General features: G+C 39.3%; 3 protein-coding genes across 3 annotated transcripts; all 3 read right to left on the bottom strand.

Annotated features, from left to right (window-relative positions):
- Window positions 1-3,546: 3,546 nt before the first annotated feature.
- LOC148113698 (vomeronasal type-2 receptor 26-like) lies at window positions 3,547-9,344 on the bottom strand. Its single transcript, XM_087893293.1, has 4 exons — window positions 9,267-9,344; window positions 8,161-8,821; window positions 6,041-6,226; window positions 3,547-4,445 (listed from the first exon to the last, which is right to left on the bottom strand). The coding sequence occupies exons 1-4, from the start codon at window positions 9,342-9,344 to the stop codon at window positions 3,547-3,549; spliced, it is 1,824 nt and encodes a 607-aa protein (XP_087749419.1).
- Window positions 9,345-17,262: 7,918 nt separating this feature from the next.
- On the bottom strand, window positions 17,263-22,701 carry LOC148113697 (vomeronasal type-2 receptor 26-like). The gene is made up of 3 exons (XM_087893292.1): window positions 22,642-22,701; window positions 19,385-19,511; window positions 17,263-18,161 (listed from the first exon to the last, which is right to left on the bottom strand). The coding sequence occupies exons 1-3, from the start codon at window positions 22,699-22,701 to the stop codon at window positions 17,263-17,265; spliced, it is 1,086 nt and encodes a 361-aa protein (XP_087749418.1).
- A 7,533-nt stretch (window positions 22,702-30,234) lies between these two features.
- LOC148113696 (vomeronasal type-2 receptor 26-like) lies at window positions 30,235-32,126 on the bottom strand. Its single transcript, XM_087893291.1, has 3 exons — window positions 32,079-32,126; window positions 31,266-31,392; window positions 30,235-31,133 (listed from the first exon to the last, which is right to left on the bottom strand). The coding sequence occupies exons 1-3, from the start codon at window positions 32,124-32,126 to the stop codon at window positions 30,235-30,237; spliced, it is 1,074 nt and encodes a 357-aa protein (XP_087749417.1).
- Window positions 32,127-64,090: the final 31,964 nt, after the last annotated feature.

Genomic DNA, 64,090 nt, shown 5'->3' with positions numbered 1-64,090 from the left:
GTTCCATCCTCCAATTTTTAATGGGTTTTGAAGTTTCAAGCACTTTGATCCCAAGATGAACAGAAAGGGAATGTGGCTGGTGACATACAGGGTTAACAGTTCCATATGATTGCCTATTGCTATTTGCACCATGGACCATATAATTGGGCCAACTTTTAAATTTTGTGATGTATTGTTTCTACTTCTATTGGAGTGTCTAGAAAGACTGTAGGGATTTATAACATTTTAACCATCATGAAGTCTATAAAGTTGGTTCTTGCACCAGAATCCACTAATACTGCAGTCCATTATTTCTATTTGTCTCAGAGGGTCAAGTCAATATAAATTTTCAGCAAAATTTTCATTTAGATGGTGTTGCTCTCTCTTTAATGTTTGAAAAGTCCCTTTTGTGACCTCTTGTGAGAAGAGCGGTTCTGGGTTTAGCACAGTGCTCTCGCATGCTCTGGCTGAGAGATCTTTCTCCTCCACTGGAGGCTCTGGTTGGTCACACTCTCCATACATGCCCAGACTCTCCACAGTAAAAGCAGAATGCGAGGTCTCTGCACCTCTGTCTTTCTTCAGCAGCCACTCATCTCTTTATGGCTTCTATCCTCAGGGCTTGGTCTCCCCATGGGTGAGTCCTTTTCAGGAATAAGGGAAAGAAGGCTGATTAGTTAAGCTGTGATATCAGCTGTCTCTGACATCTGAATTGGCTTTGAATCACTTCCAAGCATGAGTCTATGACCGTGATGGTGAACCTATGGCACGCGTGCCACAGGTGGCACATGGAACAATGTCGCCTGGCACGGATGGTGGTGCCCATTCCTCTTCCGGATTTCTGGCACTTGCATGCGCACAGGCCAGCTATTCTGTTGGTTACTGGTACGCATGCACAGTAGGCAGAAATTACTGTGCATGTGGCGGGGAACCCTCTTTGCTGAGGCAGCAGCAGCTCCTCCTCCTCCTCCTGCCAGCCTCACTGTAAACCTCGGAGCTTGTCTTATGGGGGAAGGAGAAAGGTCCTTGTGGGGGGGGGGGCGAACATCCATGGTGCCAGCAACTGCAGCCATGCTTCGGAGAAGCCCCGTTGGAGCACTGATCAGCTGTGTGCATGGTAGCAGCCAGGACAAGAGAACCGGGATGCCAGATACTCAGCTCTGCAGCCCCACAGAGCTGGTTGGGTGATTTCCGGCATGCCACAAGGGCGCGGGGCTTGCCTATATAATTTTGCCACCACCACTGCCTCTTTGCCGGCATGAACGGCCTGCCACCACTGCCTCTTTGTAGAGGCAATGGTGGCAGCAAAGTTATGTAGGCAAACCCTGCGCCCCGCTGGCACAGCCATGCCGAAAATTGCCTGACTGGCTCCAACGGGGCTTCTCCAGAGCGTGGCTGCAGTCCCCCCCCCCCAGACCTTTCTCCCTCCCATTAGGCAAATCCCGAGGTTTACATCAAGGCTGGCAGGAGGAGGAGGAGCCACCACTGCCTCTGCAAAGAGGATCCTCCCCCCAACCAGGACCTTTCTCCCCACCCACCCCGTAAGGCAAATTCCAAGATTTACAGCATTTGCAGCTTGCAAATGTGTCGCGACCAAGTGCTGCCACCTTCCTGGCCTCTTTCTCAGGGATACCCAGTTGGGGATGAGAAGAAGAGGCAAGCAGGCTTTTTAGGGAATTATCCAAACTCATCAGCAGCTGAGAGAGCCCGCCCGTCTGGCCACCTCTCCTCCAATGGAATGGGAGGGAGAACTCCCAATCCTTTTCCCAAGTAGCCAAAGGGAGCGGGTGATTCATAGTGCTTGGAATATTTTAGTTTAATAGCTTGGGGATGTCTTTGGCTCCCTCTTTATTTGTGCCCCCCCCCATTGAGTGGGGCAAACTCATTTGGGGAATGAGGATCTGGAGCGGCTCCCCACTTCAAGTCAAAGTTCGGTGCTGATTTTTCCCATTAGGAGATCTAAAGCTATCCCCATTTTGCGTCCCAATAGGCTTCAGGAAGGTCTGTTACGCTGAAAACAGGTTGCGAGGGGAAGTGTCATGCGTGCATGCACAGGGGGGCGCAGGTACATGCACCGGGGGGGCAGCGTAGGGTGGGGGTCACATTCACATGTGTGGGGGGTGGGTTCATGGGGGGGCATTGCATTATGGGTGTGGGTACACACGCACAAGATCTCCCCGCACTCCCCCTGCTTTTGGCATACAAAGGCAAAAAGGTTTGCCATCACTGGTCTATGATAATAGAAATGTAATAGACTTGGTCCAGTATCTGTTGATGTCCTGCCTTATGATTTCAGTGCCAATTTGGTTATTCATTTGGTTATTTAGGTTACATAAAAAAAAGCAGTTACAGTTGCATTATTCTACTCTAGGTCTGCTGCGATGAACTTGTATTTGCTATGTACAGTCTGACCCTCCTATTACCTTGCTCAAGCTTATGGAATGTGTGGGTTATTATAATCTCCATATCGGATTTACGAAGTGGCCCCTGAAGGTGTCTATAAGCTTATGATAGTGATCCATAACTGAAGCATTACCTAAGTCATGTAAGTGCTGAATGAGCTGCTTTAGACTCAGAATGAAAGAGATTCATGACTGGTGGTTCGGGAATTTCACTGCTCAGGTTCCCACAAACAGCTCTCCTTGTGCCTTGAAGGATCTCATCCATTCTGATTCTCCTCTGAAAGTTTCTGGTAAGGTTCTGTGACTCCTTTGGAACATGGATTGTAGTACTGAGGCTGCTGCTGATGTCAGAGGAGCAATGGGTGCAAGTTGCACCAAATTCTGAATTTGTTGTATAGTTGGAGTGCTGCAAAGTTGCACAAATTACACACACAATGCAGGTCAGTGTCCACTATTCTGTGGTGAGTCACCGCTTCTGCTTGTAGGTCAGGTATGATGTTGGTTCTTTCTGTTGCTTCCCAGGAAAAACTTTTGGAGTGGAAATCAATGTCAGGCATAAAGAAACAGGACCAAACATAATCAGGTTCAACTAATCTGATTTATTGCTTAAAATCCATACAAGGGAATCTGCTAAAATAATGGTCAGCCTTTTTAAAAAATGGAAATAAACATACAAGATTCACAAACTCAACACATTTTACATTTGAAAGAAATCCAAAACTATGATACTGTGTTAACTATATGTTCATAAAATGGTAATCAGTTTTTTACTGTGTTTATGTAACGCTTTAGGAATGGATAGTATAAAATAATGATGAACATGTCTCTACAAACGTTGGACATCCTTTGAGCCAAAATCTGAAAGATCCCAACAGGGAACAAAAAGCTAGATGACCAAAATCAAATTCAGTGGATGTGTTGAAAAGAAGAAAGGACATGGTTAAAGAATCTAGGAAAATGGAGATAACACAGCAACATGAGCACTTATTTATGAATGGACAATCATAATAAACCTTAATAATCATAAATGTCATACAGAAATATTTGTTTGACAAAAATAAAAAATAACTGTTCCTATAACTTTATATACAGTATTTTTCGTATAGACAGCATTCTTTCTCTTCCTTTTTTAGGCAATTTCTCTGAGTCAGTAATATTACATGATGAACTAATTTCTCTTTGTGAGTTGCTCCCTGTGGTTGAGGTCAGGCCTGAAAACAATGATGTAGCACTTTGGCAGGAATATGCATCCCAGTAATGCAGCACTGGAGGCCAAGATGGAGAAGACCTCCACAGCTATCATGGCTTTGCCTTTTGTGCTCAGATAGGCTGGAAAGAAGGAGATCCACACACTGCAAAAGGCCAACATGCTGAAGGTGATGAACTTGGCTTCGTTAAAGCTGTCAGGTAACTTACGGGCAAGGAAAGCCACAATAAAGCTGGTGATGGCCAAGATACCCATGTAGCCCAAGACACAATAGAAGAAGGAAGAAGATCCTTCATTGCACTGTAAAATTATTTCTTGGAGCTCTGAGTGCATGTCCATCTCAGGGAATGGGGGAGATGTTGACAACCAAAGAATACAAATGCATACTTGGGTGATGGAGCATAAAAGGACAATAGAAAAAGCCAATCTTTTCCCTACCCATTTCCTCATCTGAGATCCAGGTTTAGTGGCCATGAAAGCCACAACCACAGTGATGGTTTTGGCCAGTACACTAGAAATGGCCACTGAGAAAGTGATGACAAACATTGGTTGTCGGAGAAGGCAGGTCACTTTGCCAGGTTGGCTGAGGAACAGCAAAGAGGAGAGAAAACAGAGCAGAAGAGAGACAAGGAGGGTGTAGGTGAGTGACCGGTTGTTGGCTTTGACAATGGGAGTATCCTTGTGCTTAATAAATGTTCCAAGTACCCAAAATGTCAAGAAGAAGAAACCAAGAGCTGCTGAGGCTAAACCAATTCCTAAATTTTCTTCAAAAGTTAGAAAAACCACCACTTTCTGGATACATCCTTTCTTTTCTTTGTTTGGATAATGATCTTCTGGACATTCAAAGCAATCTTCCATATCTGGAAGGAAAACCAAGGGCATTTTGATTTCAAGGAAATCAAATCAAGGAGCCTGGTGGTGAAGTGGACTAAACTACTGTTAAAGTAGTATTTAGCTGCCAGCTGCCTGCAATTACTGCAAGTTCAATTCTCACCAGGCTCAAGGTTGACTCAACCTTCCATCCTTTCGAGGTAGGTAAAATGATGACCCGGTTTGTGGGGGCAATAAGCTGACTTTGGATAAAATAGAACACTGCTTATGGGGGGCCAAGAAGCTCTACTAAGCAGGTATATACAAAAGTATGAAGGCTATTGCTTAAAAGCATTGTAAGCCACCCTGAGTCTCCGGAGAAGGGCGGCATATAAATCAAACTAATAAAATAAAATAAATATTTTTTTTTCATTTAGGCATTCCATATTATTGAGGGGTACTTGGTGCTCTCTGAGCTTGCTTGTTACTCTTGCAGATGTTTCATTACCCCAAACTAGATCCCACTACAGTGTTAGTAAGAAGTGATGCTTGCTGTCAGTTATATTCTGGTGTCTTGCCTGTCTATGTGGATGGGGATGTCTTAGAGAGTCTTTGGTTGGGCTGTTTACTGATGGCTCTTTGGCAGTTTCTTGACTGAGGTATTTTTTACTTGATTGTTAGTGTGAAGTTAACCTTGGGGTTAATTTATGCTGATTTGGGTGCTGATTACTGGTGAAGAGGTGCTGGAGTCTTTTTGTTCTCTTTTGGTCTGATTGATTGCCTCTTTTGCATAGTCTGTAGATGTTGTTAATGTCTGTTTGTTTATTGATGGCTGATTTGTCAGAGTGCGAGGAGTGTAGACATTCCCTGGCATTTTTGGACTTGGCCTGGTCTAGGATGATCACATTTTCCCAATTGAAACTATCGTTAAATCTTTCAATATGTTGTGAAATTACAGAATTTTCTTTATGTCTTCTGATCATAGGTTGGTGTTCATGGATGCATTCGACCATTTTTCTGCCTGTTTGTGGTTGTTGCAGTTGTTACATTCTGTTTTCATAACTCCTGTTTTTCTTCTGGGGTTGCTCCGTCTTTTCGTTTGCTTAGGATGTTTTGAAGGGCTTTAGTTGGCTTGTGTGCTACATTCATTCCATATAGTTGTATAGTCTGTTGGTGCCTTTTGTGATATTATTGATGTATGCCAGCATAATTCTTTTTAGGGTTTGTGCTGGTTGTGCTATATTGGATTGAGTGGTTTGGGATATTTTGATAAAGTTGTGTGGGTGTATATTTTGTTGGAATGTGTTGTATAGATGCTCCATTTCCTTTTTCTGTTTTTCTGGGTTGCGGAAGTGTGTTTGGGCTAGATTAAATAAAGTAGTTACACTGGATATCCACACAGATGACAACAAACAGCACTCTTTACTCGCACTGATGATGTTACCTAGTTAGGGTAATAAATAACTGCAAGAAAACAAGCAAGCTCAGAGAGCACCAAGAACTCCTCATTTCAACCCTGAGCTAGAAATATTCTTCTTTATTGGTATTCCATATTATTGAAAATCACCTTCTTAATGTTATGCATCCAAGTAGTTTATTAAAGTTTGCTTAAGTCTAATGAAGTTTGGTAGAATTCGTAGCCTACCATTTTGATTTGAAATCTTCCCTTCAGGGCATGGAGCACAGTCATAGCAGCAGAACTGTTCCCCCTCAATCCCTTTCTTCCAGGATCCAGGGAAACAAGGGTCATTGCATTGAGAAAGTGGAAGAACCTGGTGATAAACATAAAAGGTTTTGAAATTGGTGATGTTTAACAGAGTTTGTAATTTTTCTAAAAAAGTAGAAATTAAAAGGATGTTCAAAATTTTCTCTTTGAAGGACAGGGCGAGAAAATAATAACACTTGGTGACATTCTCATGGCAAATAATACAGAATTTATTAATTTTATCCACAACTTTAAAATATTTAGAAACCACAATGTAAAAAAGGTCCCATTTGAACAGCAGGGAGAGGACATAATTGCACAGGGTGACAATTTCATGGAAACATGGCCACTCTTGAGATTTCAAATGGAAATGCAAACCAAATATGCAGACATGGCTTTTGTATTGTGATAGCATTTGGTCAAATTGATGAGAGGTTGATCATCAACAACATTTGAAAAGAATGTGCTGCTCTTTATTTTAAAAAAACAGAAATCAGATTTCTAAAGGGATGTTCAATGGATTAAAGCATGTTTCATACAATAATTCAAAACCTGATTAAAAGTTGGGTTCCAGGAAATCACATCTCCATCAATGAATAATTCCTTCCCTTTCGGAGCTTCTAGATCCAGCTTTCCAACTCTAACCCTCTGAAAAGATCTGTTTGGAAAAGTGATCAAGTTGGTGATGTCGAATCCACCGGTTGCTTCCCCTTTCTCATTCAGGAACACTCTCTCCCCAGCTGAATTATTGAAAGAAATGCCTTGAAGAAATGCGTGGAGCTACTTGAAAAAGAATAGAAGAGATAGACAATTGAAAGTAATATAACAGAGAAGAGAACAACATATTTAAGTTTCATTCACTCAGTCTTCCTATTCCAATAACTATTATTAAATATGTTTGCTTAGAAATTTGATCATCAATATTGCATGGAAATGTACATGTCCACTCCATTATTTATTTGATATTATTTTAAGGAAAGGTAGGAATGAACTGAAGCACAATGAAAATAGGCTTTTGGGATTATGTCAGGTCCTTCAATTATATTTTATGTCCACTACTTAAACAACTAATTCAAGATAAATCATATCTAATCTTTCCTCACTGGTACAAGGCTATTTGAAAGTCTGATTAATTTCCTTTAGCCAGACATTAGAATCTGAGACTTAAGCATTCTTTGATAGAAAAATAAGAAGCAGAGACTCTTGCAAACATTGAGTTGTTTCAAACTATGCATGCCACATCTAAGAAGGAGCAGCACTTCATTGCTCTAAATCTCTGATAGAGACAGAAAGCTCAGCTTGTCACTCATGAAAATTTCATGAGCCACACAGAAGTTCTTGGAGAATTGATTATTTTTTGGAAGAGACAATGAAACGTAATGTAAAGTATCATTTTTACTAACTCTTATTGTGCAATCTATGGTGATTTGTTAAATAACTCCTACTGACACCTAAATCATGATTTTTATAGCAGCTTCTGAGTGATCAGAATAGCAGAATACCTGAATGACAAAATAAGAACAGAAACCAGTTTTTCTGTATCTGTTTTATACAACACAACATTTGAAGGGACCTTGGAGGTCTTCTAGTACACTACCCTGCTCAAGGAGAAGAACCTAATACTATTTAGACAAAATGATGCTCCAATCACTTCATAAACATCTCCCGTTATGGAGGAGCCAGTATTTCTGAAAGCAAGTTTTTGCATTAATTCATTGTTCTGTCAAGAAATTCTTCCTTATTTCTAATATTTTCATTCAGAAAATATTAAGACTTTCCAGAATGGGTTCAAATTAACATAATACTACATCAAACTGCTCAGTGAAATAAAAAAAGAGTCCACTTCAAAGGGAATACCTGCCAAGCCTGCAGATTTGGAAGACCATTTTTTTTACTCATCATACTTTTCTTCCAATTGAAACCCAACATGTGTAGAGCCTGCAAAGCATGAGCCACAGCATAAACAGCATTGTAGACACTGTAGCTTTGGCCAGTCATTTCCATTTCAAATATGGGTGCAGGTAGATCCTCCAGCTTCATCTCCCCAGTGCATTTCCTACTCTGCATTTCTTGTAACTCTGGTTTTGGAAATGAACAATCAAATGATTGTTCCCAAACGTTCTGTCTAAACTCATCTCTGTAGTCTGAAAGAGGATTTATGGTCTGCAGAAATTCCTTGAAACCCCAAATTGCTTTTGAATGAACAGTGAAGGAAATAGCCCCATGGAACATCTTGAGATCCGAACTGATTTGAATGCCTGATAGTACAAAATCAATCTGTGCAGTCATGATCCACACCTTTCTAAGAAATGCAGTTTCCTTGCTTTCAGGGTCAACCACAAATGTGACAAACGTTAGCCATATAATTATCCAGGCTTCTCCATAGACCAGAAATGCTTTGGCTTTGCTAGTCAACATATTAATGGAAATAATGGAGATTGTTTGATAAAATTCTGCTAATTTTTCCAAGTGGAGTTGTTCATCAAGCCTTTCTATAAAGGCCGAGCAGATTCCATTGTGTGAAAGTAAGGGCTGCATTTTCCGTAAGAAATTTTCTCCATTGTTATTATCAAAAGAAAATATCCCAATCCAGGTCCACCTGAAATGACGAAGCAGTTGGACAATCCCAATGTACTGATAGTCCTCTTTGGGGATCATGAAATAAAGTGAAGAGATCTTACTGGTCTGAAATTCCTCTTGGGCTAATGAGCCGTATGTCAGCTGAAAGAAAATCCAGTAGTATTCTTTAGAGTATTTAGATTAAATTTAATTTTCCTATCTTGTTTTCATATAAAATATATCCAAGGAACATTTTCCCCCTAGCATTCTTTTATGAATGTAATAACAAATTTCTTGGACTAGAAGACCTCCAATTTCCCTTCCCTCTCTGTTATTCTGAGGATGTTCTCACTGCATGAAAATATTTCAAGCACAGAACTAGATCAATTGTTTTAACAGAAGCCATTCAAATCTTCCCTCAGGTATGGATCCTTGATACTCACTTCCTGTAACTGGCATTGTAACTTCAGAAAAGAAGGCCAAGTAGTAGACCTTAAGCCATGGAGAACATCTTAAAAGGATCCGAAGCCTAATGGTTGATTCCCATTAATTTTTCCATAACAACCATAAGATTAAGAATTTTCTGTTCAACCCCTTTAGAACTTACTTGTGGAATCTTGAAGAATCCTATAATTTCAGCTATATAAGATGATGTGACAAAATCCAATCCCCCAATGATTGCCATGAGATTCTTCTGGGTGTCACATTTGTAGTTAGGGACAAATTCCTGGGATTTGAAAAGCAGGTCCAGAGTGGTGCGATAGGTCATCCTTGAATTGTAGTAACTGTCATAGATGTGGAACCCGAGAGTGAAATTGGGCAAGATCTGGGAGTCCTCATTGATCTCCTTCACAGAAAAAGCCAAGGCAAGGATGTGCTGGTAGAATTTGATTATTACACTGCAAATGATTAAAATACCCCAGTTGAAAAAGGAAGTTGGCAAATAAGTAATAGGTTTTCTAAAGTACTGAATAATTTGTGCACTGTTCAAAATCAATTTTTTTTTTACATTATTGGCACAATTTGCAACAAATATCTGCTACAACAAATAAAAATAATGCTTTTTTCCTGGTAACCCACTCATGGAACCGATTCCCTAACTTTCCCCCCCAAATGGAATATGAACAATTCCAGCATGTATCAGTCACCTATTGTATGTATGTTTTGTTCAGAGTGACAATACAGATTTTTTTTAAAAAAAATTACCTTAAGCTTACTAAATGTTCCTCAAAAGATGTTTTGCACCAAAGTTTCATATATTATATGACAAATACTTTACTGTAATGTAAAAAAAAGTTTATTTTTCCCGTAACTAAAAACATTCAAAAGATGTAATTGTCATATAAAGACTTAGATTAGATATACAGCCTACATTTATACTGAGAATCTTTTACTTTCATAAGCAGTTTGGGGAAACTAATTAAGATTAGAAAAAGAACCTTACTTTTGTATGTCATAAGATGCTATATAAGGGTGTTCCTTAAAATTAATTTCCAAAATGTTGTAATAGGTGAGCGACACTATCCCACCAATGACGAGGTCACCAGGTTGGTACCACTCATGTGGAACAAGGAAAGCATCACTTGCAGGGCAGCTCAGAGTCACTATTTTCTTCACCAGGAACACCAAAAGAGCAATATCTTCACTCTTGAAAATGTATCTGTCTTTCATCCTATCCTACAGGAAAGATTGCATTATTCCAATGGTTAATCCAGTGATTAATTCAAAGTTTATATCTGAGTGTGCACAATATCAGAAAATCCATTATTATCTATTAGAAGAGCTATGAGAGTAGAAATCAGTGAGTTGAATTACATCAGGGTTTGAACAGATACACTGGCAGAGGAGAACAGAGGGAGGAAACCTGTAGCAATGACTCTGATACACAGCCATTATTATCCTTGTGCCAATCTCCCTGGGGTTGAAGATACATTGATTGCTCTTGAATTGAAATGACCTTCTGTGCAGTCTTTCATGTTTTTGCCTAATGAAGAAAATATGGTGACTCCTGTACGAGATAATTACTTTGTTTTTGAGGAAAGAAGAAGTGTCTGATGTTTAAATTCTTTTTGAAATACACAATTGCTAATAAAATGTACAGGGGGAATTTTCAACACAAAAGACACTTCTTTTTTTTAAATGAAAATTATTTATTTAGTTACTTATGTAATATAATTTATATGCTGCCCTATCTCCACAGGACTCAGGGCGGCTCACAACAATTAAAACAAGCTAATAAAAACATAAAATACTTACATAAATAAATATTAAAACCCATTAAAATAATCTAAAAACCCCTCAGTCCAGGCTAGGTGCCGCGAACAGCCATGTTTTTAATTCATGGCAGAAGGTGCGGAGGTCAGGAGCCAGCAGGAGCCCCAGGGGGAATTGATTCCAAAGGATGGGCGTGCCCACAGAGAAAGCTCTACCCTTGGAGGCCGCCACCCGACATTGTCTAGCTGACGGTACCCGGAGCAGGCCCTCCCTGTGGGAACGCACCGGGCGATGTGAAGTTGCTGCTGGTTGCAGATGGTCTGCCAAGTATCCTGGGCCTAAGCCATGTAGAGCTTTATAGGTCATTACCAGCACCATGAATCTCACCTGGAGGGCAACCGACAACCAATGGAAGCCGCGCAGGAGAGGTGTTACATGGGAGTATCGGGATTCTCCCATCACAACCCACGTGGCTGCATTCTGTATCAGCTGAAGCCTCCGAGTGGTCCTCAAGGGTAGCCCCATGTAGAGAGCAGTACAGTAGTCAATACAGGAGGTGACTAGCACATGAGTAACTGTGCATAGGGCATCTTGGCCCAAATAGGGGAGCAACTGGCGCACCAGATTAATCTGGACATATGCCCCCCTGGTCACGGTTGTTATATGATCTTCTAGAGTCAACCGCAAATCCAGGAGGACACCCAAGTTGCATGCCCTGTCTACGGGGGGTAAAACTTCATCCCCTATAGCCAACGATGGAACCTCTCCTTCAGACCGAGATGCCGGTAACCACAGCCACTCAGTCTTGGCAGGGTTGAGCGAAGCCTGTTCCTCCCCATCCAGATCTTCATTGCTTCCAGGCACCAGGACATCATGTCGAGGGCATCACTGGGTTGATTTGGGGTGGATATAAAAGGCTGAGTATCATCAGCATACTGATGGTACCTCACCTTGAAACCACGGATGATCTCCCCCAGAGGTTTCATATAAATGTTGAACAGAAGGGATGAGAGAACCGACCCCTGGGGCACTCCACAAGTGAGGGGCCTCATGGTCAATCTCTGCCCCCCTGTGAACACCGCTTGCGTCCGCCCCAAGAGGTAGGAGGAGAACCACTGTAAAACAGTGCCTCCCATTCCCAACACCTCGAGGCGCCGCACCAAGATACCATGGTTGATGGTATCGAAAGCCGCCAAAAGATCCAACAGGACCAGAACAGAGGAATAACCTCTGTCCCGAGCCCTCCAGAGATCATCCACCAGCGCGACCAATGCCGTCTCCGTGCTGTATCCGGGCCTGAAACCCGATTGGTACGGATCAATTATGTTGTTTTTACTATGAATGATAAATAGAGTTCACCTTCCTTTGTATAGTATTAACATGCGTAGATGTTTTGGCATTTCCTCACTTTAAGGAGTTTTCCATTATTTCCAGATCTCCCTAGAAGGTGTTTAACAATGTACTGTAGAAACGTAGCACCCTCCCTTCTCCTAGAAGAATGAAATAGTTTAGGAAATATTAAAAAGGCAGGATATTTTCCCTAAAACAGAATAAAAATCTTAAAGGAAACAGAAACTCAGCCTCAGCTCCCTGCCCCCAGCAGATATTTTGGTGATAGCCTATCTACAAGACAAAAGACTGGGCCAGCTTATCTACAAGACAAAAGACCTTCAACACAAGGACATAATAGGATTAGCCCTCTACCCATCTTGCAGCATAGCTAACCTCATGGCACCTGGGGACATGACATCAGCCCAAGATTCAACCAAATGTGATTCTGATTGCTTCCAAAGTTAGCTATGACCCCTGGATTTCTTGCACAGGAACAGGAAGCTCAAGGGCAAGGCCCAAGAGAGGGTGTAAATACCTCTCTCTCTAACTCTATGTTTTCAGCTGTACGAGGACTTCAAACCCATGTGGTTTGGGATTTGGGAAGAGCCTTGGTGGCGCAGCAGACTAAAGTGCTGTTAAGTAGCACCAGCTGCGTGCAATTACTGCAAGTTCAAATCTCACCAGGCTCAAGGTTGCCTTCCATCCTTTCGAGGTTTGTGGGGGTAAAAAGCTGACTTTGTATAAAAAAGAACAGGGCTTATGGGGGGCCGAAAGCCCTACTAAGCAGGTATATACAAAAGTATGAAGTCTATTGCTTAATGCATTGTAAGCCACCCTGAGTCTCTGGAGAAGGGCGGCATATAAATCGAACCAATAAATAAATAAATAAATAAATAAATAAATGAATAAATAAATAAATAAATAAATAAATAAATAAATAAATAAATAAATACATACATACATACATACATACATACATACATACATACATACATACATACATAAATAAATAAATAAATAAATAAATGTGGTCCTGTCCACCAATAAACCATCTTTCCAATCATCCTCCATATTTCCAGTGTCTTTCTCCCCACTTGGAACTGAACCCAGATGGATATTTCTTCCAACAGTACTTCCTGAGAACTTTTAAGATCTTATATTTTAAAACTTTGCCCATTTAATTTTCTGTATTAGAGGAGAGACAATTTCTGGTCTGCTGTGGAATAAAATAAGGAGGTCAGTAATACATTCAGGGCATGGCTACGTAGACAGATAGCTAATTCTTGAACCCATGAAGAGGTCAATCATTTGTCATGTGCAAGGGAGCAAAAGGCCAGGAAGAGCAAGTTTTCATCTACTTCCCTATATTAGGCTAATTTTCTGAGTAGCTAAGTCCCAATGAAACAGCAAAGTCCAGAGAGGAATTCCAATAGGGGAGGGAAGCCATCTTCTGTGATATCTACTCTTTTCCCAGAGTTTAATTTCCAAGTTGATAAATTGGAGTTGTAAAAGACAGAGTTCCATCCTCCAATTTATAATGGGTTTTGAAGTTTCAAGCACTTTGATCCCAAGATGAACAGAAAGGGAATGTGGCTGGTGACATACAGGGTTAACAGTTCCATATGATTGCCTACTGCTATTTGCAGCATGGATCACATAATTGGGCCAACTTTTAAATTTTGTGATGTATTGTTTCTACTTGTATTGGAGTGTCTAGAAAGACTGTAGGGATTTATAAAATTTTAACCATCATGAAGTCTATAAAGTTGGTTCTTGCACCAGAATCCACTAACACTGCAGTCCATTATTTCTATTTGTCTCAGAGGGTCAAGTCAATATAAATTTTCAGCAATGTATATTCATTTAGATGGTGTTGCTCTCTCTTTAATGTTTGAAAAGTCCCTTTTGTGACCTCTTGTGAGAAGAGCGGTTCTGTGTTTAACAGAGTGCTCTAGCATGCTCTGGCTGAGAGATCTTTCTCCTCTACTGGAGGCTCTGGTTGGTCACACTCTCCATACATGCCCAGACTCTCCACAGTAAAAGCAGAATGCGAGGTCTCTGCACCTCTGTCTTTCTTCAGCAGCCACTCATCTCTTTATGGCTTCTATCCTCAGGGCTTGGTCTCCCCATGGGTGAGTCCTTTTCAGGAATAAGGGAAAGAAGGCTGATTAGTTAAGCTGTGATATCAGCTGTCTCTGACATCCAAATTGGCTTTGAATCACTTCCAAGCATGAGTCTATGACCGTGATGGTGAACCTATGGCACGCGTGCCACAGGTGGCACATGGAACAATGTCGCCTGGCACGGATGGTGGTGCCCATTCCTCTTCCGGGTTTCTGGCACTTGCATGCGCACAGGCCAGTTAGTCTGTTGGTTACTGGTACGCATGCACAGTAGGCAGAAATTACTGTGCATGTGGCGGGGAACCCTCTTTGCAGAGGCAGCAGCAGCTCCTCCTCCTCCTCCTGCCAGTCTCACTGTAAACCTCGGAGCTTGTCTTATGGGGGAAGGAGAAAGGTCCTTGTGGGGGGGGGCGAACATCCATGGTGCCAGCAACTGCAGCCATGCTTCGGAGAAGCCCCGTTGGAGCACTGATCAGCTGTGTGCATGGTAGCAGCCAGGACAAGAGAACCGGGATGCCAGATGCTCAGCTCTGCAGCCCCACAGAGCTGGTTGGGTGATTTCCGGCATGCCACAAGGGCGCGGGGCTTGCCTATATAATTTTGCCACCACCGCTGCCTCTTTGCCGGCATGAACGGCCTGCCACCACTGCCTCTTTGTAGAGGCAATGGTGGCAGCAAAGTTATGTAGGCAAACCCTGGGCCCCGCTAGCGCAGCCATGCCGAAAATTGCCTGACTGGCTGCAACGGGGCTTCTCCAGAGCGTGGCTGCAGTTCCCCCCCCCCCGGACCTTTCTCCCCCCCCATTAGGCAAATCCTGAGGTTTACACCGAGGCTGGCAGGAGGAGGAGGAGCCACTACTGCCTCTGCAAAGATGATCCTCCCCCCAACCAGGACCTTTCTCCCTACCCACCCCGTAAAGTAAACTCCAAGATTTACAGTGTTTGGAGCTTGCAAACATGTCGTGACCAAGCGCTGCCACCTTCCTGGCCTCTTTCTCAGCGATTCCCAGTTGGGGATGAGAAGAAGAGGCAAGCAGGCTTTTTAGGGAATTATCCAAACTCATCATCAGTGGCCCGCCCGTCTGGCCACCTCTCCTCCAATGGAATGGGAGGGAGAACTCCCAATCCCTTTCCCAAGTAGCCGAAGGGAGCGTGTGATTCATAGTGCTTAGAATATTTTATCTTAATAGCTTGGGGATGTCTTTGGCTCCCTCTTTATTTGTGCCCCCCCCCCCACTGAGTGGGGCAAACTCATTTAGGGAATGAGGATCTGGAGCGGCTCCCCACTTCAAGTCAAAGTTTGGTGCTGATTTTTCCTATTAGGAGATCTAAAGCTATCCCCATTTTTGGTCCCAATAGGCTTCAGGGAGGCCTGTTAAGCCCAAAACGGGATGCAAGGGGAAGTGTCATGCGTGCATGCACAAGGGGGCGCAGGTGCATGCACAGGGGGGCAGCGTAGGGTGGGGGTCATATTCACATGCGTGGGGGTGGGTTCACGGGGGCATTGCATTATGGGTATGGGTACACACGAACGAGATCTCCCCACACTCCCCCTGCTTTTGGCACACAAAGGCAAAAAGGTTTACCATCACTGGTCTATGATAATAGAAATGTAATAGTCTTGGTCCAGTATCTGTTGATGTCCCTGCCTTAGGATTTCAGTGCCAATTTGGTTATTCATTTGGTTATTTAAGTTATATAAAAAAAATCAGTTACAGTTGCATTATTCTACTCTAGGTCTGCTGCGATTAACTTGTATTTGCTATGTACAGTCTGACCCTCCTATTACCTTGCTCAAGATTATGGAATGTGTGGGTTATTATAATCTCCATATCGGATTTACAAAGTGGCCCCTGAAGGTGTCTATAAGCTTATGATAGTGATCCATAACTGAAGCATTACCTAAGTCATGTAAGTGCTGAATGAGCTGCATTAGACTCAGAATGAAAGAGATTCATAACTGGTGGTTCGGGAATTCCACTGCTCAGGTTCCTACAAATGGCTCTCCTTGTGCTTTAAAGGATCTCATCCATTCTGATTCTCCTCTGAAAGTTTCTGGTAAGCTTCTGTGGCTCCTTTGGAACATGGATTGTAGTACTGAGGCTGCTGCTGATGTCAGAGGAGCAAGTTGCACCAAATTCTGAATTTGTTGTATAGTTGGAGTGCTGCAAAGTTGCACAAATTACACACACAATGCAGGACAATGTCCACTATTCTGTGGTGAGGCACCGCTTCTGCTTGTAGGTCAGGTATGATGTTGGTTCTTTCTGTTGCTCCCCAGGAAAAACTTTTGGAGTGGAAATCAATGTCAGGCATAAAAAAAACAGGTCCAAAATTAATCAAGTTCAACTAATCTGATTTATTGCTTAAAATCCATACAAGGGAATCTGCTAAAATAATGGTCAGCCTTTTTTAAAATGGAGATAAACATACAAGATTCACAAACTCAACACATTTTACATTTGAAAGAAATCCAAAACTGATATCCTATGATACTGTGTTAACTATATGTTCATAAAATGGTAATCAGTTTTTTACTGTATTTATGTAACGCTTTAGGAATGGATAGTATAAAATAATGATGAACATGTCTCTACAAATGTTGGATATCATTTGAGCCAAAATCTGAAAGATCCCAAAAGGGAACAAAAAGCTAGTTGACCAAAATCAAATTCAATGGATGTGTTGAAAAGAAGAAAGGACATGGTTAAAGAATCTAGGAAAATGGTGATAACACAGCAACAGGAGCACTTATTTAGGAATGGACAATCATAATAAACCTTAATAATCATAAATGTCATACACAAATATTTCTTTGACAAAAATAAAAAATAACTGTTCCTATAACTTTATATACAGTATTTTTCGTATAGACAGCGTTCTTTCTATTCCTTTTTTAGGCAATTTCTCTGAGCCAGTAATATTACATGATGAACTAATTTCTCTTTGTGAGTTGCTCCCTGTGGTTGAGGTCAGGCCTGAAAACAATGATGTAGCACTTTGGCAGGAATATGCATCCCAGTAATGCAGCACTGGAGGACAAGATGGAGAAGACCTCCACAGCTACCATGGCTTTTCCTTTTGTGCTCAGATAGGCTGGAAAGAAGGAGATCCAAACACTGCAAAAGGCCAACATGCTGAAGGTGATGAACTTGGCTTCGTTAAAGCTGTCGGGTAATTTACGGGCAAGGAAAGCCACAATAAAGCTGGTGATGGCCAAGATACCCATGTAGCCCAAGACACAATAGAAGTAGAAAGATGATCCTTCATTGCATTGTAAAATTATTTCTTGGAGCTCTGAGTGCATGTCCATCTCAGGGAATGGGGGAGATGTTGACAACCAAAGAATACAAATGCATACTTGGATAATGGAGCATGAGAGGACAATAGAAAAAGCCAATCTTTTCCCTACCCATTTCCTCATCTGAGATCCTGGTTTAGTGGCCATGAAAGCCACAACCACAGTGATGGTTTTGGCCAGGACACTAGAAATGGCCACTGAGAAAGTGATGACAAACATTGATTGTCGGGGAAGGCAGGTCACTTTGCCAGGTTGGCTGAGGAAGAGCAAAGAGGAGAGAAAACAGAGCAGAAGAGAGACAAGGAGGGTGTAGGTGAGTGACCGGTTGTTGGCTTTGACAATGGGAGTATCCTTGTGCTTAATAAATGTTCCAAGTACCCAAAATGTCAAGAAAAAGAAACAAAGAGCTGCTGAGGCTAAACCAATTCCTAAATTTTCTTCAAAAGTTAGAAAAACCACCACTTTCTGGATACATCCTTTCTTTTCTTTATTTGGATAATGATCTTCTGGACATTCAAAGCAATCTTCCATATCTGGAAGGAAAATCAAGGGCATTTTTTTTCTTTCAGGCATTCCATATTATTGAGGGGTACTTGGTGCTCTCTGAGCTTGCTTGTTACTCTTGCAGATGTTTCATTACCCCAAACTAGATCCCATCACAGTCTTAGTAAGGAGTGCTGCTTGCTGTCAGTTATATTCTGCTGTCTTGCCTGTCTGTGTGGATGGGGACATCTTAGGGAGTCTTTGGTTGGGCTGTTTACAAATGGCTTGATTGGGGTATTTTTTTACTTGATTGTTGGTGTGAGGTTAACCTAGGAGTTAATTTATGCTGATCTGGGTGCTGATTACTAGTGAAGAGGTGCTGGAGTCTTTTTGTTTTCTTTTGGTCTGATTGATTGCCTCTTTTGCATAGTCTGTAGATGTTGTTAATGTCTGTTTGTTTATTGATGGCTGATTTGTCAGAGTGCCAGGAGTATAGACATTCCCTGGCATTTTTGGACTTGGCCTGGTCTAGGATGATCACATTTTTCCAATTGAAACTATCGTTAAATCTTTCAATATGTTGTGAAGTTACAGAATTTTCTTCATATCTTCTGATCATAAGTTGGTGTTCATGGATGCATTCGGCCAGTTTTCTGCATGTCTGTGGTTGTTGCAGTTCTTATATTATGTTTTCATAACTCCTGATTTTCTTCTGGGGTTGCTCCGTCTTTTGGTTTGCTTAGGATGTTTTGAAGGGCTTTAGTTGGCTTGTGTGCTACACTCATTCCATGTAGTTGTATAGTCTGTTGGCGCCTTTTGTGATATTATTGATGGATGCCAGCATAATTCTTTTTAGGGTTTGTGCTGGTTGTGCTATATTGGATTGAGTGGTTTCGGATATTTTAATAAGGTTGTGTGGGTGTATATTTTGTTGGAATGTGTTGTATAGATTCCTTTTTCTGTTTTTCTGGATTGCGGAAGTGTGTTTGGGCTAGATTAAATAAAGTCCTTACACTGGATATCCACACAGCTGACAACAAACAGCACTCTTTACTCACACTGATGATGTTACCTAGTTAGGGTAAGAAAAAACCGCAAGAAAACAAGCAAGCTCAGAGAGCACCAAGAACTCCTCATTTCAACCCTGAGCTAGAAATATTCTCCTTTATTGGTATTCCATATCATTGAAAATCACCTTATTAATGTTATGCATCCAAGTAGTTTATTAAAGTTTGCTTAAGTCTAATGAAGTTTGGTAGAAATCCTAGCCTACCATTTTGATTTGAAATCTTCCCTTCAGGACATGGAGCACAGTCATAGCAGCAGAACTGATCCCCCTCAATCCCTTTCTTCCAGGATCCAGGGAAACAAGGGTCATTGCATCGAGAAAGTGGAAGAACCTGGTGATAAACATAAAAGGTTTTGAAATTGGTGATGTTTAACAGAGTTTTTAATTTTTCTAAAAAAGTAGAAATTAAAAGTATGTTCAAAATTTTCTGTTTGAAGGACAGGGTGAACAAATAACAACACTTGGTGACTATCTCATGTCAAATAATAATGAATTTATTAATTTCATCCACAACTTTAATCTATGTAGAAACCACAATGTAGAAAGGGTCCTATTTGAACAGCAGGGAGAGGACATAATTGCACAGGGTGACAATTTCATGGAAACATGGCCACTCTTGAGATTTCAAATGGAAATGCAAACCAAATATGCAGACATGGCTTTTGTATTGTGATAGCATTTGGTCAAATTGATGAGAGCTTGATCATCAACAACATTTGAAAAGAATGTGCTGCTCTTTATTTTAAAAAAACAGAAATCAGATTTCTAAAGGGATGTTCAATGGATTAAAGCATGTTTCATGCAATAATTCGAAACCTGATTAAAAGTTGGGTTCCAGGAAATCACATCTCCATCAATGAATAATTCCTTCCCTTTCGGAGCTTCTAGATCCAGCTTTCCAACTCTAACCCTCTGAAAAGATCTGTTTGGAAAAGTGATCAAGTTGGTGATGTCGAATCCACCGGTTGCTTCCCCTTTCTCATTCAGGAACACTCTCTCCCCAGCTGAATTGTTGAAAGAAATGCCTTGAAGAAACGAATGGAGCTACTTGAAAAAGAATAGAAGAGATAGACAATTGAAAGCAATATAACAGAGAAGAGAACAACATATTTAAGTTTCATTTACTCATTCATCATATTCCAATAACTATTATTATATATGTTTGCTTAGAAATTTGATCATCAATATTGCATGGAAATGTACATGTCCACTCCATTATTTATTTGATATTATTTTAAGGAAAGGTAGGAATGAACTGAAGCACAATGAAGATAGACTTTTGGGATTATGTCAGGTCCTTCAATTATGTTTTATGTTCACTACTTAAACAACTAAGTCAAGATAAATCATATCTAATCTTTCCTCACTGGTACAAGGCTATTTGAGAGTCTGATTAATTTTCTTTAGCCAGATATTAGAATCTGAGACTTAAGCATTCTTTCGTAGATAAATGAGAAGATAGACTATTGCAAACATAGAGTTGTTTCAAACTATGCAAGCCTATCTAAGAAGGAGCAGCACTTCATTGCTCTAAATCTCTGATAGAGACAGAAAGCTCAGCTTGTCACTCATGAAAAGTTCATGAGCCACACAAAACTTCTTGGAGAATTGATTATTTTTAGGAGGAGACAATGAAACATAATGTAAAATATCATTTTAACTAACTCTTATTGTGCAATCTATGGTGATTTGTTAAATAACTCCTACTGATACCTAAATCATGATTTTTATAGCAGCTTCTGAGTGATCAGAATAGCAGAATACCTGAATGACAAAATAAGAACACAAACCAGTTTTTCTGTATCTGTTTTATACAACACAACATTTGAAGGGACCTTGGAGGTCTCCTAGTACACTAACCTGCTCAAGGAGAGCAACAGATCTCCCAAATCTATGAGGTTTTAGATACTTTGGGATGATCGATGCTGAACTTGGAAATTTGGAGGTGATAGGCCCTAAAATCTTTAAATTTATACAATTTAATATATTCAAATACATTTTACTCAATTACAATTTTTGCCAAAATTTCCTTTTTCCATTTTTTTAATCGTGTCTTAACATTTCTATGCTTATTTGTATAAACATCTTTATTTGCCTTCAAATTCTAATTTTTCTGTTTTATTTCATATTTATTTATTTTACATTAAATAATGTATTTCTTCTTTTTTACTCACTCACTCACATTTCATTTTATCTTTACTTATATCCCTTTTAGAATAACCTGTATCTTCCTTCTAAATTGCTTTTTACATATAATTTCTACAGTTAACTTCCTTCTCTTCAATTAGCATATTCATCTTTTAAATTCCTTTTTAATATTCCTTAACTATTTTCTTTTAATTTCTCCACAATTCCATTTCTTGACGCTTTCCTCCCTTTCTCCCATTCCCTTGCCTTCTTCTTCTCCTTTTTCTTCCCCATTTCTTTCTCTTCTCTTCCTTTTTTAGATGTATTCCCCCCTATTCATTTATATTCTAGCACTGTTAATCCCAGTGTAATCATTTTTTTATTCTGTCACTGTTAATCCCAGTGTAATCATTTTTATTCTAGCACTGTTAATCCCAGTGTAATCACCTTTTTTAACTCTGTCACTGTTAATCCCAGTGTAATCACCTTTTTAATTCTGTCACTGTTAATCCCAGTGTAATCATCTTTTTTATTCTGTCACTGTTAATTCCAGTGTATTCATCTGTATCTTTATTTTTATTCATTTCCTTCCCAATTCTCCATGTTATCAATTTAAAAGGCAAGGATTTTTAAATTTATTATTCCTTTGCATATAATTCAAATTCCAAGTCCATGTAGTGTCTCTTTTTTCTTTCTTCTTTCTTTTTTTCCCTTTCCAGATAGTGTCCAATTCAAATGTTCATTTGAGCCATTCCAATTTCAGTCTTTGTTCTCTCCACTCCTCTTGCAATCTCATTCTAGTTATTTAAACAAAGCACTCCTACATTACTTTCAGTACTTTCTCATTATGATATAAATAAGCTTAGTACGATACTTTCTTTCCACCAACAGATGTCTCTCTCCAACTCACAAATGCTCCAGCCACAAAGTATCCATTTGTAAATCCACAAAAATGATTATTTCCTCTTCCCCAAATTAAATTCTTTTGTTGTTTAAAGAATACTTCTCTATCTCCTTTTTTCTTGTCTTGTTTTAATTTGATCCAAATCCAGTTTTAAGTCCTGATGGAAGGTTCCTTTTAAGGTTTTAGTTTTAAAGTTCCTTTTCCCCCCCTTCGCTTAAATTCCCGAGTGCCAATTAGCAAATTAGTCATTGGGACTTCTTTCAAGCTTTTAAAAGTTTTTTCTTCGTACATTTGAGTTGGCCAATTACTCACTCGGTAACGATACTCTGTTCAATTTCCACTCCTGCTCACCTCTTAATCCGGTTGCCCCAGTTTATAGCGGACATAATGGCCGACTCCCCCACTGCCGGGTCAAAGAGCTGTCTCTGACCTTCCGATGAGCTTGCCTGCTCCTCTTTGGTCTTTCAAGATGCCTTTCTCTCTCCCTCATCCCTCCAAGATGGTTCCGGTCCGAAGACCTCCCGACAGCGGATTGTCTGGCTGGTTTTCGCGAAGCCCATCAGAGCTTCGCTATTTCCCAGCCAGTATCGCCGCAACGCTTCCAGTTCCATTGGAACGTTGGAAGGACCTTTGAGGTCTTTTAGTACACCACCCTGCTCAAGGAGAAGACCTTACAACAATTTAGACAAAATGATGCTCCAATCACTTCATAAACATCTCCAGTTATGGAGCAGCCAGTATTTCTGAAGGCAAGTTTTTACATTAATTCATTGTTCTATCAAGAAATTCTTCCTTATTTCTATGTTTTTCTCATACTTAATTTGATTCTACATTCAGAAAATATTAAGACTTTCCAGAATGAGTTCAAATTAACATAATACTACATCAAACTGCTCACTGAAATAAAAGAAGAGTCCAATGCAAAGAGAATACCTGCCAAGGCTGCAGATTTGGAAGATCATTGTTTTTACTCATCATACTTTTCTTCCAATTGAAACCCAACATGTGTAGAGCCTGCAAAGCATGAGCCACAGCATAAACAGCATTGTAGACACTGTAGCTTTGGCCAGTCATTTCCATTTCAAATATTGCTGCAGGTAGATCCTCCAGCTTCATCTCCACCGTGCAGCGAGTATTGTCCGTTTCTTGTAATTCTGGTTTTGGAAATGAACAATCAAATGATTGTTCCCAAACATTCTGTCTAAACCCATCTCTGTAGTCTGAAAGAGGATTTATGGTCTGCAGAAATTCCTTGAAACCCCAAATTGCTTTTGAATGAACAGTGAAGGAAATAGCCCCATGGAACATCTTGAGATCCGAACTGATTTGAACGCCTGATAGTACAAAATCAATCTGTGCAGTCATGATCCACACCTTTCTAAGTAATGCTGTTTCCTTGCTTTCTGGGTCGACCAGAAATGTGTAAAACCTTAGGAATAAAATTATCCAGGCTTCTCCATAGACCAGAAATGCATTGGCTTTGCTAGTCAACATATTAATGGATACAGTTGAGATTGTTTGATAAAGTTCTGGGAAACTTTCCAAGTGGAGTTGTTCATCAAGCCTTTCTATAAAGGCTGAGCAGATTCCATTGTGTGAAAGTAAAGGCTGCATTTTCCGTAAGAAATTTTCTCCATTGTTATTATCAAAAGAAAATATCCCAATCCACGTCCACCTGAAATGACGAAGCAGTTGGACAATCCCAATGTACTGATAGTCCTCTTTGGGGATCATGAAATAAAGTGAAGAGAGTTTACTGGTCTGAAATTCCTCTTGGGCTAATGAGCCGTATGTCAGCTGAAAGAAAATCCAGTAGTATTCTTTAGAGTATTTAGATTAAATTTAATTTTCCTATCTTGTTTTCATATAAAATATATCCAAGGAACATTTTTCCCCTAGCATTCTTTTATGAATGTAATAACAAATTTCTTGTACTAGAAGACCTCCAATTTCCCTTCCCTCTCTGTTATTCTGAGGATGTTCTCACTGCATGAAAATATTTCAAGCATAGAACTAAATCAATTGTTTTAACAGAAGCCATTCAAATCTTCCCTCAGGTATTGATCCTTGATACTCACTTCCTGTAACTGGCATTGTAGTTTCAGAAAAGAAGGCCAAGTAGTAGATCTTAAGCCATGCAGAACATCTTAAAAGGATCCGAAGCCTAATGGTTGATTCCCATTAATTATTCCATAACAACCATAAGATTAAGAATTTTCTGCTCAACCCCTTTAGAACTTACTTGTGGAATCTTGAAGAATCCTATAATTTCAGCTATATAAGATGATGTGACAAAATCCAATCCCCCAATGATAGCCATGAGATTCTTCTGGGTGTCACATTTGTAGTTAGGGACAAATTCCTGGGATCTGAAAAGCAGGTCCAGAGTGGTGCGATAGGTCATCCTTGAATTATAGTAACTGTCATACATGTGGAACCCAAGGGTGATGTTAGGTAAGATCTGGGAGTCCTCATTGATCTCCTTCACAGAAAAAGCCAAGGCAAGGATGTGCTGGTAGAATTTGATTATTACACTGCAAATGATTAAAATACCCCAGTTGAAAAAGGAAGTTGGCAAATAAGTAATAGGTTTTCTAAAGTACTGAATAATTTGTGCACTGTTCAAAATCAATTTTTTTTTTTACATTATTGGCACAATTTGCAACAAATATCTGCTACAACAAATAAAAATAATGCTTTTTTCCTGGTAACCCACTCATGGAACCGATTCCCTAACTTTCCCCCCCAAATGGAATATGAACAATTCCAGCATGTATCAGTCACCTATTGTATGTATGTTTTGTTCAGAGTGACAATACAGATTTTTTTTTAAAAAAAATTACCTTAAGCTTACTAAATGTTCCTCAAAAGATGTTTTGCACAAAAGTTTCATATATTATATGACAAATACTTTACTGTAATGTAAAAAAAAGTTTATTTTTCCCGTAACTAAAAACATTCAAAAGATGTAATTGTCATATAAAGACTTAGATTAGATATACAGCCTACATTTATACTGAGAATCTTTTACTTTCATAAGCAGTTTGGGGAAACTAATTAAGATTAGAAAAAGAACCTTACTTTTGTATGTCATAAGATGCTATATAAGGGTGTTCCTTAAAATTAATTTCCAAAATGTTGTAATAGGTGAGCGACACTATCCCACCAATGACGAGGTCACCAGGTTGGTACCACTCATGTGGAACAAGGAAAGCATCACTTGCAGGGCAGCTCAGAGTCACTATTTTCTTCACCAGGAACACCAAGAGGAGCAACATCTTCACTCTTGAAAATGTCTCTGTCTTTCATCCTATCCTACAGGAAAGATTGCATTATTCCAATGGTTAATCCAGCGATTAATTCAAGGTTTATATCTGAGAGTGCACAATATCAGAAAATCCACTATTATCTATTTGAAGATCTATGAGAATAGAAATCAGTGAGTTGAATTACATCAGGGTTTGAACAGATACACTGGCAGAGGAGAACAGAGGGAGGAAACCTGTAGCAATGACTCTGATACACAGCCATTATTATCCCTGTGCCAATCTCCCTGGGGTTCAAGATACATAGATTGTTGCTGAATTGAAATGACCTTCTGTGCAGTCTTTCATGTTTTTGCCTAATGAAGAAAATATGGTGACTCCTGTACGAGATAATTACTTTGTTTTTGATGAGAGAATAAGTGGCTGATGTGTTTTGTTTTTTTAAAATATTTTTATTGTTTTTGTACCAGAAAAACTATCTTTTGGATGACAAACTTGTCAGCTAAGTTGGTTAGGAAACTGTTCGATCTCCCACTTGCTGCAGAGTTTGTCTCCCAGTTGATATCAGGATAGTTAAAGTCTCCCATTACCACTAGCAGGGGTGAAATCCAGCAGGTTCGGACAGGTTCTGCAGAACCGGTAGTGGAAATTTTGAGCCGTTCAGAGAACCGGCAAATACCACCTCTGGCTGGCCCCAGAGTGCAGTGGGATTGGAGATTTTACAGTATCCTTCAGTGGTGGGTTTCAAATTTTTTTACGACCGGTTCTGTAGGTGTGTCTTGGTGGGCATGGCATGGCATGGCTTGGTGGGTGTGGCAGGGGAAGGATACTGTAAAATCTCCACTCCCTCCCCACTCAGGGGAAGGTTACAAAATCCCCATTTCCTTTCAATCAGCTGGGACACAGGAGGCAGAGAATAGATGGGGGCGAGGCCAGTCAGAATTTTTACTACCGGTTCTCTGAACTACTCAAAATTTCTGCTACCGGTTCTCCAGAATTGGTCAGAACCTGCTGAAACCCACCTTTGGTATCCTTCCCCTGCCACGCCCACCAAGCCACGCCCACCAAGCCATGCCCAACAAGCCGCACCACACCTACCAAGCCACGCCCACAGAACCTGTAGTAAAAAAAAATGGATTTCACCACTGGTTACTAGGAGGTTATCATCCTTGGTTTTGTGTATTTCTGTAGAGATGTAGTGATCTTTTATATATAATGAAATTCCACCTCCTCTTTCATTGAATAGTTTGTATCCTTCTATCATGAGTTTCATCCCACCAAGTTTCAGTAATGGCAACTTTATCATATCTGCCTTCATGTACTAATACTTCAAGTTCATCCCTAAACTTTGAGCATTAGTGGATATGCATTTGAGTCTTTATTGGTCTTGGGTATGTTTCTTATATCTCCTACTTTGTAAGTGGGATTTCCATCTTTTCCATCACTCTCTCTTGCATTATGTTTTTCTTTTTTCTTTCTTTTTTCTCTTTACTCCCTTTCACCTTATGTGGTTGGTTACCTAGTAGTTTTTGCTTGGAATTAGGTTCTATAGGTCATGAAAATTGCCCCCCCCTCTTCAATTTTAGTTTAAAGCCCTTTGGAGAACATAAACTATAGAATAACAGAATTGGAAGGGACCTTGGAGGTCTTCTAGTCCAACCCCCTGTTTAGGCAGGAAACCCTACACCACTTCAGACAAACGGTTATCCAACATCTTCTTAAAAACTTCCAGTGTTGGAGCATTCATAACTTCTGGAGGCAATTTGTTCCACTGATTAATCGTTCTAACTGTCAGGAATTTTCTCCTTAGTTCTAAGTAGCTTCTCTCCTTGATTATTTTCTACCCATTGCTTCTTCTCCTACCCTCAGATGCTTTGGAGAATAGCTTGACTCCCTCTTCTTTGTGGCAGCCCCTGAGATATTGGAACACTGCTATCATGTCTCCCCTGGTCATTCTTTTCATTAAACCAGACTTACCCCAGTTCCTACCACCGTTCTTCATCTGTTTTAGCCTTCAGTCCCCTAATCATCTTTGTTGCTCTTCTCTGCACTCTTTCTAGAGTCTCAACATCTTTTTTACATTGTGGCAACCAAAACTGAATGCAGTATTGCAAGTGTGGCCTTACCAAGACATTATAAAGTGGTATTAACACTTCATGTTATCTAGGCTGTTTATGCAGCCTAGAACTATTGGCCTTTTTGGCAGCTGCTGCATACTGCCAGCTCATATTTAAATGGTTGTCCACTAGGACTCCAAGATCCCTCTCACAGTTACTACTATTGAGCAAGGTATCAGATATACTGTACCTGGGCATTTTGTTTTTCTTGCCTAAATGTAGAACCTTAATTTGATGAGCCAGTCATTTTCTGAATGTATTGTTTCCAGTTCTTGTGAGGTACAGTCCATCTCTTGCCAGATAATGCAGATCGTGGTCTAGGAAGCCAAAGTTCTATTGATGATACCAGCTTTTCAACCAATGGTTCATTTCTAAAATCCTTTGCAGTCTCATTGGATGTTGACCTTTTGTTGGAAGTATAGATGAAAATACCACTCGTGCTCCTAATTCTTTAAATTTCTTTCCTAGCTGTTTGTAATTTCTTATTATTTTCAGATTCATTGTTCTGTCCTTGGTCCCCAAGTATAGGAGAAGAAAGGCGTAGTAATCCATGGGTTTGATTTTTTTAGTAAGGTACCCAGTTACATCTTTGATTTTTGCTCCAGGGAGACTCTATTACTCGCTAGATTGACTGCCTTGTCTGCAGACTACAGTTTCTATTCCCTTAAGAATTGAATCTCCTAACACCAATATTCACCTTTTTTTTCTAGGAAGACTGGAATACTTTTCTTCCTGTCATAGGAATGCTAGGTGGTGCCTTTTGTTTAGAAACTATTGATGAATGCTCCTTTGTGAGGGTCTGTATATTTTCTTCCACTGGGAAGATATAAACGTGATTCTTCAGGTCCAGAGGGGCTTCATTGGAGTGGGCTAAGGTAGATAGTAGGGGCTTTGTTCTTGGGTGTTTTCTTCTAAGAGTGACCTGTTTCCATCGGTCTTGTTCTTTGAATACATATGTAAACTGGTTTTTTACAGAATCTATTGTCTAATGGGTTTCAGTGTATCCGTTTTCTTCTTTATGTTCATATGTGGGGTCATCATTTTAGAAGTTTCATGCTCCCTATTGTGTTTTACTTTGGTGTAGTCTTCTTGTTTAGGTTGGGATTTCTCACTTTGTTCATGGAGTTTCAGAGTAGCTAGAGTTGCCTCTAAACCCTTTACTTTTTCTCCTAGTAATTCAAGTAGTTTACATTTGATGCATACATACTTTTGACCTTCTGTTGGCACAAGTTGAAACATATAGCACACTTTGCAAATCACTATTGAGTCAGTCTCTATCTCCATGACTTTTTTCTTTGTTCGTTTGCTAAAAAATCAAAAATTTCTAAAAGTTTAAATATTTTCCGTGTTGTGAAGTGTGAGTTTACAATAGTTTACAAGAGTTCTTGACCTTTTGTTTTTTATCTTGAAAAATTTATCACTATCTTCCCTGTTTTAAGTGTCTGCCTCTTTTTCTGTTTTTTTTTTTAAAACTTTTTTTCAAATGCTTACTTGAAAAAAAAATTGTAAAATTAAAAAAAAGGAATTTTGTAAAAAAAATTAAAAAATAAAAATTTAAAAAAGAATTTTAAATTAAAAATGATATTTAAGAGTTGAAAAAAGTAGATTAAAATTGGAACAAAGAATTTAAAAATTGAAAAAAGAAACTGAAAAATTGAAAACTATTTTTTCTTGAGAAAGGGAATTTGGGGATTTTAAAAATTTAAGAATTTCCCAGAGATTTTGGCACTTTATGAAGTAATATGTACTTTTTTTATTGGAAGTCTCAGGCTATTTTCTAGGAGGGTTTTGAGGTAAGATGTGCTTATGTGGGCACTCTGGTTTGCTGGTCTACTGTGCTGCTCTCAGCCACCGCTGGTTCACTATGCTGCTCTCAGCCACTGCTGTGCCTGCTGGTGCTCAGTTGGTCATCTGTGCTGCTCTCAGGCACTGCTAGTTGATCTCTCTGCTCTTAGTCACTGCTCAGGGTGCTTCACTCCTCCTCCAGGTAGTTCTGCACAACTGCTGCTCACAGCTGCTGGTCTACCGCCACCTAGCTGCCTTTCCCTGCTGCTCAGTGGCCTCTGTATGCATCACAATGGCTCCACTCAGGTGTCAGGCTGGGTCACTTGGCCACCTCCAGTTGGGCCACTTCTCAGTTGGGCCAAAAGTCAGCTAGGCTACCTTTCAGTTGGGCCACCTCTCAGCTGGGCCACCTCTCAGCTGGGCCACCTCTCAGCTGGGCTACTTCTCACCTCTTTGTTCAAGGAGTACTAATTCTTTTTTTAAACCCTCCTGTACCTAATCTTGATGTTGCCCCCTTGATATAGTTTGTAATCAGAGAGTGGTACACATTTTTTCTATGATTTCCTTTGAATTTCAGCAGATTTTCTTTAAAAATACCAGGCTTCTTATTGTAAACTAATTCAAAGCACTCTTTGTTATGATCATTGGTCAGCATACACTTTGAATAAAGCATGAGACACAAAGAAAAATACATTTCTTTTCATTTCTCTACAATTCCCATATTATTCACATTTGATAACAGGTTGCTCTGAAAATAGATGTATGAATAGATTATGTAAGTTTTCTGTAGAAAGCAGTCTTTCTATTACTTTTTTTCCCAACCCTTTAGCTGAACCAGAAAGATCACATGGGGTACTAAGTCCTCTTTATGAGTTGCTTCCTGTGGTTCAATTCAGGCCGCAAAACAATGATGTAGCATTTTGGCAAGAATATGCATCCCAGTAATGCAGCACTGGACGACAAGATGGAGAAGACCTCCACAGCTACCATGGCTTTGCCTTTTGCACTCAGATAGGCTGGAAAGAAGGAGATCCAAACACTGCAAAAGGCCAACATGCTGAAGGTGATGAACTTGGCTTCGTTAAAGCTGTCAGGTAATTTACGGGCAAGGAAAGCCACAATAAAGCTGGTGATGGCCAAGATACCCATGTAGCCCAAGACACAGTAGAAGAAGAAAACTGAACCTTCATTGCATTGTAAAATCATTTCTTGGACCTCTGATTTCATTTCCAACTCAAGGAATGGGGGAGATGTCAACAACCAAAGAATACAAATACATACTTGGATGATGGAGCATGAAAGGACAATAGAAAAGGCCAATCTTTTCCCCACCCATCTCCTCATCTGAGATCCTGGTTTAGTGGCCATGAAAGCCACAACCACAGTGGTAGTTTTGGCCAGTACACTAGAAATGGCCACTGAGAAGGTGATGCCAAAAGTTGGTTGTCGGAGAAGGCAGGTCACTTTGCCAGGTTGGCTGAGAAATAGCAAAGAGGAGAGAAAACAGAGCTGAAGAGAGACAAGGAGGGTGTAGGTTAAGGATTGGTTGTTGGCTTTGACAATGGGAGTATCCCTATACTTAATAAAAGTTTCAAGTACCCAAGAGGTCAAGAAGAAGAAACAAAGAGCTGCTGAGGTTAAACCAGTTCCTAAAGTTTCTTTAAAAGTTAGAAAGATCAGCAGTTTCAGGATACAGCCTTTCTTTTCTTTATTTGGATAATGATCTTCTGAACATTCAAAGCAATCTTTCATATCTGGAAGAAAAGTAAAGGGGTTTTATCATCTGCATTCTATAATACTGAAAAACACCTCATTAATTTTATGCGTCAAGTAGTTTGTTAATTTTTGCTTAAGTCTAATGAAAAGTGGTAGAATTCCCATCCTACCATTTTGATCTGAAATCTTTCCTTCTGGGCAGGGAACACAGTCATAGCAGCAGAACTGATCCCCCTCAATCGCTTTCTTCCTGGATCCAGGGAAACAAGGATCATTGCATCGAGAAAGTGGAGGAACCTGGTGATAATCATAAAAGGTTTTGAAAAGGGAGATATTTAAAACTGTTTGTATTTATTAACTTTTATATAGGGAAATTATTTTTGACTTCCCAAAAGAACACGGAAATTATCAATTTCATTAACAACTTAAAAAGATGTAGAAATTACATTGATGTAGAAAAGGTCCTGTTTGAAGGGCAGGGAGAGTAAAAAATTACACAGGGTGACAATATCAGCTTTTTAATGGGATTACGTTCAATGTGGGAACTTAATGGATTAAAGCATGTTTGATACAATAATTCAAAACCTGGTTAAAAGTTGGGTTCCAGAAAATCACATCTTCATCAATGAATAATTCCTTCCCTTTTGGAGCCTCTAGATCCAGCTTTCCAATTCTAACTCTCTGAAAAGACCTGTTTGGAAAAGTGATCAAGTTGGTAATGTCGAATCCACCGGTTGCTTCCCCTTTCTCATTCAAGAACACTCTCTCCCCAGCTGAATTGTTAAAGGAAATGCCTTGAAGAAATGGATGGAGCTACTTGAAATGGAATAGAAGAGATAGACAATTGAAAGCAACATAACAGAGAAGACAACAACATATTCAAGTTCATTCACTCATTCTTCATATTCCAATAACTATATAATCTTTAATAACTTTATTGTCATTGTACGTGTACACACAGTATACAACAAAATTCACTTAACACCGAAGTCTTCCGGTGGCAACGCATCGTCAATAGCAGCTCCTTTCATGGCGCTAGCCCCACGATCTTGTTAAAGCCGCTAAAACAGCGAAAAACAGCTGTTTAGCGGTTTGAAAATTTTCCCTCGGGAAAAGAGGGGAAAGAGAGCAGCCAGGCTTCGGTTGAGCTCCCCAAGAGTTCCAGGTATAATTCCTGGGGCACGAAGGGTGAGAGCTCCCTAGAAGCCTGACACAAGCTCCACACCCGGGACGTTTCTGCATTTAGCAGAACAAGATGCCGCGACCATCCCTGCAACATTTTAACACTATTCTGGATACAAAAGCAGGCAGAGCAAAAACAGGAGGAACTCCAATTGCAAGTATTAAACTTTAACTCCTGTGTATTGAATACTTCCTTCTTGATTGCTATTGGAAGAAAGTGAAAGGAAATGGCGCCGAGCCTTAATTGGGTGTGGTAATGAAAGTTAACTTCAAAGTATTCATTTGCGCTGACAGTTTCTGCTGCCACTAAAAAGAACTTGTCTCAAAAGAAAGAAGAATTAAATTGGACTGTAGAGAAATTTAAATTTGCTGAGGACTGAAACTAATTGGAAAAGTTAATTTCTGGGAGTGGTTGCTGTAAAAGTTTTAATTTGCAACGGAAAATTTGAAAATGGCTTCTAAGCAAATAAAGATTGCTGGGGCTAAAATTACTGTGAGCTCCCCTATTCCACCACCCAAACCGCAATCTTTGACAGCTCCAACAGAACCACAAGTTTTAACCCTGGAAGCCTTGCAGCAAGCCTTAAAGCTGCAAGCCTTCTCTTTAGAAGAAAAACTTTCTTCTGTTCTTGATGAAAAAATAAAAGTGGTGACTGATAAAATGGATGAAGTAACTCTAGAAGTGACAGAAATCAAGGATGAAATTCAAGCTCGAAATAAGGCAATTAGAGAAGCTATTATTTTTGCATTTAAAGGTTTGGCAAGTCATATTGAAGGGTTAGATGAAAGACTAGAGGAAGTTAATCAATCAAACGTGAATTTGGAGAATAAAATGGGAGAAGTTCAGACTCAGATAGAAAAAGCGGACTTAGAGGTGATGATGATGCAATATAGATCGATGGAATTTGCTATAAGAGTAAGAGGCCTGAAAGAAAATACCCAAGAGAATTTGAGAGAGATCTTTGCAGAAGCCTTTGCACAGATAAGTCAAGAATGAAAGGAGGATCTGGATTGGCAAATGGATAAAAGTGGGCTCAAAATATCAAACACACAATACCTTTGGAAAAATGGGAAAAGTTCTGGCAGGTAAACCTAAAGTTAACAAAAGCAACGGCGTACAAGGAAAACCAACTGAAAATGTTTTAGCGGTGGCATATGTCTCCAACCAGATTGGCAAAAATACAACCTAAAAATAGCCCAATTTGTTGGAAGTGCAAAAAGGCACAAGGGACTTTCTATCATTTATGGTGGACGTGCCCGGCAGCGAAGAAATTTTGGTCTAACTTCAAAAAATAGTTGGAACAAATAACAAAAACAGATTGAAAAAGAACCAGAAACATTTTTATTAGGAATATTTAACAAATCATACCCTAAGGATATCAAATATCTTACAATCCACATATTAACTGCTGCAAGAATAACCTACGCAAGAAATTGGAAACAAGAAAAAATACCAAGTGAAACAGAAGTAATAGGGAAAATTTTAGAATGCGCTGAAATGGATAGGTTAACCAAAGAATTACAAGAAAAAGAAGAATCAGACTATTATAAAATATGGAATAATTGGTATAATTGGTTAAAAATTAGAAATATACAAAAAATATAGGGGATATATTACCGATTGATACATATATATGTAATAAAAAATATTATTAGATTAAAGAGAGGTGAAGGAATATATTATAAGTAGAATTGTAGAACGTCACTCTGAAAAAATGCTTAAGAAGAAATTACACTCTTTTTGTGTATATGTTGTATAAATGTTTGTTGTGTATATGTTACGTATGTCTTTTTTAATATTTATATTCAATAAAAACTATTTTTTTAAAAAAAAGAGTAAGAGGCCTGAAAGAAAATACCCAAGAGAATTTGAGAGAGATCTTTGCAGAAGCCTTTGCACAGATAAGTCAAGAATGAAAGGAGGATCTGGATTGGCAAATGGATAAAATTTATCATGTTAATTCATGGGTGGCCAGGCAGAGAAATTTACCAAGAGATATTGTAATCTACTTCACAACAAGAAGGCTAAGAAATATGATATTGCAGGCTTCCTACAAAAATAAACTTCAAGTGGCAGGGCAGGAAGTTCTAACACTAAAAGAAATTCCTCCCAAAATGCGGAGAGCAAGGAAGGACTATGCTTTTGTGGTGGATGAACTCAGGAAACGTCAGATACAGTATAGATGGGAGATTCCAACTGGATTGGTGGTGGATTATTCAGGACAGAGATTCCGTCTTAATACATTATGGAAAGCAAGGGATTTCTACTTTAATGTATTGAGGGCTGGAAGTTCCTCTTCTCCAGAAACCAGAAGAAGAAAGGAAATAGAGGAAACAAGAATGGGAGTGAAAGAAATTACCCAGGCTCTGGCATAAGCTCAAGGAGGGGCTTTAATTGTTGAAGAAGATTTAGCACAATTTACGAGCTCTGCCCAAGATATGGAGTTATTTGGCAATAACTAATTTTATAAAATAAAATTAGGAATGAGGATTACAGGGTACGAGCATTCGCAGATGACCTGGTTGGGACTTTGTCCCAACCAATAAATTCGGTTATAAGTTTAATGGATATAATTAACCAATATGGACAAGTCTCTGGATTTAAAATTAATGCAGGGAAAACGAAGATAATAATTAAAAATATGGTTACAAGTCAAAAAGAAGAAATTGAAAGAATAACAGGATTTGAATCAGTTAAGAAGGTTAAATATTTAGGGGTTTATACTACAACATCAAATGCGAAATTATATAAGTATAATTATGAAGTACTGTGGCAAAAAATCCAGAAAGAGATGGAAAGTTGGAAAAAATTGCAATTATCATTGCTGGGAAGGATAGCTGCAGTAAAGATGAATATTTTGCCAAAATTTTTATTTCTTTTCCAAATGATACCAATACTGAAAAAAGATGGAAATTTGAATGAATGGCAGAAGGGTATTACCAATTTTGTGTGGTCAGGAAAGAGACCAAGGATAAAACGGAAAATAATGCAAGATATACGTGAAAGAGGAGGTCTCAAAATGCCTAATTTAAGATTGTATTATGAGGCAGCTGTGCTCTCAGCAGTTAATGATTGGATTAATTTAACAGAAGAGAGAATATTGAATATTGAAGGGTATGATTTGTTATATGGATGGCATGCATATTTACTATATGATAAAAAGGTGGATAAGAATTTTAAAAGTCATATATTAAGAAATGCATTGTTACGTGTATGGAAAAAGTATCAATATAAATTAAATAACAAATTACCTGCTTGGACAATACCTAGACATATGATAGAAAATATAAGTGTGGAGCAGAAACAAGATGTGACTACTTATAAAGAGCTTCTTATTTTGGAAAGAGGTATATCGCAATTAAAATCTTTAGAGGTATTAAAGGAAGAAAGGAAAATTCAAACCTGGTTTCAATTTGGGCAATTGTATACTAGGTGGAAAGAAGATCAGAAAATTGGTATTGTGCAAAATGAAGAAAATTTAATAAAACAAATTAGAGATCAAAGTCCAATGCATATGAAAAGGTTGTATAATGCTCTGATAGAAATAGATTCAGAAACTGAATTAGTGAAGGATTGTAGGTTAAAATGGGCACAAAACTTTGGGGAATCAATATCTATGGATGTATGGGAGAAAATATGGGTTAGAAACGTGAAGTTTACTCAAGCCCAAAATCTAAGAGAAAATTTCTATAAAATGTTTTATAGATGGCATTTAGATCCCCAAAAGTTAGCCTGTATGTACCTGAGTTTACAACCTACATGTTGGAGATGTAAATGTGATGATGCAACGTATTTTCATGTATGGTGGACATGTAAGAAAATTAAGGCATTTTGGATTAAGATATGGTGGATTATACAAAATATTCTTAAAAGGGAGATAAAATTTACTCCACAGTTGTTTTTACTGGGTACAATTGAAGGATGTACAGTTATAGAGACTAATTTGATTTTGAATTTAATAACGGCAGCCAGACTTTTGGTGGCGCAATACTGGAAGAAGGAAGAAATACCTACTATTGAAGAATGGACATTAAAAGTAGCTAATCTGGCGGAGATGGCTAAAATTTCTGCATATCTGAAGTACCGTTTGAATGAAAGATATGTATTGGAATGGAGAAGATGGATTGACTATATACAAAACAAATATGGGACTAAAAAGTTGCAAATAGATTATGAATGAGATATCTAGATGATTTTTTTTCTACTTTGATATTTTAGTACCTATGGTGGAGTTAAAGAGTAAGGGGAAGTTAAGAGTTTATAGTTAGTTTGCTTATGTTAGATTATGTTTGTTAAATGCAATACCCTGTATTTTGCTCTGGGAAGTCGGGGGGGGGGGAAGTAGGGGAAGGGGTGGGGGAGGACGGAATTTGTTTGTAAAACATTTTAAAACTTTTCAATTAAAAAAAATTCACTTAACACCCAGAGACCAGGTCCAACACACATAATAATCCCCAAAGACACTCACACCCACCACAATTCCCTCCAGAAGTGCCTCCAGAAGTTATGAATGCTCCAACACTGGACGATTTTAAGAAGATGTTGGATGTCAATTTGTCTGAAGTGGTGTAGGGTTTCCTGCCTAAGCAGGGAGTTGGACTAGAAGACCTCCAAGGTCCCTTCCAACTCTATTATTTTATTCTATTCTACTCTAGGTCTCCCACCCACCACAATTTTCCATCGCTAAACCACCCAAACATCCACACAACAGACCAAGTAATACTGTCCAACAGTTCACTAATGGTGGCCCTTTAGTTCATTGTTGAGTGCAATTATAGCTCAATTATAGCTAAACCACATATCTAATCTTTACTTACTGGTACAAAGCTATTTGAGAGTCCGATTAATTTCTTTTAGCCAGATTTTAGAATCTGAGAGTTAAGCATTCTTTGATAGATAAATGAGAAGCAGAGACTACTGCAAATATATATATATTTTCAAAGTATGCATGCCACATCTAAGAAGAACCACTTCCTTCCTCTAAATCTCTGGCAGAAAGCTCAGCTTGTCACTCATGAAAAGTTCATAAGCCACATAAAAGTTCTTGGTGAATTGATTATTTTTTGGAAGAGACAATGAAATGTAATGTAAATTATCATTTTAACTAACTCTTAGTGTACAATCTATGGTGATTTATTAAATAACTCCTACAGGAACCTAAACCATGATTTTTCTGGATGATCAGATTAGCAGAATGCCTGAATGACAAAATAACAATACAAACCAGTTTTTCTGTATCAATTTTATACAACAGAACATGACAGTGTTGGAAGGGACCTTGGAGGACTTCTAGTACACCACTCTGCTCAACACTAATTCATTGTTCTGTCAGGATATTCTTTCTTACTTCTACATTTTTCTCATACATAAATTGATTCCACATGCAGAAAATATTAAGACTGTCCACAATGATTCAAAAGAATAGAAAATGTTCATTGAAATGAAAGAAGAGTCCAATACAAAGGGAATACCTGCCAAGGGTGCAGATTTGGAAGATCAGTTCTTTTACTCATCGTAGTTTTCTTCCAATTGAATCTCAACGTGTAATGAGACTGCAAAGCATGAGCCACAGCATAAACAGCATTGTAGACACTGTAGCTTTGCCCAGTCATTTCCATTTCAAACACAGGTGTAGGAAGATCCTCCAACTTCATCTCCCCAGTGCACTGAGTATTGTCCATTTCTTGTAACTCTGCTTTTGGAAATGAACAATCAAATGATTGTTCCCAAACATATTGCCGAAACCCATCTCTGTAGTCTGAAAGAGGATTTATGGTCTGAAGAAACTCCTTGAAACCTGCAACTGCTCTTGAGTGAACAGTGAAGGAAATAGCCCCATTGAACATCTTCAGATCCCATTTGATATGAAGGCCTGATAATACAAAATCAATCTGTGCAGTCATGATCCACACCTTTCTTAATAATGCAGTTTTCTTGCTTTCAGGATCTGCCACAAATGGTACTAATATTAGCCAAATAATTGTCCAGGCTTCTCCATAGACAAGAAACACATTGGCTTTGCTATTCATCATATTAATGGAAATAATGGAGATTGTTTGATAAAATTCTGGGAATCTTTCCAAGTGGAATTGTTGAGCAAGTCTTTCTATAAAAGCTGAACAGATTCCATTCTCTGAAAGTAAAGGCTGCATTTTCTGTAAGAAATTCTCTCCATTGTTGTTATCAACAGAAAAGATCCCAATCCACGTCCACCTGAAATGATGAAGCAGTTGGATAATCCCTATGTACTGATGGTCCTCTTTGGGAACCATGAAATATAGTGAAGAGAGTTTACTGGTCTGAAATTCCTTTTGGGCTAATGAGCCGTATGTCAGCTGAAAGAAATTCCAGTAGTATTCTATTGAGTCTTTAGATTAAATTTAATTTTCCTATCTTCTTTTCATATGAAATATATGGAAGGAACATTGTTCCCCTTGTTGTTGTTTGTTGAGAAGTCATGTCCGACCCACCGCAACCCCATGGTCAATGTTCCTCCAGGCCTTCCTGTCCTCTACCATCCTCTGGAGTCCATTTAAGCTCACGCCTACTGCTTCAGTGACTCTATCCAGCCACCTCATTCTCTATCATCCCCTTCTTTTTTTGACCTCAATCTTTCCCAGCATTAGGCTCTTCTCCAGTGAGTCCTTCCTTCTCATTAGATAGCCAAAGTATTTGAGATTGTTCCCCTAGCATTCTTTTAAGAATATAGTAACAAATTTCTTGGTTTAGAAGACCTCCAAGGTCCCTTCCAACTCTGTTATTCTGAGGATGTTCCCATTGTGTGAAAATATTTCAAACACCTTCACTAGATCAATTGTTTTAATAGATGCCATTCAAATCCCCCCTCAGGTATGGAATGACCCATGATACTCACTTCCTGTAACTGGTATTGTAATTTCAGAAAAGAATGCCAAGTAGTAGACCTTAAGGCAGGTAGAACATCTTAAGAGAAAATTAAGCCTAATCTTTGATGCCCATTAATTATTCCATAACAACCATAAGATTAAGAATTTTCTGCTCAACCCCTTCAGAACTTACTTGTGGAATCTTGAAGAATCCTATAATTTCAGCTATATAAAGTGATGTGACAAAATCCAATCCTCCAATAATAGCCATGAGATTCTTCTGGCAATCACAATTGTAGTTAGGGACAAATTTGTGGGATTTGAAAAGCAGGTCCAGAGTGCTGCGATAGATCTTCCTTGAATCATAGTAACTGTCATAGATGTGGAACCCAAGAGTGACATTGAGTAAGATCTGGGAGTCGTCATTGATCTCCTTCACAGCAAAGGCCAAGGCAAGGATGTGCTGGTAGAATTTGATTATTACACTGCAAATTATTCCAGCATGTATCAGTCATTTATTTTATGTATGTTTTGTTCAAAGTGACAATACAGATTTTTTTTTAAAAAAATATATTACCTTAAGTTTACTAAGTGTTCTTCAAAAGATGTTTTGTGCCGAAGTTTCATACATTATATGACAACATGTTACCATAATGTAAAGAAAATGGTTTATTCCATAACTAAAAACATTTGAAACATAGACTTAGATTTTATATAAAGCTTATATTTATACTGAGAACCTTTTACTTTTATAAGCAATTTTTGGGAAACTGATTAACATTAGAAAAAGAAAAAAAAAGAATTCTTACGTTGGTATGTCATATGATGCTTTATAAGGATGTTCCTTAAAATTAATTTCATGAAGATTGTAATAGGAGAGAGACACTATCCCACCAATGATGAGGTCACCAGGTTGGTACCACTCATGTGGAACAAGGAAAGCATCACTTGCTGGGCAGCTCAGAGTCACTATTTTCTTCACTAGGAACACTAGAAGGAGCAACATCTTCACTCTTGAAAATCCGTCTTTAATCCCATCCTACAATAAAGGTTGTATTATTCAAATAGCTAATACCATGATTAATTCAAGGTTTATATCTGAGAGTGCACCTAATCAGAGAATCCTCCGTTGGGTATTTGGATATCAATGACAGCGAAAATTTGTATCTTCAATAGAATCAGTGTTTGAACAGATACACTGGGAGAGGAGAATAGAGGGAGGAAACCTGTAGCAATGACTCTGATACACAGCCATTATTATCCTTGTGCCAATGTCCCTGGAGTTGAAGATACATTGATTGTTGTTGAATTGAAATAACCTTCTGTGCAGTCTTTGATGTTTTTGCTTAGTGAAGAAAATAAGGTGATTCCTGTAGGAGACAATTACTTTGTTTTTCAGGAAAGAATAAGTGTCTGATGTTTGTTTGTTTGTTTGTTTGTTTGTTTGTTTGTTTGTTTGTTTATTTATTTATTTATTTATTTATTTATTTATTTATTTAATTATTATTCCAATTTATATATAGCCCTTCTCCCGAAGGACTCAGGGCGGTGTACAGCCAAAAGTAAAAACACACAAATATAAAATTTAAAACAATTTAAAAGCATATTAAATAATTCAGCCCAACTATTCAAATAAAAACCCCATTTAAAAATTTAAAAATTAAAAAGTTAAAAAATTAGGCCAGCCCAGCTTGTTGGAATAAAAAAGTTTTGAGGGCGCGGCAAATGGTGGCAAATCGGGAATCCTCCGTATCCCGGGGGGCAGTTCATTCCAGAGGGCAGGTGCCCCCACAGAGAAGGCTCTCCCCCTGGGGGTCGCCAGTTGCTTGACCGATGGCACCTGGAGGAGCCCCTCTCTGTGGGAGCGTATCGGCTGGTGGGATTTTAAATTCTTGTTGAAATACACAATTGCTAATAAAATGTACAGGGGGAATTTTCAACACAAAATACAAAATACAACAAAAATATGTTGTTTTTCTATGAATGATAAAGACAGTTCACTTTCCTTTGTATAGTATTAACATGTATAGATGTTTTGGCATTTCCTCATTTTAAGGAATTTTCCATTATTTCCAGATCTCCCTAGAAGGTGTTGCACAATATACTGTAGAAAGTTTGCACCCATCCCTTCTATTAGAAGAATGAAATACTTTAGGAAATATTAAAATGGCAGAATATTTCTCCTAAAACAGAAATAAACATCTTAAAGGAAAGCGAAACTCAGCTTCAGCTCCCTGTCCCCAGCAGTTATTTTGGTTATAGCCTATCTACAAGAAAAAAGACTGGGCCAGCTTATCTACAAGACAAAAGACCTTCACCTGCAGGACATAATAGGATTAGCCCTCTACCTATTTTGCAGCAGAGATAACCACATGGCACCTGTGGACATTACATCAGCCCAAGATTCAACCAAACTTGATTCTGACTGCGTACAAAGTTAGCTATGACCCCTGGATTTCTTGCACAGGAACAGGAAGCTCCTTCTTGCACAGGAACAGGAAGCTCAAGAGCAAGGCCCAAGAGAGGGTGTAAATACCTCTCTCTCTAACTCCATGTGTTGAGCTGTACGAGGACTTCAAACCCATGTGGTCCTGTCCACCAATAAACCATCTTTCCAATCATCCTCCATGTTTCCAGTGTCTTTCTCCCCACTTGGAACTGAACCCAGATGGATATTTCTTCCAACAGTACTTCCTGAGAATTTTTAAGATCTTATATTTTAAAACTTTTCCCATTTAATTTTCTGTATTAGAAGAGAGACAATTTCTGGTCTGCTGTGGAAAAAAATAAGGAGGTCAGTAATACATTCAGGGCATGGCTACATAGACAGATAGCTAATTCTGGAACCCATGAAGAAGTCAATCATTTGTCATGTGCAAGGAAGAGTAAGTTTTCATCTACTTTATATATTTATTTATTTCCATTTATATACCGCCCTTCTCCAATAGGACTCAGGGAAGTGAACAGCTGAAATAAAAACAGAAGATACAAAATTTAAAAGCAGTTTAAAATGATTAAATATTTTTTTGGCCGTAATTTAAAACAACCCAATTTAAAATCAATTAAAATTAACTCAAAACTGTGGGATCAAGCCAGCCCGGCTAGTTGAAATAAATAAGTTTTCAGGGCCCGACGAAAAATCCGGAGGTCTGTTTTTGTATGTATCTCTGGGGGGAGGTTGTTCCAGAGGGTGGACACTGCCACAGAGAAGGCTCTCCCCCTGGGTGTCACCAGCTGATACTGTCTGGCGGACGGCACCCTGAGGAGGCCCACTCTGTGCGAGTGTACTGGCCGGTGGGAGGCTATTGGTGGCAGAAGGCGGTCTCATAAATACCCCAGCCCTAAACCATGGAGCGCTTTAAAGGTGGTCACCAATACCTTGAAACGCACCCGGAAGACCACCTGGAGCCAGTGCAGCTCACGCAGGAGAGGTGTCACATGGGAGCACCCTGTCGCTCCCATAATCCCCCGCGTGGCCGCATTCTGGACCAGCTGGAGCCTCCGGGTGAACCCCAAGCGGAGCCCATGTAGAGAGCGTTGCAATAATCCAGGCGTAGGGAGTCCCGATCTAGAAAGGGTGCAACTGACGTATCAGGCGAACCTGATAAAAAGCCCCCCTGGCCACGGCCGTCAAATGATCTTCTAAAGACAGCCGTGCATCCAGGAGGATGCCCAAGTTATGAGCCCTCTATGTGTAGGCGAGTGATTCGCCCCCAATAGCCAGCAATGGCGCCAGCTGGCTATATCGGGACGCCGGAAGCCACAGCCACTCGGTCTTGGAAGGGTTGAGTGAGCCTGTTTCTCCCCATCCAGGCCCGCACGGCCTCCAGGCACTGGGACATCACTTCAAGGGCATCGTTGGGGTGGTCTGGGGTGGAGATGTACAGCTGGGTGTCATCAGCGTACTGATGGAACTCCACGCCGAAGCCACGGATGATCTCACCCAGCGGCTTTACATAAATGTTGAACAGAAGGGGCGAGAGGACCAACCTTTGTGGCACCCCACAAGCAAGGTGCCTTGGGGTCGACCGCTGCCCCCCTGTCAACACAGATTGCGACCGGTCAGAGAGGTAGGAGGAGAACCACCGCAGAACGGTGCCCCCCACCCCCAGCCCCTACTTCCCAATATTAGGCTAATTTTCAGAGTAGCTAAGTCCCAATGAAACAGCAAAGTCCAGAGCAGAATTCCAATAGAGGAGGGAAGCCATCTTCTGTGGTATCTACTCTTTTCCCAGAGTTTAATTTCCAAGTTGATAAGTTGGACTTGTAAAAGACAGAGTTCCATCCTCCAATTTATAATGAGATTTGAAGTTTCAAGCACTTTGATCCCAAGATGATCAGAAAGGGAAGGTGGCTGGTGACATACAGGGTTAACCGTTGAGTATGATGGGCTACTGCTATTTGCAGTGGAGACCACATAATTGGACCAACATAATTAAATTTTGTAAAGTATTGTTTTTGACTTGCATTGGAGTGTCTAGAAGGACTGTGTCAGCCTCTGTTTTTTCATTGCTTTTTTTTTTTTTTTTTTTTTTAAATTTGATTTATATGCCGCCCTTCTCCGGAGACTCAGGGCGGCTTACAATGTGCTCAGCAATAGCCTTCATACTTTTGTATATTTATACAAAGTCAGCTTATTGCCCCCACAAACTGGGTCCTCATTTCACCTACCTTAGAAAGGATGGAAGGCTGAGTCAACCTTGAGCCTTGGCGAGATTCGAACCCTGCAGTAATTGCAGGCAGCTGGTCTTAATAAGCTTAATAACAGGGTGCCTTAAACCCCTGTAGTACCAAGGCTCTTGCTCGGCTGCCATGAAACGGGGGGAGAAGAGAGCTATTGGAACTCTTGGGAGGGGGGAAGTGAGCTGGTGGAGAGGAAGAAAGAAACTTTGCTTCACCTCTGCACCTGTCTTTCTTCAGCAGCCACTCATCTCTTTATGGCTTCTATTCTCAGGGCTTGGTCTCCGGATGAGTGAGTTCTTTTCAGTAATATGGGAATGAAGGCTGATTAGTTAAGCTGTGATATCAGCTGTCTCTGACATCTGAATTGGCTTTGAATCACTTCCAAGCATGAGTCTATGACCGTGATGGTGACCTATGGCACGCGTGAACAATGTCGCCTGGCACGGACGGTGGTGCCCATTCCTCTTCCAGGTTTCTGGTGCTTGCATGCACACAGGCCAGCTAATCAATTGCTTACTGGCATGCACAGTAGCCAGAAGTTACTGTGCATGTGGGGGGGAACCCTCTTTGCAGAGGCAGCAGCAGCTCCTCCTCCTCCTCCTGCCAGCCTCGCTGTAAACCTTGGGGCTTGCCTTATGGGGGAAGGAGAAAGGTCCTTGTGGGGGGGGGCAAACATCCATGGTGCCAGCAACTGCAGCCATGCTTCGGAGAAGCCCCGTTGGAGCACTGATCAGCTGTGTGCATGGTGGCAGCCAGCGCAAGAGAAGCGGGATGCCAGATGCTCAGCTCTTCAGCCCCACAGAGCTGGTTGGGTGATTTCCAGTATGCCACAAGGGCGCGGGGCTTGCCTACATAACTTTGCCGCCACCACTGCCTCTTTGCCAGCATGAACGGCCTGCCACCATTGCCTCTTTGTAGAGGCAATGGTGCCAGCAAAGTTATGTTTTTATTGACTATTGGGGGCGAGTCATCGACCCCCACAGAGGGGGCTCGCAACTTGGGCGTCCTCCTGGACACACGGCTGTCTTTAGAAGAGCACATGACGGCCGTGGCCAGGGGGGCTTTTTATCTGGTTTATCTGATACCCCAGTTGCGCCCCTTTCTGAGTCAGGATTCCTTATGCACAGTCACTCACGTCACTTCTCACCTGGACTACTGTAACACTCTCTACATGGGGCTCCCCTTGAGGAGCATCCAGAGGATCCAACTGGTCCAGAATGCGGCCGCGCGGGTGATTACGGGAGCGACATGGCGCTCCCATATAACACCTCTCCTGCGCGAGCTGCACTGGCTCCCGGTGGTCGATTAATTTTAATTTATTTTTAGTTACCTTAACTTTTATATTGTATGTTATTTTAATTTTCGGCTGTTCACCGCCCTGAGTCCCTTCGGGGAGAAGGGCGGTATATAAATTCAATTAATAATAATAATAATAATAATAATAATAATAATAATAATAATAATAATAATGTAGGCAAGCCCTGCGCCCCGCTGGTGCAGCCATGCCGAAAATTGGCCCCTGAAGGTGTCTATAAGCTTATGATAGTGATCCATAACTGAGGCATTACCTAAGTCATGTAAGTGCTGAATAAGCTGCATTAGACTCAGAATGAAAGAGATCCATGACTGGTGGTTCAGGAATTCCACTGCTCAGGTTCCTACAAATGGCTCTCCTTGTGCTTTAAAGGATCTCATCCATTCTGATTCTCCTCTGAAAGTTTCTGGTAAGCTTCCGTGGCTCCTTTGGAACATGGATTGTAGTATTGAGGCTGCTGCTGATGTCAGAGGAGCAATGGGTGCAAGTTGCACCAAATTCTGAATTTGTTGTATAGTTGGAGTGCTGCAAAGTTGCACAAATTGCACACACAATGCAGGACAGTGTCCACTATTCTGTGTTGAGGCACCGCTTCTGCTTGTAGGTCAGGTATGATGTTGGTTCTTTCTGTTGCTCCCCAGGAAAAAATTTTGGAGCGGAAACCAATGTCAGGCATAAAAAAACAGTTCCACACATAATCAAGTTCAACTAATCTGATTTATTGCTTAAAATCCATACAGGGGAATCTGCTAAAATAATGGTTAGCCTTTTTTAAAATGGAGATAAACATACAAGATTCACAAACTCAACACATTTTACATTTGAAAGAAATACAAAACAGATATCCTATGATACTGTGTTAACTATATGTTCATAAAATGGTAATCAGTTTTTTACTGTATTTATGTAACGCTTTAGGAATGGATAGTATAAAATAATTTTGAACACGTCTCTACAAATGTTGGATATCATTTGAGCCAAAATGTGAAAGATCCCAACAGGGAACAAAAAGCTAGATGACCAAAATCAAATTCAATGGATGTGTTGAAAAGAAGAAAGGACATGGTTAAAGAATCTAGGAAAAATTGTGATAACACAGCAACATGAGCACTTATTTAGGAATGGACAATCATAATAAACCTTAATAATCATAAATGTCATACACAAATACTTCTTTGACAAAAATAAAAAATAACTGTTCCTATAACTTTATATACAGTATTTTTCGTATAGACAACATTCTTTCTATTCCTTTTTTAGGCAATTTCTCTGAGCCAGTAATATTACATGATGAACTAATTTCTCTTTGTGAGTTGCTCCCTATGGTTGAGGTCAGGCCTGAAAACAATGATGTAGCACTTTGGCACGAATATGCATCCCAGTAATGCAGCACTGGAGGGCAAAATGGAGAAGACCTCCACAGCGACCATGGCTTTTCCTTTTGTGCTCAGATAGGCTGGAAAGAAGGAGATCCAAACACTGCAGAAGGCCAACATGCTGAAGGTGATGAACTTGGCTTCGTTAAAGCTGTCAGGTAATTTACGGGCAAGGAAAGCCACAATAAAGCTGGTGATGGCCAAGATACCCATGTAGCCCAAGACACAATAGAAGAAGAAAGATGATCCTTCATTGCACTGTAAAATTATTTCTTGGAGCTCTGAGTGCATGTCCATCTCAGGGAATGGGGGAGATGTTGATAACCAAAGAATACAAATGCATACTTGAATGATGGAGCATGAGAGGACAATAGAAAAAGCCAATCTTTTCCCTACCCATTTCCTCATCTGAGATCCAGTTTTAGTGGCCATGAAAGCCACAACCACAGTGATGGTTTTGGCCAGTACACTAGAAATGGCCACTGAGAAAGTGATGCCAAACATTGATTGTCGGAAAAGGCAGGTCACTTTGCCAGGTTGTCTGAGGAACAGCAAAGAGGAGAGAGGATGTTTTGAAGGGCTTTAGTTGGCTTGTGTGCTACACTGATTCCATGTAGTTGTATAGTCTGTTGGCGCCTTTTGTGATATTATTGATGGATGCCAGCATAATTCTTTTTAGGGTTTGTGCTGGTTGTGCTATATTGGATTGAGTGGTTTCGGATATTTTAATAAGGTTGTGTGGGTGTATATTTTGTTGGAATGTCTTGTATAGGTGCTCCATTTCCTTTTTCTGTTTTTCTGGGTTGCAGAAGTGTGTTTGAGCTAGATTAAATAAAGTACTTACACTGGATATCCACACAACTGACAACAAACAGCACTCTACTCGCACTGATAATGTTACCTAGTTAGGGTAATAAATAACCGCAAGAAAACAAGCAAGCTCAGAGAGCACCAAGAACTCCACATTTCAACCCTGAGCTAGAAATATTCTTCTTTATTGGTATTCCATATTATTGAAAATCACCTTCTTAATGTTATGCATCCAAGTAGTTTATTAAAGTTTGCTTAAGTCTAATGAAGTTTGGTAGAATTTGTAGCCTACCATTTTGATTTGAAATCTTCCCTTCAGGGCATGGAGCACAGTCATAGCAGCAGAACTGTTCCCCCTCAATCCCTTTCTTCCAGGATCCAGGGAAACAAGGGTCATTGCATCGAGAAAGTGGAAGAACCTGGTGAAAAACATAAAAGTTTTTGAAATTGGTGATGTTTAACAGAGTTTGTAATTTTTCTAAAAAAGTAGAAATTAAAAGGATGTTCAAAATTTTCAGTTTGAAGGACAGGGTGAGCAAATAATAACACTTGGTGACATTCTCATGGAAAATAATACTGAATTTATTAATTTTATCCACAACTTTAAAATATGTAGAAACCACAATGTAGAAAAGGTCCCATTTGAACAGCAGGGAGAGGAAATAATTGCACAGGGTGACAATTTCATGGAAACATGGCCACTCTTGAGATTTCAAATGGAAATGCAAACCAAATATGCAGACATGGCTTTTGTATTGTGATAGCATTTGGTCAAATTGATAAGAGCTTGATCATCAACAACATTTGAAAAGAATGTGCTGCTCTTTATTTTAAAAAAACAGAAATCAGATTTCTAAAGGGATGTTCAATGGATTAAAGCATGTTTCATACAATAATTCAAAACCTGATTAAACGTTGGGTTCCAGGAAATCACATCTCCATCAATGAATAATTCCTTCCCTTTCGGAGCTTCTAGATCCAGCTTTCCAACTCTAACCCTCTGAAAAGATCTGTTTGGAAAAGTGATCAAGTTGGTGATGTCGAATCCACTGGTTGCTTCCCCTTTCTCATTCAGGAACACTCTCTCCCCAGCTGAATTGTTGAAAGAAATGCCTTGAAGAAATGAATGGAGCTACTTGAAAGAGAATAGAAGAGATAGGCAATTGAAAGCAATATAACAGAGAAGAGAACAACATATTTAAGTTTCATTCACTCATTCTTCCTATTCCAATAACTATTATTAAATATGTTTGCTTAGAAATTTGATCATCAATATTGCATGGAAATGTACATGACCACTCCATTATTTATTTGATATTATTTTAAGGAAAGGTAGGAATGAACTGAAGCACAATGAAAATAGGCTTTTGGGATTATGTCAGCTCCTTCAATTATGTTTTATGTCCACTACTTAAACAACTAAGTCAAGATAAATCATATCTAATCTTTCCTCACTGGTACAAGGCTATTTGAGAGTCTGATTAATTTTCTTTAGCCAGATATTAGAATCTGAGACTTAAGCATTCTTTGGTAGATAAATGAGAAGAGAGACTATTGCAAACATAGAGTTGTTTCAAACTATGCAAGACACATCCAAGAAGGACCACCACTTGATTCCTCTAAATCTCTGATAGAGACAGAAAGCTCAGCTTGTCACTCATGAAAAGTTCATGAGCCACACAGAAGTTCTTGGAGAATTGATTATTTTTTGGAAGAGACAATGAAACGTAATGTAAAGTATCATTTTAACTAACTCTTATTGTGCAATCTATAGTGATTTGTTAAATAACTCCTACTGATACCTAAATCATGATTTTTATAGCAGCTTCTGAGTGATCAGAATAGCAGAATACCTGAATGACAAAATAAGAGCACAAACCACTTTTTCTGTATCTGTTTTATACGACACAAGATTCGAAGGGACCTTGGAGGTCTTCTAGAATACCACCCTGCTCAAGGAGAGGAGCCTGATACTATTTAGACAAATGATTCTCTAATAACTTCATTAAAATCTCCAGTTATGTAGCAGCCAGGATTTCTTCTTTTTTCTTTTCCAGTAGAGGTAGGCAATCCAGAGAGTTTTTATTGGCAGATTTCTGTTAAAAGGCTACAGGGTTTAATATGATAACCGATCTACAAGTTGATCCCGATTGGTCCAAATTTATTATGTTCTTTTATAGTAATATATGTAGGTCGCAGATAATCTGTCCTTGACATACATTTCTGACTGTGTAAATAGTGGGTGAAAACTCTCCATTTTTCTGAAGTTGTTCACACTGTGTAATCTTTTGATCACCCGCAGCGTGTAAAAATGGGTTCGTCTAATATACTAATTTTCTACTTCGAATACAGTCTACAATTAATGCATGGTTAAGGACAGGTGGATATATGACTAATTCCATAATTTTTGGTTTTAAATCTCTAATTCCCTCGGTATTCTAACAGTTTAACAGTCATTTATTGCAACAGATCTCCCAAATCTATGAGGTTTTAGATGCTTTGGGATGATCGATGCTGAACCTGAGAATTTGGAGGTGACAGCCGCTAAAATCTTTTTTTTAATCAAGTTTTATTGATTCCCCCCCATTCATCTGCATATTTTATGAACAGAGTACTGGCTATATCATCATTCATACAATTTATCATATTCAAATATATTTTACTCAATTACAATTTTTGCCAAAATTTCCTTTTTCAATTTTTTTGATCGAGTCTTAAAATTTCTATGCTTATTTGTATAAGCAACATCTTTATTCACCTTCACCTTCAAATTCTAATTTTTCTGTTTTATCTCATATTTATTTATTTTACATTAAATAATGTATTTCTTCTTTTTTACTTACTCACATTTCATTTTATCTTTACTTATATTCCTTTTAAAATAACCTGTATCTTCCTTCTAAATTGCTTTTTACATATAATTCCTACAGTTAACTTCCTTCTCTTCAATTAGCATATTCATCTTTTAAATTCCTTTTTACTATCCCCTAACTATTTTCTTTTAATTTCTCCACAATTCCATTTCTTGACGGTTTCCTCCCTTTCTCCCATTCCCTTGCCTTCTTCTTCTCCTTTTTCTTCCCCATTTCTTTCTCTTCTCTCCCTTTTGGAGATGTATTCCCCCTTATCCATTTTTATTCTATCACTGTTAATCCCAGTGTAATCAACTTTTTTTATTCTGTCACTGTTAATCCCAGTGTAATCATTTTTTATTCTGTCACTGTTAATCCCAGTGTAATCATTTTTATTCTGTCACTGTTAATCCCAGTGTAATTAACTTTTTTTATTCGGTCACTGTTAATTCCAGTGTAATCATCTGTATCTTTATTTTTATTTTTATTTATTTCCTTCCCAATTCTCCATGTTATCAATTTAAAAGGCTAGGATTATTAAGTTTATTATTCCTTTGCATATAATTCAAATTCAAAGACCATGTAGTGTCTCTTTTTTCTTTTTTCTTTCTTTTTTTCCCCTTTCCAGATAGTGTCCAATTGAAAAGTTCATTTGAGCCATTCCAATTTCAGTCTTTGTTCTCTCCACTCCTCTTGCAATCTCATTCTAGTTATTTAAACAAAGCACTCCTACAGTACTTTCAGTACTTTCAGTACTTTCTCATTATGATATAAATAAGCTTAGTACGATACTTTCTTTCCACCAGCAGATGTCTCTCTCCAATTCACAAATCCTCCAGCCACAAAGTATCCATTTTTAAATCCACAAAAATGATGATTTCCTCTTCCCCAAATTAAATCCTTGTCTTGTTTTAATTTCATCCAAATCCAGTTTTAAGTCCTGATGGAAGGTTCCTTTTAAGGTTTTAGTTTTAAAGTTCCTTTCCCCCCCCTTCGCTTAAATTCCTGAGTGCCAATTAGCGAATTAGTCGTTGGGACTTCTTTCAAGCTTTTAAAAGTTTTTTCTTCATACCTGTGTGTTGGCCAATTACTCACTCTGTAACAATACTCTGTTCAATCTCCACTCCTACTCACATCTTACTCTGGTTGCCCCAGCTTAAAGCGGACATAATGGCCGTCTCCCCCACCGCCGGGTCAAAGAGCTGTCTCCGACCTTCCGAGGAGCTTGCCTGCTCCTCTTTGGTCTTTCGAGATGCCTCTCTCTCTCTCCCCAATCCCTTCAAGATGGTTCCGGTCCGAAGACGCTCCGACAACGGTTTGTCTGGCTGAATTTTCACAAAGCCCATCAGAGCTTCTCTATTTCCCAGCCAGTATCGCCATGATGCTTCCAGGTCCATTGGAACATTGGAAGGACCTTGGAGGTCTTTTAGTACACCACCCTGCTCAAGGAGAAGACCTTACAACAATTTAGACAAAATGATGCTCCAATCACTTCATAAACATCTCCCGTTATGGAGCAGCCAGTATTTCTGAAAGCACGTTTTTGCACTAATTCATTGTTCTATCAAGAAATTCTTCCTTATTTCTATATTTTTCTCATACTTAATTTGATTCTACATTGAGAAAATATTAAGACTTTCCAGAATGAGTTCAAATTAACATAATACTACATCAAACTGCTCACTGAAATAAAGGAAGAGTCCAATTCAAAGAGAATACCTGCCAAGCCTGCAGATTTGGAAGATAATTTTTTTTACTCATACTTTTTTTCCAATTGAAACCCAACATGTGTAGAGCCTGCAAAGCATGAGCCACAGCATAAACAGCATTGTAGACACTGTAGCTTTGGCCAGTCATTTCCATTTCAAACACAGGTGCAGGAAGATCCTCCAGCTTCATCTCTATAGTGCATTTCCTACTCTGCATTCCTTGCAATTCTGCTTTTGGAAATGAACACTCAAATGATTGTTCCCAAACATTCTGTCTAAACCCATCTCTATAATCTGAAAGTGGATTTATGGTCTGAAGAAATTCCTTGAAACCTACAACTGCTGCTGAATGAATGGCGAAGGAAATAGCCCCATGGAACATCTGGAGATCCCATGTGATTTGAAGGCCTGATAGTATAAAATCAATCTGTGCAGTCATGATCCAAACCTTTCTAAATAAGGCAATTTCCTTGCTTTCAGGATCTACCAGAAATGTTGCAAATCTTAGCCATATAATTGTCCAGGCTTCTCCATAGACAAGAAACACATTGGCTTTGCTATTCATTATATTAATGGAAATAATGGAGATTGTTTGATAAAATTCTGGGAATCTTTCCAAGTGGAATTGTTGAGCAAGTCTTTCTATAAAAGCTGAACAGATTCCATTCTCTGAAAGTAAGGGCTGCATTTTCTGTAAGAAATTCTCTCCATTGTTGTTATCAACAGAAAAGATCCCAATCCACGTCCACCTGAAATGATGAAGCAGTTGAATAATCCCTATGTACTGATGGTCCTCTTTGGGGACCATGAAATATAGTGAAGAGAGCTTACTGGTCTGAAATTCCTTTTGGGCTAATGAGCCGTATGTCAGCTGAAAGAAATTCCAGTAGTATTCTATTGAGTCTTTAGATTAAATTTAATTTTCCTATCTTCTTTTCATATGAAATATATCCAAGGAACATTTTTCCCCTTGTTGTTGTTAGTTGAGAAGTCATGTTCAACCTACCGCAACCCCATGGTCAATGTTCCTCCAGGCCTTCCTGTCCTCTACCATCCTCTGGAGTCCATTTAAGGTCACGCCTACTGCTTCAGTGACTCTATCCAGCCACCTCATTCTCTATCATCCCCTTCTTTTTTTGACCTCAATCTTTCCCAGTATTAGGCTCTTCTCCAGTGAGTTCTTCCTTCTGATTAGATAGCCAAAGTATTTGAGATTGTTCCCTTAGCATTCTTTTAAGAATATAGTAACAAATTTTTTGGTTTAGAAGACCTTCATGGTTCCTTCCAACTCTGTTATTCTGAGGATGTTCTCATTGCATGAAAATGTTTCAAACACATTCACTAGATTGTGTTTTAATTGTTTTAATAGAAGTCATTCAAATCTTCCCTCAGGTATGGAATGACCCATAATACTCACTTCCTGTAACTGGTATTGTAGTTTCAGAAAAGAATGCCAAGTAATAAACCTTAAGCCAGGTAGAACATCTTAAGAGAAAACTAAGCCTAATCTTTGATGTCCATTAATTATTCCATAACAACCATAAGATTAAGAATTTTCTGCTCAACCCCTTCAGAACTTACTTGTGGAATCTTGAAGAATCCTATAATTTCAGCTATATAAAGTGATGTGACAAAATCCAATCCTCCAATAATAGCCATGAGATTCTTCTGGCAATCACAATTGTAGTTAGGGACAAATTTGTGGGATTTGAAAAGTAGGTCCAGAGTGATGCGATAGGTCATCCTTGAATCATAGTAACTGTCATAGATGTGGAACCCAAGAGTGACATTAGGTAAGATCTGGGAGTCCTCATTGATCTCCTTCACAGCAAAAGCCAAGGCAAGGATATGCTGGTAGAATTTGATTATTACACTGCAAGTGAGTTAAATATCCCATTTAAAAAAGAAGTTGGCAATTTCTCATAAGGTGGCATCGTTTTTAATAGGTTTTCTAAAATATTGAATAATTTGTACACATTTCGAATTTGATCTTTTTAATATTATTTGCACAATTTTCAACAAATATCTGCTACAAGAAATAAAAATAGTGCTTTTCTCATGGAACTCCATTAATTTTTCACCATCCCCCAAAAATGAAATATAAACAATCCCAGCATGTTTCAATCATTTATTGTATGCACGTTTTGTTAAGGGTGACAATACAGATTAAAAAAAACAACAAAAAAACTTAAGCTTATTAAATGTCCTTCAAAAGATATTTTGCACCAAAGTTTCATACATTATATGACAAACACTTCACCCTAATGTAAAGAAAATGTTTATTCTCCCGTAACTAAAAACATTTGAAAGATAGACTTAGATTAGATACTGTATAAAGCCTACATTTATACTGAGAACCTTTTACTCTTACATAGCAATAGTATTTAGAATTATATACCACTTCATAGTGCTTTGCACCCCTCTCTAAGTGGTTTACATAGTCAGCATATTGCCCCCAAGAATTTTGGGTCCTCATTTTACCCACCTTGGAAGGATTGAAAGGCTGAGTCAACCTCAAGCGTGGTGAGATTTGAACTGCCAAATTGCAGGCAGCTGGCAGTCAACAGAAGTAGCCTGCAGTACTGCACTCTAATCACTGTGCCACCAAGACTCAAGCAACTTTGGGGAAACTGATTAAGAGTAGAAAAAGAAAAAAAGAATCCTTACTTTGGTATGTCATAAGATGTTTTATAAGGATGTTCCTTAAAATTAATTTCATGAAGGTTGAAAAAGGTGTGGGGCACTATCCCACCAATGATGAGGTCACTAGGTTGGTACCACTCATGTGGAACAAGGAAAGCATCACTTGCTGGGCAGCTCAGAGTCGCTATTTTCTTCACCTGGAACACTAGAAGGATCAACATCTTCACTCTTGAAAATATCTCCTCCTTTCAATCTATTCTACAATAAAGGTTGTATTTTTCCAATAGCTAATACAGTGATTAATTCAAGGTTTATATCTGAGAGTGCATCTAATCAGAAAATCCACCCATTGGGTGTTTAGTGATCCATGAGAGTGCAAATTCATCTCTTGAATAGCATCAGGGTTTGAACAGATATTCTGGCAGAGGAGAATAGAGGCAGTAAACTCACTGCAATGACTCTGACCCACAGCCATTATTATCCTTGTGCCAATCCTCTGGGGTTCAAGATACAGTATATTGACTGTTGAATTGAAATGGCCTTCTGTGCAGTCTTTGATGTTTTTGCCTAGTGAATAAAATATTGTGACTCCTGTAGGAGATAATTTCTTTGTTTTTGATGAGAGTATAAGTGGCTGATGTTTAAATGTGCACTTGCTAACAAAACGTACAGAGGGGAATTGGCAATACACAATTGCTTCACTTTTGAAATGTATGTTATTTTTACAATGAATAATAAATGCAGTTCTGCTTCCTTTGCACAGCACTAAGATGCAAAGAGATTATGACATTCCCTCATTTTAAGAAAATTTGTATGATTTCCTTCCAGATCCCCCTAGAGGGAGAGGAAAGAAGAAATAAATTTCCCCATTGTTGTTACCAACAGCAACAATCCCAATCCCAATCCACGTCCACCTGAAATGATGAAGCAGTTGGATAATCCCAATGCACTGATGTTCCTCTTTGGGCACCGTGAAATATAATGAAGACAGTTTACTGGTCCGAAATTTCTCTTGGGCTAATGAGCTCAATATGTCAGCTGCAAGAAAGTGGAGCAATATTCTCTTGAATTGTTAGATAAAATCTGATTATCCTGATCTTGTTTTCATATTAAATACATCCAAGGAAGGATTTATTTTCCTGAAATTCTTCTAAGTATTAATACAGAAAGGAATTTCTTGGAATTATTTCAAACACATCTAATTGATCTTTTTTTTTTTTTTCAATAGAAGCAAACAGTTCAAATCTTCCCTCCCGTATGGAATGGCTATGGATTCATACTTTATTTTTATTTTTTATTTATTTATTTTCCTCAAGCATGTATTAGATAACAGATATAAGTATAAACATAATTACGAATACATGAAATGGATACGAATAAAAGGGACATTAGTAATTAGGTAAGATTAGTATTTGGCATTGTAGTTTCAAAATCATGCTAACTAATAGAGCTTAAGCCAGGCAAAACATCTTCAAACTGTATGTATGTATGTATGTATGTATGTATGTATGTATGTATGTATGTATTTATTTATTTATTTATTTATTTATTTATTTATTTATTTATTTATTTATTTAGCTTTAATTTATATGCCACCCTTCTCCGGAGACTCAGGGCGGCTTACAGTGCGTTAAGCAATAGCCTTCATACTTTTGTATGTTTATACAAAGTCAGTTTATTGCCCCCACAATCTGGGTCCTCATTTTACCTACCTTTGAAAGGATGGAAGGCTGAGTCAACCTTGAGCCTGGTGAGATTTGAACTTGCAATAATTGCAAGCAGCAGATGTTAATAGCCTGGTTTAGCTCAACAGACAGAAGCACTGTAATTTAACACCAGCTGTCTGCAATTAAAGTGAGATCGAATCTCGCCAGGCTCAAGGTTGACTCAGCCTTCCATCCTTTCTAAGGTAGGTAAATTGAGGACCCAGTTTGTGGAGGCAATAAGCTGACTTTGTATAAATATACAAAAGTATGAAGGCTATTGCTTAACGCACTGTAAGCCGCCCTGAGTCTCCGGAGAAGGGCGGCATATAAATCAAATAAAAATAAATAAAAATAACAGTGCTTTAGTCCACTGTGCTACCAAGGCTCTTTTGTCAAGTTGTAGAAATTCATTTAAAGATACACTTTGAAATTCTTACTGTTTTTCTTTTCTCTGATAGCTAGCCCAAACAATCTCTTAGAGATTGTTCCCCTGCCCCCCAATGTATGTGAATTCTAATTTTATTTCTTCTTCTTTAGGGTCCCTTTCTGATGTACAAGTTCTTTCTCCAGGGCTTTGAACTGTAAGACTACGGTAGAAATCTCAATTTGTTCTGTAATGTAACAGTTGTCTCCATCACTAATAGTAACTATGGTTGGGACTGGATCTGTCAGCCTCCAGGAAAATGGTTACAATGCATTGGTGGAATCTACCCTTATGATGGAAAGAAATGTTAATCATCTTTTCTTCAGAGCTTCACCACCATTGCTTCAGACAATGCCAAGAATGAGTTTTCCCTTCAGTTGAACTTGTCAGCTGCTGTATAATTGTGTCAGAAAAACACACTGACTAATTTTGCCTGATCTTCTGAGCAAAACCAGGAAGCTGATTCTGACAGAGAATTTTTGTTCCATCCACCAAATCAAAATTCAGATAATGAAATCAGTAAATTCCTGGAGGAATGTATCTCCCAGAAATAGTTGTTGGGGTTCCAAGTAACAGAACCAACGCAATCAAAACTCTGAGGCCAAGGAGCTCCTCAAAGTCCAAAGCACATTTGGTGAAAACCCAACTCTGAAAGTCCCATGGTTTTCCCCACCAAATTAAAAGTCAAAATTCTTTTCACCAGTACACATACAGGTCACATGGACCAATCTGGTCACTGTCCCAACTCCAGTTGGTTTCAGTCCCTATCTCCCCAGCACCTGGTGAGAACATCCTTGGTTCCCAGGAGAAGGAATTTTATTCTGGCTACACGTCCCCAGCTATCTCTATCTCCCCCCCACCTCCCGTTCCCACAGATCTAGCCAGCCTTACTGTGGAAGCCCTGAAGAAGCTCCAAAATGGCTTCAGAGCAAGGGTGGGTTCTAAATGTTTTTATTACTGGTTCTGTGGGCCTGGCTTATTTTGTGGGCATGGTTTGATGGTCATGTGACAATTCTTTAGGATTTAGCAGAGGTACTGGTCTACTAGGCTTTAACTGCTTGCAGAGCTGTACCGGTCTACCCATTTGTTTTTGGAGGCACCAGTCTACTCATTTGTTTTTGGAGGCACCAGTCTACCCATTTGTTTTTGGAGGCACCGGTCTATTCATTTGTTTTTGGAGGCACCGGTCTACCCATTTGTTTTTTGAGCGCACTGGTCTACCACCACACTGATCACCTGTAGGGTGGTCCTTTGAAGCCTCGCGGCAAGTGTTTAAACAGTTTTTTCCTTCTAGCCGATCAGCTGGGACTCGGGAGGCAGCGAATAGATTGGGGGCGGGGCCAAATAAAAGATAAGAATAACACGGGAGTGTGGGAGGACCCAGCTCCCGAACAAAGAGAACCGGTTCGGTGACGTCATATTGTCACTGCTACCGGCTTGGCCGAACCAGGCCAAACCAGGAGGAACCCACCACTGCTTCAGGGATGACAGAGTGGACTCAGCTAAGAAGTTCAAGTCAAGTCAAGGAGAGGTTAAAAAAAAGCCAGCCGTCTCCCGAATTGATCCAGTTGGCTGAGTCCACTCCAAAGAATTTAGGCTGATTATTCATGGGAATTTTAATCAAACATAACAGTCAACCTATTGTTGATGGAAATAACATCCCTTTGTGCAAATTACAATGCAGGTAAACACTGGGTGGAATTTGCATTAGAATTTTATCATAGATATTTCATCTTCTAATCTTTCTCACATGCCACAACCAGATTATATTTTACTTCACTTTATTTTTATTTTACTTTAGTTTATTATTTTATTATGTTATCTTATTTTTATTTTTACAGTATATTTCCACCTTTATTATTTCTACAGAATAACAGAGTTGGAAGGGACCTTGGAGGTCAAGTGGTCCAACCCCCTGCTCAGGCAGGAAACCCTATACCATTTCAGACAAATGGTTGTCCAGTCTCTTCTTCAAAACTTCCAGTGTTACAGCACACAAAATTTCTGGAGGCAAATCATTCCACTGATTAATTGTTCTAACTGTCATGAAATTTCTCCTTAGTTCTAGATTGGATCTCTCCTTGATTAGATTCCATCCATTGCTTCTTGTTCTGTCTTCTGGTGCTTTGGAAAATAGGTTGATCCCTCTTCTTTATGGCAACCCCTTTTGTATTGGGACACTCCTATAGTGTCACCCCTAGTCCTTCTTTTTATCAAACTAGACATACCCATTTCCAGCAACCATTTCTCATGCCTTGCTCTTTAGTCATCATGTCAAAGCTAATAAACTTCCCCTCTCAAAGATGGGGGTACCACTATTCTGTCCTTTGCTTCAATAGCCCCACTCAAATGTAACTGAGGATAAATTATCTGCTGGGGCTCCTTGGAGGTCATCCCTCAGTTGTCCCTAAAACAGGGTGAGGATTTCCTGCGCTTTGAGCCAGGTAAATAAGCACTGGGATATCTCTTACCTGAAATGGGGTACTGTATCTAAGCAGGTATTTTAGCTCCACCCCACAGGACTGAGTCTATAGTACAGTTGTGGTCTCTATGTGTGGGAAGGATTGCTTCTTCTTCTCCCCAAAAACATCTGGAAAATCTGTGTATTTAACTGGTAACTTGGTTCTTCCCCCTTTGGGGTCTTCTGCCAGTTACTGGAATGGATCTTCTGCTGTTTGTACTTGAAGAAGTTGGTAAGTTGGAGTTGTAAAAGGCAGAGTTTTAGCCTCCAATTAATAATGGGACTTAACAATTCAGGCACTTTGGTCTCATGATCCAAAAGTGAAGGTGGCTGGTGACATACAAGGTTAACAGTTTCGTATGATGGCCTATTGCTACTTGCAGTGGGGACCACATAATTGTGCCAACTTTTAAATTTTGTGATGTATTGTTTCTACTTCTATTGGAGTGTGTAGAAGAACTGTAGGGATTTATAAAATTTTAACCATTGTGAAGTCTATAAAGTCAGTTGTTGCCCCAGAATCCACTGACACTGCAGTCCATTATTTCTATTTGTCTGAGAGGGTCAGGTCAATATGAATTTTCAGCAATGTGTACTTATTTAGATGGTCTTGCTCTCTCTTTAATGTTTGAATAGTCCCTTTTGTGAGCTCTTGTGAGAACAGCTGTTCTGTTTTCCCTGGTCTTGGCCTCTATGTTCAGCACAGTGCTCTCCCATGCTCTGGCTGAGAAGTCTTTCTCCTCTTCTGGAGGCTCTGGTTGGTCACACTCTCAATACATGCCCAGACTCTCCACAGTAGAAGCAGAATGCCAGGTCTCTGTACCTCTGTCTTTCTTCAGCAGCCACTCATCTCTTTATGGCTTCTATTCCCAGGGCTTGGTCTCCCCATGGGTGAGACCTTTTCAGTAATAAGGGAAAGGAGGCTGAATAGGTAAGCTGTGATATCAGCTGTCTCTGACATCCCAATTGGCTTTGAATCACTTCCAAGCATGAGTCTATGATAATACAAATATAAGTAGTAGATTTGGTCCAGTATTAGTTGTTGTCCTTGCCTTGTGATTTCAATGCCAATTTGGTTATTCAGTCCCTATCTAAAAAAAGCAATTACCGTTGCCTTATTCAGCATCAACAGAGGGTTAGAATCAAGATCATGTGAAGTGTTAATACCACTTTATAATGCTTTGGTAAGGCCACACTTGGAATACTGCATTCAGTTTTGGTTGCCACGATGTAAAAAAGATGTGGAGACTCTAGAAAGAGCACAGAGAAGAGCAACAAAGAGGCCTGTAGGCTAAAACGTATGAAGAACGGTTGCAGGAACTGGGTATGTCTAGTTTAATGTAGAGAAGGACTAGGGGAAACATGATAGCAGCCTTCCAATATCTCAGGGGCTGCCACAAAGAAGAGGGAGTCAAGCTATTCTCCAAAGCACCTGAGGGTAGGACAAAAAGTGATTGGTGGAAACTAATCAAGGTGAGAAGCAATTTAGAACTAAGGAGAAATTTCCTGACAGTTAGAACAATTAATCAGTGGAACAAATTGTCTCCAGAAGTTATGAATGCTCCAACACTGGAAGATTTTAAGAAGATGTTGGATAACCATTTGTCTGAAGTGGTGTAGGGTTCCCTGCCTAGGCAGGGGGTTGGATTAGAAGACCTCCAAGGTCCCTTCCAACTCTGTTATTCTATTCTACTCTAAGTCTGCAGTGATTAACTTGTATTTGCTACATACAGTCTGACCTTTTGATTACACTGCTCAAGCTAATGGATTGTGCGGGTTATTATAATCTCCATATTGGAATTCCGAAGTGGTCCCAGAAGGTATAAACCTGTGATAGTGATCCATAATTGAGGCATTACCTAAGTGATGTAAGTGTTGAATGAGCTGATGAGGCCATCAGTAGACTCCGAATGAAGGAGACTCGTGACGGACGGATGGGGAATTCCACTGCTCAGGTTCCCACAAATGACTCTCCTTGTGCTTTGAAGGATCTCGTCCATTATGATTCTCCTCTGAAACTTTCTGGTAAGCGTCCATGACTCCTTTGCAACATGGATTGTAGTACTGAGGCTGCTGCTGATGTCAGAGGAGCAAAGGGTGCAAATTACAGCAAATTCTGCATTTATTATATAGTTGGAGTGCTGCAAAGTTGCACAAATTGAACACACACTGCAGGAGAGTGTCCACTGTCCTGTAGTCAGACACTGCTTCTGTTTGTCAGTCAAATGCAATGTTGGTTACTTCTGTTACTCCCCAGAAAAATTTTCTGGAGTGGAAATCAATGTCAGACAGAAAAAAACAGCTCCACAGATCAAGGTTCCAATAATTTAATTTATTGCTTAAAGTCTAAGCAGTGGAACATTCTCATATAATGGTCATCCTTTTCTAAAATGCAGTTAAGCTTACAAGAATCACCAACTCAATATATTTTACATTTGAAAGAACACTAACAAATCCAAAATTAATACACTACGATACTGTGTTAAATATATGTTTTTAAAATGGAAGTCAGCTTTTTACTGTATTTAAGTAATTTTACTGTATTTAAGTAATGCTTTAGGAATTCAAGGATAAAATCCGTGAAATGTCTTTGCAAACCTTACACTTTATTTGAGTGAATATCTGAAACATCCTAACAGGGAATAAGAAAGATAGATGACCAAAATCAAGTTCAATGGATGTATTGAAAAGGAGAAAGCATGAAGTTAAAGAATCTTGGGATATGCTGAACATAAAGCAGCATGAGCACAGGCAATCATAATAAATCTTAATAATCATAAACATCCTACACAAATCTTTCTTTGACAGAAATAAAAACTGCTATTTTCCTTATATGTTTCCTATTGATAATAGTCATCCTAGTCATTTCTTCAGCCATTTCTCTGAGCCAGAAAAATCCCAGGATGTACTAATTTCTCTTTGAGAGTTGCTCCCTGTGGTTGAGGTGAGGCCGGAAAACAATGATGTAGCATTTTGGGAGGAATATGCATCCCAGTAATGCAGCGCTGGAGGCCAAGGTGGAGAAAACCTCCACAGCTGCCATGGCTTTTCCTTTTGTGCTCAGATAGGTTGGAAAGAAAGAGATCCAAACACTGCAAAAGGCCAACATGCTGAAGGTGATGAATTTGGCTTCATTAAAGGTGTCAGGTAATTTACGGGCAATAAAAGCCACAATAAAGCTGGCAATGGCCAAGATACCCATGTAGCCCAAGACACAGTAGAAGAAGAAAGCTGACCCCTCATTGCATTGTAAAATCATTTCTTGGAGCTCTGAGTGCATGTCCAACTCAGGGAATGGGGGAGATGTCGACAACCAAAGAATACAAATGCATACTTGGATGATGGAGCATGAGAGGACAATAGAAAAAGCCAATCTTTTCCCCACCCATTTCCTCATCTGAGATCCAGGTTTAGTGGCCAAGAAAGCCACAACCACAGTGAAGGTTTTGGCCAGTACACTAGAAATGGCCACTGAGAAAGTGATGACAAAAGTTGGTTGTCGGAAAAGGCAGATCACCTTGCCAGGTTGGCTGAGGAAGAGCAAAGAGGAGAGAAAACAGAGCTGAAGAGAGACAAGGAGGGTGTAGGTGAGGGACCGGTTGTTGGCTTTGACAATGGGAGTATCCTTGTGCTTAATAAATGTTCCAAGTACCCAAGATGTCAAGAAGAAGAAACAAAGAGCTGCTGAGGCTAAACCAATTCCTAAATTTTCTTCAAAGGTTAGAAAAACCAGCACTTTCTGGATACATCCTTTCTTTTCTTTATTTGGATAATGATCTTCTGGACATTCAAAACAATCTTCCATATCTGGAAGGGAAATCAAGGATATTTTTTTTCATTTAGGCATTCCATATTATTGAGGGGCGCTTGGTGCTCTCTGAGCTTGCTTGTTCTCTTGCAGATGTTTCATTACCCTAAACTAGATCCCATCACAGTGTTAGAGAGCCTGGTGGTGCAGTGGACTAAACTCCTGTTAAAGTAGTATTTAGCTGCCAGCTGCCTGCAATTACTGTGAGTTCGAATCTCACCAGGCTCAAGGTTGACTCAGCTTTCCATCCTTCCGAGGTAGGTAAAATGAGGACCCGGATTGTGGGGGCAATAAGCTGACTTTGGATAAAATAGAACACTGCTTAGGAGGGGCCAAAAGCCCTACTAAACAGGTATATACAAATGTATGAAGGCTATTGCTTAACAGCATTGTAAGCCGTCCTGAGTCTCCAGAGAAGGGCAGCATATAAATCAAACTAATAAATAAATAAAATAAATAGTAAGGAGTGCTGCTTGCTGTCAGTTATATTCTGGTGTCTTGCCTGTCTATGTGGATGGAGATGTCTTAGAGAATCTTTGGTTGGGCTGTTTACTGATGGCTCTTTGGCAGTTTCTTGATTGGGGTATTTTTTACTTGATTGTTGGTGTGAAGTTAACCTTGGAGTTAATTTATGCTGATCTGGGTGCTGATTACTGGTGGAGAGGTGCTGGAGTCTTTTTGTTCTCTTTTGGTCTGATTGATTGCCTCTTTTGCATAGTCTGTAGATGTTGTTAATGTCTGTGTGTTTATTGATGGCTGATTTGTCAGAGTGCCAGGAGTGTAGAAATTCTCTGACATTTTTGGACTTGGCCTTGCCTAGGATGATCACATTTTCCCAATTAAAACTATTGTTAAATCTTTCAATATGTTGTGAAATTACAGAATTTTCTTCATATCTTCTGATCATAAATTGGTGTTCATGGATGCATTTGGCCAGCCTTCTGCCTGTTTGTGGTTGTTGCAGTTCTTGCATTATGTTGTCATAACTCCTGTTTTTCTTCTGGGGTTGCTCCGACTTTTGGTTTCCTTAGGATGTTTGGAAGGGTTTTAGGTGGCTTGTGTGCTACACTGATTCCATGTAGTTGTATAGTCTGTTGGTGCCTTTTGAGATATTCTTGATGTATGGCAGTATAATTCTTTTTAGGGTTTGTGCTGGTTGTGCTATATTGGATTGAGTGGT

This window comes from Pantherophis guttatus, chromosome 4, assembly GCF_059756535.1.
Source record: "Pantherophis guttatus breed Tessera chromosome 4, ASM5975653v1, whole genome shotgun sequence".
NCBI lineage: Eukaryota > Metazoa > Chordata > Lepidosauria > Squamata > Colubridae > Pantherophis > Pantherophis guttatus.
This window is presented reverse-complemented; position numbering and strand designations above follow the sequence as displayed.

What these genes read in the sequence shown, in the direction of transcription:
- LOC148113698 (XM_087893293.1), bottom strand. Translation starts at nt 9,344, where the DNA reads ATGGCAATCATTGGGGGATTGGATTTTGTCACATCATCTTATATAGCT. An exon ending in GATTCTTCAAGATTCCACAA is followed by an intron (nt 8,822 to 9,266) that starts GTAAGTTCTAAA and finishes ATTTTCTTTCAG; the next exon opens with CTGACATACGGCTCATTAGC. An exon ending in AGAGTTACAAGAAATGCAGA is followed by an intron (nt 6,227 to 8,160) that starts GTAGGAAATGCA and finishes CTACTTTTTTAG; the next exon opens with AAAAATTACAAACTCTGTTA.
- LOC148113697 (XM_087893292.1), bottom strand. Translation starts at nt 22,701, where the DNA reads ATGAGGGAGAGAGAAAGGCATCTTGAAAGACCAAAGAGGAGCAGGCAA. An exon ending in GCAGGCAAGCTCATCGGAAG is followed by an intron (nt 19,512 to 22,641) that starts GTCAGAGACAGC and finishes GTTTATCACCAG; the next exon opens with GTTCTTCCACTTTCTCGATG. An exon ending in GAAGATTTCAAATCAAAATG is followed by an intron (nt 18,162 to 19,384) that starts GTAGGCTAGGAT and finishes TTTTCCTTCCAG; the next exon opens with ATATGGAAGATTGCTTTGAA.
- LOC148113696 (XM_087893291.1), bottom strand. Translation starts at nt 32,126, where the DNA reads ATGAAAGGAGCTGCTATTGACGATGCGTTGCCACCGGAAGACTTCGGT. An exon ending in TGCCACCGGAAGACTTCGGT is followed by an intron (nt 31,393 to 32,078) that starts GTTAAGTGAATT and finishes GATTATCACCAG; the next exon opens with GTTCCTCCACTTTCTCGATG. An exon ending in AAAGATTTCAGATCAAAATG is followed by an intron (nt 31,134 to 31,265) that starts GTAGGATGGGAA and finishes CTTTTCTTCCAG; the next exon opens with ATATGAAAGATTGCTTTGAA.